The sequence below is a fragment of the Dipodomys merriami genome, unplaced genomic scaffold (assembly GCF_024711535.1).
Source record: "Dipodomys merriami isolate MVZ:Mamm:240054 unplaced genomic scaffold, mDipMer1.0.p SCAF_56, whole genome shotgun sequence".
NCBI classification, from domain to species: domain Eukaryota; kingdom Metazoa; phylum Chordata; class Mammalia; order Rodentia; family Heteromyidae; genus Dipodomys; species Dipodomys merriami.
The window spans coordinates 8860951-8932888 of record NW_027206135.1 but is presented as its reverse complement, the minus strand read 5'-3'; the positions used below and the strand labels follow the sequence as shown (position 1 = coordinate 8932888).

Below are 71938 nucleotides of genomic sequence, written 5' to 3'. Positions count from 1 at the left end.
GCAATTTCTTTTTTGGTCGATCGTGGGGTCTGAACTCTGGGCCTGGGCACTGTCCCTAGGCTCTTCAGCTCAAGGTGAGCACTTGAGCCACTACTTCCATCTTTTTCTGATTATGTGGGGCTGAGGAATTGAACTCAGGGTCTCATACATGCAAGGCAAGCACTCTAACATTGAGCCACCTTCCCAGCAATTTTTAACAAATGATAGATAAGCAAAGAAAATGAACCTCTATTCAACTCTCATTTGTCCTACAAAATGGACCACATACTTAGATATCCTGATAGAAATATGATAAACTTAGGTAAATAACACAGGAGAAAATCTGTATGTTCTGGAGTAAATAAAGAAGACTTAGGCTTGAAAAGCAAGGAAAGAAAAGAATCCAAAAAAAAAGTTCACAAAATTGGATTTTTCAAAATTAAAACAAATTATTTCTGCAAAGTCTTGTGATCAAAACGAAAGCATAAGCCAGGCTCATGCTGTAATCCTAGATACTCAGGAGGCTGAGATCTGAAGATCACAGTTCAAAGCCAGCCAGGGCAGCAAAGTCCGTGAGACTCTTATCTCCAATAAACCACCAGAAAACTGGAAGTGGCACTGTGGCTCAAGTGGTAGTGCACTAGCCTTGAGCTGAAGAGTTGAGGGACAACTGTCAGGCCCAAAGTTCAAGCCCCAGTAACAATAAGCTACATTGTTTGTTTGTTTAAAAAAAAAAAAAGCTCAACAGTAGAAATAATCAAAGAACCTAGGTAAAAAATAGATAAAACAGGTATTTTCCCAAAGGGTGTTGACATACAGAAAATAGATAATAAACACACAGAAAGATGTCCAGAATTAGACAAATTAAAGCAACAATAATCTGTCTCTATACATCTATCTAAATGATGAGGATACAGGAAAACCAGAACAATTGTTTAGAGCTGATGTGAATGAAAGCTGGTTGCTACCCTGGCATCTTCCTTTAAAATTAAATATGTACATCCTACAAACTCAGTTATGATGCTCTTGCCTATTTATCCCTTGGAAGTGAAATTTTTCAAGATGTGGTGAACATTTAGAGCAATTTCATTGACAATAGCCAAACCATGCAAAGAACCCAAGTGATCTCCAAATATAAATGGCATAATTACATTTATTCACAAAGGTGGTTTTTAAGGAATGTACTGAGTGAAAAATGTGGTTCCAGTTATATATCATTTAAGAAATAGACTAATTAAAATGTGGGAGAAGATTAGTAATTGAAACCAAAGACTGCAAGTAGAAGGAAGGGCAGGTGGCTATGAAGAGCTAACACAAAGGACTGCTATGGTGATGATGGCTCTTTATTTTTATTATTGTGGTAGTTATTAGACAAAGCCATGCACAGAGTAAAACTTACACAGACAATGTTTTTAAAGCTTGAAAAATCAGCAGAGCTTTCTCAAGCTCTGCTGATGGTACCAATATCAGTTTCCTGGTTCTCATAGAGTCCTATTGGTATTCAAAAAATTACTATTTCGAGTTGTAAGGTGAAAGGTATGTCAGGGTTGTCAGCAGATTACTTGGCAGTTTTCTATGACTCATTGCAATCATTTGAAAATAAAATTAAATAGTAATAACCACAACCATTCTCAATTATTTTTCTGATGGATAAACTTTATTTTATACAGTTTATACAACAGTGTGAATTCTTTCCAGTCACCTATCTTATTCCTATTGGTGAACAACCTGTGCAGAAGGAATTAGACAAAATGTTACTCAAAATGGGTTGTAGTTAAAAAAAATCTGGTAGTTGCCTCTGAGGGGTATTTGGTTAGAGAGTCTCATTACATAGTATTTTGAACTTTCTTAGTGCTGAATTAGAATTAATTATATTTTATATAAGTGTAATCAGCACTTGCTGAGGGTTAATAATGCTAAGTAATGCACGAATGTTTATTTAATCCTCATAATGTCCTTACAGGTAATCTCTACTTAAAGGTGAGGAAACTGAGGCATAAAGAGGTTAAATACTTTGCTCCAAACCAGGTGGAGGATGGCATTAGGACATGGTTATCAGAGAAATCAGAAAATGTTCTTCCTCCATATACTATAGTGGTAATCAATGTAAAACATTTAGCATTAAAAAATATTAGCCCCACATACATATGACCATATAAGATGATGCTAAGCAAATAAACTCCAAGACATGGATCCAAGAGGAATTTTGTTGTTTTTAATGTACTTTGTGATTTCTTGTTTCTTTTGTGTGTTCTTCTCCCTGTGGTTGGTTTATCCCCTGTTGTCAGTGGTGGTACCCTGGGTATTGCATATATGTTTATCTGTAACCCCTCTGTATATCACCTTGACAATAAAAAATTATTATTAAAAAAAATTTGCACACTCTATAGAATTGAAGGTAACTCCCGCTGATGTTTCTTCCTACATCCTCAACTCTCAAGTTCTCACAAAAGTAATAAAAAGGTTCAATTTAAAATTTTGTGTCACTGAGCTGGGAAGGTGGCTCAGTGGTAGAGCGCTTGCCTTGCATGCATGAGGCCCTGGGTTCGATTCCTCAGCACCACATAAGCAAAAAAAAAAAAAAAAAAAAAAATTGTGTCACTGAGGAGGACATCCAAGTCCTAATTTGGGAAGGAAAAATCAGCCCCTGGACAGATTCTGCTCTCATTACTTTAGAGTAAGAGAACGTGAGGCCTTATCTCTCTGATCCATTCTTTTTTTTTTTTAATCTCTGCTCTTTATACATTGATAGCTTAAGAAATATAGCAAGAATAACTTTACCAGTGTCTTGGATACAGCAGCAATTCAAGAAATATTTACTGAATGAAAGAAGGCATTGGACAAGGAAATGATGAGACAGGTGGTTCTGAACAGTAATGACTGAGAATTTTTATAAGAATTTATGGAATTCTAAGTGAGAAGCTGTCTTTGTTGTCATCTTCTCTTGTTCCTCCAAATTTTATAACATCTTCACAGTACTGCATATGACTTGGACTTCCTGGAAGAGACACACAGCAATAAGGGCCAAGTGAGCAAAAGAAGGAAAGCAAGATTGAAGAACTTCCAAGGAGTCTAGCTCACTGTGTTCTCAAGAAATGTTCTGGTGTTTGCTGTGGAGGAGAAAACAAACAAACAAACAAAAAGAAAGAGTAAAAAATATACCACTAAGTATTTAGGCTCCTGTTTACACATTACTCCCAGACTTTATGCCCCATACATAGAGTTAATGTATAGAGTCCCAACTATTCCTGTTCCTCTGTAAAAACCCATTCCTCTATGCTGCTCATTCTGTAATTGTTTAAAACATGCATCCTCTTAGCCTACCACCAATACTTCTTCACAAAGCCACTCTAGTCTCTGATGCAGCTTCTCATTGGTTATAATCCTTAAGTTGTTGTTTGTTGTTGTTGTTTTTCTTTTGGCTACTCTGACTGCTGTAATATCTGTCAGAGCTCACTTTCTTCCCATTCCTCTATATTCTTTAGATAATTAACGCCAAGTGAGTTATTCCATCACATGGAAGGAAATAAGAGGCACAGATAAGAGAGAATTCCCTGCCTCAAGACTTCATGCTCCCTGCTACCCCAACCTCATTCCCGTGGTGTCATTTATTTTTTTTAATTTTATTTTATTTTATTTGTGAACATACTGTACAGAGGAGTTACAATTACGTGGGCAGGATAATGCGTACATTTCTTACCAAGCATTGCAGCCTCCTCCTTTGTTTACCCTTCACATCCCTTCCCAGCCTCCCCCCTCCCCCCCAATCCCAATCCTTCTCCTTCCCCCCCTTCCCTCCTCCCCCCCCCCCCCCCCGCACCGACGTTGTAAAGCTAGTTTTGGACATGACAACTTGTACTTCTCATTGTTGCAACAGGTCCACCTGTATCCTTAAACAACTGGTTTTTCCCCATCTCCTCCACAAGTTATACTGACATCAAATAGAGTGAAAGCAGGGGTTATACTGTGGGGGAGGGATATACAAAGCAACAAAGAGATAATCTTATAAATGCATTAGAAACACATGCACGAAAGAAAAAAAACATTAAAATACACATCTAAGGGTTCATTTTCCTGACATCACATTATCTGACCTTTTCCGCTTCACTCATACATATACTAGATATTACAAATAAGGTAAACCATGGGACCTATGTTTTTTGGGCCTGGCTTACTTCACTTAATATAATTTTTTCCAAGTTTTTCCATTTCCTAACAAATGGGGAAATGTCATTCTTTATGATGGAGGCATAGAATTCCATTGTGTATATATACCACATTTTCTTGATCCATTCATCTACTGAGGGGCATCTGGGTTGGTTCCATATCTTAGCTATGGTAAATAATGCTGCAATAAACATAGTTGTGCTGGTAGCTTTAGTGTGGTCTTGTTTGTAAACATTTGGGTAAATGCCCAAAAGTGGGATTGCTGGGTCATAGGGGAGTTCTATGTGAAGTCTTTTGAGGAACCTCCATACTGCTTTCCAAAGTGGTTGAACAAGTTTACATTCCCACCAACAATGAAGTAAGGTTCCTTTCTGTCCACATCTCCTCCAGCATCTGTTGTTGTTAGAGTCTGTGGTGTCATTTATTGAGAGTGACTGCCCCTCCTGAAGTTGGGGTGTCTAGACCACTTCCTGGTCTTGTCACCAGCTTCTTCCCTCCCTGCTTCAGTCCCTGAGCTCCTCCTAGTGGGGAGAATCAGCATTAACATACACTGGTTCTTGTCCTTCATGGCTGGGAATGGGCTGCAGTACATGGACTCTTGAGGGTTTGGGATGAAAGCACCTTTATGAGACAGTGAACTAGGTACATGGTGGTTTCTGGGAGAGAGTAAGAATAGACAGGAAAGAGGCTGGGGAGAGAGGGAGTGAAAGGCATACAAGCATGGCACTTCTGCCTAGTGACTTGGGGCCTTTTGTATAGACCATCTACTCTGACTTGTTCATCTCTGGCTTTCCTAAGTTGTAAAATAAGAACACTGCTCCTGATTCATTTTTCTCCAATAGAACTTCAGCTACACCTTCTTTCCCGTGGCTTTCTCTTTCTCTCTGATTTGTTCTTGTACTCTGTACATGTCTTACTGCTCCAACAGGACAGAATGTCCCTGGAGGAAGTAGACTTTATGCATATTTCACCTCCCCAAATAGCTAACAAAAACTCCTGCATTATAGGTGTTAATTATCTTTGCATATGAGTTTGTCAATTCACTTAAATATGTTTAATCCTATGCAAGATAACACACAGAGTCATACACACCTGCCTAAGACCTTGCTTTAATAGCAACAATGAAATGGAGACATGAGAATTATAGAAAGATAATAGTTTTTATTCCTAGCATAAACATAATAATAGATATTTAAAATCTCAAGTGGATGGAGCCTTCTAAAGTTGAAATTTTGACTTAGAATAACTCTCACCTGGGTGCATTAGTGGCAAAGCTTTCTCCTGAAAAGCAGATAAGGGAGCCAATCATTTTAGATTAGAAAGCTTTCTATCTTAAAAGCTTATTGCTATTCATATCACAGACAAAAAGATAACATATTTAGTACACGTATTATCTAAAAATCACTAGGAAAAATATAAACAATTCAATTCAAAATAATATATAAAAAAGAGATAAATAAAACTCTATAGTATTTAATGTTATTATATTAAAAGGAAGCAAACATTAAAATCTTACAATAGGCTGTGTACTTAGTGTACTGTGAAATAAGAATTTACATAGCCTTTTGGGTGGGGGGGCAAGGGGGAGGCTGGGAAGGGAGGTGAAGGGTAAACAAAGGAGGAGGCTGCAATGCTTGGTAAGAATGTATGCATTATCTTGCCCATGTAATTGTAACCCCTCTGTACAGTATGTTCACAAATAAAATAAAATTTAAAAAAAAGAATTTACATAGCCTTATGGGAGTATAATTTGGATTAAGCATAGGAATAACACTTGACAGTATATGTCAGATTGATAAAGGATTAGAAGAAGTCAGGAATTAACTGGACTTGAAAACACTGGCCAAAATATTTACTGTGGGAAATAAAGTTAACTTGATGGTTAGTAGATAGGCCTAATGCTGAACTATATTGTATCTATGCATAAAGGAAACTTACCAAAAACTGTCATTGATTCATATAGCAGGCTAAGATGGGTGTGGAAAGAGAGCATTAGAGAAGGTTAATGTGACTAAAAATATGCTATGTGTCTGTAAGGAATATTCTGCTGAAACCCCTTTGTACAATTACTATATATTAAAGATAATGAATGACAAATGTGTAACAAGTTCTATTTGGGGTGGGTACTAGTGAAAAAAGAGAGGGAAAATGGGGATGATAAAGGAGGCTAAAAATGGTCGACATACTTTACATGCATATATGAAAATAGAGCAATGAGACCTGTTGAAATTGTCTGAAGAAGGACAAGGAAGTAACTGGAAGGAGTCAAATTTTATCAAGGGACACTGTATGCATACAGGAAATATCACAATGAAACTGCCTTACACAACTAATATATACTAATAAAAATAAACTAGAAAAAATAAGAAAACAAAAGAGATTCTAACATTCCCTCATGTTTGTCCTATGTCTGATAGATTAAATAAATCGCAATTTTCTGTAATAGGTGAAATTTAGGACAGAAGAAGAGTTAAAGGCCAAAGTGCAGCAAGGACAGATTTGAGGGTTTGTTGAGTTTGTGGTCAGGCAAGTATGAACACTGGTCTCTGCTCTGCCCTCCAAAGGTCATGTGACCATGGAAAAGCCTTTAACTTCTCCAAGGTTATTAAATGTGGATGATAATACTTGTCTCAAGTTATTTTGGACAATTGCAGAGTGTGTATACAAACTTCCCATACATAATAGAGCCAGTAATTAGTCATTGGTACTTTTTCTTTTGACTGATAGAGTACTAATATAGATGAGTATGAAAAATCACTGAGGAATTCTCTCAATTCATGTCTTAAAAATATGTTACAGGATCAGGTGATGGTAGCTCACACCTATAATTCTAGCTACTTCAGTAAGCTGAGATCTGAGGATTGAGCAAAGTCTTATGAGATTCTTATCTCCAGTTAACCAGAAAAAAGACAGAAGTGGAGGTGTGGCTCAACTGGTAGAGCCCCAGCCTTGAACAAAATCATAAAGCCCAGAGTTCAGGTCTCAATAGTGGCACAAATAAACAAACAAACAAACAAAACATTACAAAGATAGGTAGTCAGGCCAACATGCCCAAAACACAGCTACTTTATGTTACATCTCTAGTAATAATTGGTAAGGAAATTTGAACCACTCTTTCAAGGACAACAAGAAATGCCAAGCAAAACATTTTTTAAAGGCATTAAATAAGATAATGAGATAAAATATTGAGAAAAATACAGAGACAAGGAAAGAAGTTCCGGGACATAGACCTGGCCCCTGGGATCACTTGGGCTTTTCTGGGGCTTGTGATGATTCACTTCATCCATGTGCTACAGTGCCACACTGTCTGGGACTAAGTCAGTCTGGGTTGTGATTCCAGCCTGGGAAGCATCCGAAGGGCCACTGGAAAGCAGGCCTCATACCTTTTAAAATATCCAGCCCACTGTTTAACACTGAGGCCTACGTAGTAATGACTGAAGATTTAATCAATGGATACGACTTGACAAAGAAGGGAAAGGTTCTCAGGAGCTTGGTCCATTTCTGATTCTTAGGAAGAGAGATGTCAAGATTGATTTAGACTATCTCCACCTAAGTTCCCATTTAACACAAGAACTGGAATTTCACAAAGACATCAAGTGACCAGAAGTCTAAGCTGAAGCTCCAGCACTCATGTCTTGTTTTCATCCTCGAGACTCATCTCCACTGGTACTTACTCTGCCCATGAATCTGGGATTGGAGGCTCTGTTTCTTGACACTGGGTCTGCTCCACCCCCTCCCCACCCCCACCCTCGGAGGAGCCTGGATCTTCACTCCACATGGCAAGAATCTGGAGCTCCTGGGATCTCCTGCAGCCTGACCCCAGGGACTAGCCATCTTTAAAGAAGCAAAACTAGAGCTGATCTTTGTGTGGAGGGAATTGATTCTTTTTTGGGGGAGGGGGTCCGGTTGTGGGGTAATACTCACCACTCTCACTCAAAATGCATTTGGATAGAGAAGGTTGAGACTGCTTTGGCAGAAAGTAACTCTATTTCATTCTTGTTAGTAAGTCATCATTTTTCTTTTCTAGTTCCATTCCTCCTGGCATGTCAGAAATATGTTGTCTCCTTAAAGAACAGAATATGGCATTGGGAGAGTTAGTGCATCTGCAAAAGACAGGAAAATTGGGTTTATTATTTCTGCAGGAAACTCAAATATCTAATCTTTTTCCTCAGGAAGTGAGGTGTTAGGTACAGCCTCTACATCTTTAGAGAGGAATTGCCCATCCACACCTTCATTGTACAGAATTGCATCCCATTTTTCCTGAAGGGGTATAGATTACTAAAACAGCTAGCTAGCTCTTTGGTCTCATAAAGGCACCTAAGCTACTCATGAGGACTCCAATTTGGCAATCTAATTGCCTCCCCAAATCCCTGCCTCACCAAAGCATTCTAGAAATGAGTTCCCACCTAGAAATTTGGTGGGAGTTGGGAGGATACAAATATTTCATCCCTTTCAGGAAATGTCAGAGTAAACATAGCTTTTCCCTAGATGAAGAAGATTCTGACAAAGCTCTTTCCTGAGCTCTCTTTCACGTTGATGTACAGAGGGTCATTGTCCACTGTGGCTCTGTACTTTCCCATCCCCCTGTCCCATGTCTCCCTTTAGCCCTACAGTCACTGCTCTTCTAAAGTCAGGTTCTATCCTTTCCTTGTTTCATCAGATGGACCATCAAATGGCCCAGAGTCCTCCAAAGTAAGGCAGCACCTGGAATAACATCTGGTATCTTTAATTCTCAGAAGTTTCCATCTGAAGGCTCTTATCTGTAATCTCAGCCACTCTGATTGAGATTTAGAGGAATGAAGTTTGAGGCAAGCTTAGGCAAAAAGTTAGCAAGGCCTCATCTCAAAGCAACAACAACAACAACAACAACAACACACATACACACACACACATACACACACACACACACACACACACACACACACACACACACACACACACACACACACCAAATGTGATGGTTTGTATCCTACTTACTTAGGCAGACGAGCAGGTCCAAGGTCAGCCCCAGGACAAAAATAATGAAAACTAAAAGAGCTGAGGGTATGGCTTAAGTGATAGAGTGCCTGCCTAGCAAGCATCAAGCCCTGAGTTCATACCCCAGTATTGCTACCTCCCCCAAAAGAGATTCCATTTGATTATTTCCTGAAACATTTCCCCATCCATTCAATGTATAATGAAGACTAAGGTAAGGATTATTCTTAATCTAAAATTCAGCTCCTAAGAGATGATTACAGTGAAAAAAAGTGAGATATAATCCCAGGGCTCCTCTTCCTAGATTAAACACCGGTTCTCTCTTTTCTGCCTTGTAACTGCATTTATTTAGGGTAGTGGACTCTGTTCTGCTTGTGATATCACCATTATAGTTAGAATACAGTAGACGGTTTTGACCCGTAGATAAAGATCTCAATGGTATCATGGCTGACAAGATCTGGGAGTGCAGTGAAGGAAGCAGAGCCAATCATAAGAAATGTGATGGTTTGTAAAATACCACTGGAGAAATGAGACCAAAATAACACAGCAAATAAGGACTTCTAAAGACAATTGCATCATTCCAGAGGTTCATAAATGAGATTTTTGTTTTTAGAAAAGTCAACAGCTTGTTACTAGCTGTTCCGGAAGAACCAGAATTCCTGTTGGATGCTAGGGAATAACCTGCTTTTTAAAAACGAAGTCATATAGCTGGGCATGGTGGGACTGGCCTATAATCCTAACTACTCAGGAGGCTGAGTTCTGAGGACTGCAGTTCAAAGTCATCCTTGGCAGGAAAGGCCATGAGACTCTTATCTCTAATAAACCATTCAGAAACAGGAAGTGGCATTGTGGCTCAAGTGGTAGAGTGCTAGCCTTGAGCTGAAGAGCTGAGGGACAGCTCCCAGGCCCAGAGTTCAAGCCCCACACCCGACCCCCCAAAAAAAGTCATAGAGACAGAAAGGCTGGATTAATTATACACATGTGTGGAGTACTATGATATGTCAATACATATATGATCTGAAATGTTCATATTAAGGTAATTAATCACTTAGGGGGAAGTGGATGAGGCGTCAGTATGTAAGCCAGGCTGGCCTCCAACTCATGATCATGATTCATGTGTTAGCTTCCCAAATGCTGTGATTGTAGGTGTGTACCACTGTGCCTGGCCGTACAACATTTCCCTTAAACCACAAGTACACATTTCACTCAGAAACTGGAAACACCCCTGAGAGGACCTGTAGAGAATAAGAAGGAAAAGTTCTGAATCATGGTCAGAGCTACTACCAAAAGAGACTCATAATGGACAGTGTCACAGGCACAGGGCTCTTGGTAAGTGAGCTTTGGGGTCAGTTGCCTCACAATCTCAAACTCCTGAGCACAAGAAAAAGGCGTGTGGAGGGGGCTGCGTGGTGCTGAATTCTGTAACCGCACACCAGAGCTGGGAGCAGCAGAGCCGGATCTGCCTGGGAGCAGGGCATGGAACTTGGATGCCCTATGTTACAATGAAGATAATTCATTGTCACAAGTTGACTTTAGTTCCCAGAATGCTTAACCTAGGGGTTAAGAACCAGACCACACTGTTTTAAATCCAATCTGCTACTTCTTAGCTGATTGGTGTCAGACAAAGCCCTGAGAAATGGAACAATGAAGGATATTTGCCTCATGTGGAGCTGTTTTAAGGACTCTTTGAGGTACAAAGCAAAGAACTGTGGTTGCATAAACAGATACTCGGTGAACTATGAACCTCCACAGCCTTGAAGCTGTGAATGTCTTTGTTGCTGAAGCTAATGATGACTGAGGAAAAGAAAGCTGCCATCATGGTTGTATTCCCAAAGCAACAAAGTAATGGGTTTCAAGTTTAGGAGATGAGTAGATGTGGAGAGCCTGAAGGGATGAAGATGAATTAAAATCAAAACTTCAAAGAGTGGCATCTCAGGGATGGACTTACATTAGCTCACAGCTGGAATAATGAGAAACCGAATAGGGTTTGAATTCCAATTTGTTTCTACTTGCTTCCTAGATTGCTATAACTATTCTAATATCTACGAACTGGTTGCCTGTGGCCTTGGTGGATGTGGTTGTGGGCACTACCTCTACTTGTCATTGTGGTGTCCAGAGTTCTGGTTAGCGAACACTCACTCTAGTAGAGTGAAAGGAGTCAGAAGCCATGGAGGGGCAAGGGAGAAGCCAGCAGGTTTGTTTCTTCCCAGGGAGTTCCAAATCCCCTAGCAGCTAGGATTGCTGGGAGGAGGAGAGGAGAGACAGTCAGGGCAAGAGTGGTTGTACTGCTGTGGATCTCATTGGATAATCCTGTTGACAACTAAACAATACTGGGAAGAACCACATTGGTGGAGCAGGTAGGAGGAGACAAGGAAAAGGTTTTGAGTTGTGAACAGAGAAATCCTTGGTTGGGAAAACAAATAGGATCAAGACTTGACTAGGTGCAAGATAGATAGAGCAGAAGAAAACACAATTTCAATTACTTGAGGGGGAAGTTTTACTAGAGCAGCAGTAAGAACAAAAAGCTGACACTACTTCTTAGGGGCTTGCATGACCAGGGAAGGTCCCAGGTAGTGAATACAGGGTGCGAGCAGAGCTAGAAAGAGGAACTGAGAGGAAAACATTGCCTTGAAGACAGAAATAGAGAGGAAAATGACATTTTCAGAGGCTGTACTAAAGGATATTTTCATATCTTGCAGGGGGCAGTAATTCTCCATAGGTCAGAGACTTCACAGGAGTCATGATTGGAGTTCAGAGGCCAAAGGACTGCCCAGCCCACAGAGCAGGTACATAACTTAGACATAGTTTGAATTTGGTCTCTTGTTATTTTCATATATTGTTCTTTTTAAAATTCCTTTTGTTGTTTGTGTCAGGGAGTGACGAGGGTCTCAAGATTATAAAGAACATTCCAGCTTTTGGAGAACAGAGAAAGAAAAGAAAGGGACAGTGGCTGTTGCACCATTCTTTAATGTTTGTGGGTCACTCGCTCTGGGGAGCCTGCCTTTGTATCACACCAACAACTGAATCCATGCCTGATTCCCACTTGTGGTCAGAAACCAACTAATTCCCACCAAGATGGGAGCTGGAATTGTAGGTGGCACGAGGTGAGGCTCAGGAACTTTATGTGGGACAGAATGAACAGAACATATGTGCTCCAGTGACACTTTATGTAGCAAAACATTGACCAGCTCCATAGCTCACAGGGGTTTGCCAACCTATGTTCAGAGTCATTATTTAGTTCCAACTTTTTTAAACCCATGTGTTAGTTTCCTCAAACCAATTTCATTTTTGTCTTAAAAAATTTAAGGTGTCGAAATTTTCTGAATAGAGACCTGGAAACACAACAAATCAAAGAAAGGTTGGACAAATGGGATTGCATAAGGTTGCAGAGCTTCTGCAGGGCAAATGACATAGCTAGCAAGATCAATAGAAAGCCCGCCGATTGGGAGAAGATCTTTACTAGCCATACAACGGACAAGGGTCTCATATCTAAAATATACTTGGAACTCAAAAAATTAAACCCCCCAACAACAAATCCTCAAAGAAACAACTGCCCAATAAATAAGTGGGCGAAAGACTTAAAGAGAAGCTTCTCTGAAGAAGAAAGAAGGATGGCCAATAGACACATGAAGAAATGTTCAACATCCCTAGCCATAAAAGAAATGCAAATCAAAACAACATTGAGATATCACCTCACTCCAGTTAGAACAGCAAAAATCAAGAACTCTAACAACAACAGATGTTGAAGAGGATGTGGACAGAAGGGAACCTAACTTCATTGTTGGTGGGAATGTAAACTTGTTCAACCACTTTGGAAAGCAGTATGGAGGTTCCTCAAAAGACTTCACATAGATCTCCCCTATGATCCAGCAATCGCACTTTTGGGCATTTACCCAAATGTATACAAACAAGACCACACTAAAGCTACCAGCACAACTATGTTTATTGCAGCATTATTTACCATAGCTAAGATATGGAACCAACCCAGATGCCCCTCAGTAGATGAATGGATCAAGAAAATGTGGTATATATACACAATGGAATTCTATGCCTCCATCAGAAAGAATGACATTGCCCCATTTGTTAGGAAATGGAAAGGCTTGGAAAAAATTATATTAAGTGAAGTAAGCCAGGCCCAAAGAAACATAGGTCCCACGGTTTCCCTTATTTGCAATATCTAGTATAGGTATGAGTCAAGCGGAAAAGGTCAGATAATGTGATGTTAGGAAAACGAACCCTTAAATATGTATTTTAATGTTTTCGTTTCTTTCATGCATGTGTTTCTAACGCATTTATAAGATTATTTCTTTGTTGCTTTGTATGTCCCTCCCCCACAGTGTAACCCCCGCTTTCACTATATTTGATGTCAGTATAACATGTGGAGGAGATGGGGACAAACAAGTCGTTTAAGGATTCAGGTGGACCTGTTGCAACAAGGAGAATTACAAAATGTCATGTCAAAGCAAGCTTTACAATGTCGGTGTGGGGGGGAGGGGGGTATGAATGAGTGGGGGGGGAGGGGGGAGGCTGGGAAGGGAGGTGAAGGGTAAACAAAGGAGGAGGCTGCAATGCTTGGTAAGAAATGTATGCATTATCCTGCCAATGTAATTGTAACCCCTCTGTACAGTATCTTCTCAAATAAAATAAAATAAAATTTAAAAAAAAATTTAAGGTGTGCTTGGCAAAGGAATTAGGTAAGAAAAACATTGCTCATAAACCTGCCCCAGGCCAGGACTCCAGGGTATCCCTGGGTGTCTCTGTGCCAGAGTGAAACAGATCTACTTATCCCAGGGCAGTTAGAGCCTCTTCCAGTTCTGCTCAGTGGTTAGCATTGGTCTTTTTTTAGATTTAGACCCACCTTAGGTGGAGATTCTGTACATAGAATAAAATGTTTTTCTTACCTAATTCCTTTGCCAAGCACAACTTCAATATTTTAAGACAAAAATGAAATTGGTTTGAGGAAACTAACACATGGATTTTAAAAAGTTAGAACTGAATAATGAATCTGAACATAGGTTGGAAAACCCCTGTGAGCTCTGGAATTGGTCCATGTCCAGTTTTGCTAAACAAAGTGTCATTGGAGCACAGGAGAGTCCCTTCATTTATATATGATCAATAATGGCTTTCCTGTTAGCAGGACACAGCTGAGCGGCAACATCAGAGATCAGAAAAATCAGAGCTAGTCATTCTCTGGCTTTTGACTAGAGAAGTGTGCTGGCTCTTGACCTAGAGCTAGAGAGGCAATGATGGCATGGGCTGAGTCTGACCATATAGAAGTAGTTAGGCCTGAGCCTTTCTCTCTGGGATGTGTTTAAAGCTATCAAGACACTTGGCATTCAGCCAGTAAGTGTTCAGGAGTTAAACTCCTGTGGGCAAAAAGGCACTTCTCTGCAGTCCATCTTCTATCCAGTCTGCAGGTCCTCTTTTTAGATGCTACTTCCCTCCCTGTACTTGGGCTCTTGACTGAGAAGACATGGCGACAGTGATCACCCAAGAAGGCAGGCAGTGCTGGAGGAGTAGTGCGTGACCCACTGCAGAGCAGGGCAGCCCAAGACAGTGTGTAGACATTGCCACAGTCTCTCTGCTGGACCCTATGGGGACAAGCAATGCACATGCCAGAGACAGAAAGCATGAAGAGGGTGGAGACTTGTCTGCTTGTTCACTGACTGGAGCTGTGAGGGGAGCAAAAGCCAGAGGTTAGCCCAGAATATCTGTCTTCATTTATGGTAAGTTGCTCAGAAACTATTTGCTGTCTTCCTATCCTTTTCTATTCTCTTACCTCTTTATAACCTGACATTTAAATTATCCTAAAACACACAACTAGCCCTTGTAAAATTTTGACCAATGGGATTGCTAGTAATAAGTCCTATGGATGCTGGAAATTTAGTGATTCTCTCCTTTATTTCATTTTCTTCCTTCCCCCCACCCTCCCCCCGGCCCGGCCAGGATTCTCTCTCTCTTTCAAGTGATAGACAGATTGGGACACAGCAGTGTAGCCACAAGTCCCAAAATGTTCATCAGAAAACGTATGAGAGCTGAACCCACTGTAAATTAACCCTTCTTCTGGCCATATTTTGTATTAGAACACCTTTCTTCCAATAATAACTATTTATTTAGTGCCTGTTGAATTAGAAAGGAAATCTTATTTCTCAGAGTAGCCATTGGCTTTCTCTTGCCCATAGTTAAACAGAGTAACACAAACAAAAGATCTCAATGCCTATTCTGAACCCAAATCTTGTAGATACTTGGTTTTCATCAAGATGAAGGTATTCAATATTACACAAAAATATTAAACATTCTACTTATGAGACTACCATATATAACATCTAACATACTAGAACACAGTTTTATTATCAACCACTGGTCATGGTGGTGACCTGCCTTGACCATAAAGATTAGGGTATGCTGTGATTTCACATTCCTTGGTCCAGCTTTGCATCTATCTGACTCTAAAGTTGAAGCTAGAGGCAGAGACCTAAGTAGTCTTGCTGTTCTCTAGGCTCTGATAAAGCCTCAGCCCTTATAGGACTTGGAGATCCCCTTTGCTACCATCTCTGTTCTAACTCAGATGATTGGATTCACCAAAGATGACCAGCAGCGACCACAGCCACATGAGGACTTGGTCCAGCTACCATCTGGGATCTGAATAAAGGTATCTTTCAAGATAGACTTTATATAATTAGCAAAAAATGGGGGGAGTAAAAGAGCCTTAGTCTTGTAGGTATAAGAGCATCAAAAACAATCCTCTCAGTGTCAGAAAAAGTTCCCATCTTGGCACTAGTGATGATGGTTAACACTTGTACACAGCTCTGTCCGTGTTGAACACAGCTCTGGGTGCCTTGTGCTCGTGGTTTCTTCTACTCTCAGCAAGCTTTTGACCTTAACTCTGTCTTCTTTCCACAAATGTGGGAACTGAGTTAGCGGCAAAGGTAAGTGTCTTAGCCTATATGGGCTCCTATAGCAATGTGTATTAGACTGAATAATTTATAAACAACAGAGTATGGTTCACAGGCCAGAGAGCTGGGAAGTCTAATATCAAGGACAAGTTGAACCGGTGTCTGATGAGACTTGTTCCTCAGAGATGATGCCTTCTCGGTGTTCTTACATGGTGGTAGAGGTGAGTCAGTTCCTTCAAGCTTTTTTATATGAGCACAAATCCTATTCATAATTGTTACACCCTCACCATCTAATCACCACCTCCAGGACCTACCCCTACTATTGTCGTGGGGATGACACCACCCCATTTGTTAGGAAATGCAAAGACTTGGAAAAAATTATATTAAGTGAAGTAAGCCAGGCCCAAAGAAACATAGGTCCCATGGTTTCCCTTATTTACAATAACTAGTATATGTCTGGGACAAGCAGAAAAGCTCAAAAGCTATGTACATATGACTATATAAGATGATGCTAAGTGAAATGAACCCAAAGATAGAGACACAAGTGGTTTTATCTTTCTTGCTGTTGTTTTTATTTTATTTTATTTTATTGTCATGGGTCCTGAACTCTGGGCCTGGGCACTCTCCCTCGGCTTTTCAGCTCAAGGCTAGTGCTCTACCATTTGAGTCACAGCTCTACTTCCAGCTTTTTCTGCTTTTGTGGTACTGAGGAATCAAACTCAAGGCCTCGTGCATGCAAGGCAGGCACTCTACCACTGAGCCACCTTCCCAGCCCCGTTTTTAATGTATTTATAATGTACTATATGATTTTTTTGTTTCTTTTGTATGTTCTTCTCTCATGGTATAACCCCTGTTTCTACTGTATTTCATTCCGGTACCCTGCATCTTGTATATATGTTTTTCTAATTTGGAGAGGGGAAGGGAAATAACAAAATGCTGAAATAAAGATATAGGTTGACACATTGTAACAATGACATATACAAGACACTATGTTGAAAATTAACTTTACAACTTTGGGGAAGGGAGAGGGAGGAGTTGAGCAGGTGGGGAAGGAAGGGATGGTAGGGGAAAAACAAAGGAGAAGGTAACAAAACTTGATAGGAAATGTACTCATTACCTTACTCATGTAACTGTAACCCCTCTGTTACAGTATTTTTACAATAAAAAATATATACAAAAAAAGAATTCACACATGCATTATGGAGGAATGCAGACATTCAGGATTGTAGCGGGAGCAAGTTGGTCATTGATCATTTTCTAGTAGTAACACAGCTGGGATTCAACCCTAGGCAGTCTAGGTCCACAGTATGGCTTAGAAACAGTGATATATTAGTATGATATATTCCTTCTGTGTGTTAAAAAATGAAGGCCACTGTTGGAAAAACAGACTCTTTTCTTTAGCCAGTTTCTGATTACCTAGAATGTGGTTTTGCTCTAAATCATTTAAGACATTTAAGTCCCCTTTGCCCCATAGTCCTGAAATAGCTCCTCCCTGCAATTCAAAACATGCATCAGGTCAAGATCCATGATCAGGATTAATTCTCATTCTCATTCTGAGTAAATGTAGACCCCATGAATGTTGAATACAGGAGCCCCTTCACTCACGATTTTGCTTTCCACAATTTCAGTAATCCAGAGACGACCATAGTACAAAAAAATATTAACTGGAAGATTCTAGAGAAAAAATTTGTTTTAAACTGTTTTTATTATAATATATTGTTAGAATTGTTATATCATTAATTATTGGAAATTACTTATTGTGCCTAATTTATCTATTAAACTTCATCATAGGTGTGTAGGGGAGGAAACACATAGTACATATGGGATTTGGGACTACTGGCAGTTTCAGGCATCCATGCGGTTCTCAGAAAGCTTTCCCCATAGGCAAGGGGAAGTCAACTGTATTGTCCTCTGCTCAGGATCCATGTCCAGGTAGATTCAAGTTGCCTTTTTAGATCATATGCAGCATGAAACTGTAAATGACAATGTTGTAGGTGGGGGCTGACTGATCATGAAACATTTGTAGACTTGATACATATGGTCGGGGACACTTCACATTTCACTGCTCCTAAGGCTGTAGTTTTGTTTTGGGGAAATACAGATGCTTCCCTATGATCCTGCTCATCCTCTTGTTTATAATAATACAAAAAGGAAACACTGAAAATACCCAAAAAGGGAAGATTTAAAAATAAATGGTGTACCAAAACTTTGTGGAATGAGAAGCAACTATTAAAATGATTCTGTAGAAGATGCTCTCATAGCAAAATAAGATGCTTAGGACATACTGCTAAGAGCAAACGAGCCATAGAATGCACTTTATCTGTACCACACTGCCTGCCTTGCCCGGCAGTGTCGGAAAGGTGATGGAGCAGAAAACACCAAAGCATTGGGGTAACTGTAACTGAAAAACATGGAATTAAAGGTGGCTTTATTTTTCTCTGTGTGCTTGGTGATTGCTAGTATTCTTAAGTATATGGAATGTATGTATTTTTGAAAGATTTATAGGAAATAAGGCCTGCATGGTATAGTCTCTCTTGTGTACCAACTATTCCACTTGAATTTTCTGCATGGGCAGATGGGTGATAAGCATGTGGGAGAGATCAGGGGTTGTTGTCTCCTAGGGGTTAGAGATGTCACCAATCTTATTAAGTCCTCCCTACCAGATGGGCTTGTTGGCAACCTATAATCCCTTTCAACCTTACCATCCACTATCCAGAAGGTGTAAGAATCTGATGAATAGAAAGGGAATTGAGCAAGGGAGAAGAGAGAGGAACATGCAAAAGATGGTGATGCATATTGATGGTAAGCATCTATTTTCCCAACTGTTGGTATCCCTTCTCTGACTTCAACATGCCACCAGTTGAAATGTGGATCTCCAGTTGAGAATTAATATTTCCTATGGCATTACCAAATGCGATAAGGTTGAATTCATGACCGGTTTTAAAGTAACTGTTGCAGGTAGAAAAGAGAATAGTATTAGAGACCAATGCTGCTGTTGTGAGGTAAAAAGGACATGAGGTGAAAGGTAAATTTCATGTGTAGCCGGTGTTCTGTATTTCACAGGATAGACATTTACAAGTTGGAGCACATAATTTGGAAGGATACCTAAATTGGCTTAGTAGTTTCCTGGTAGAGGGGAATGGAGAAGAATTAAATGGTTAAGATTACAGTGACAGAAATGAGATCGTGTGTATATAGATTTGAAAAGTAACAATATTCTTTGTGCAGACATATTTAGCCAACAAAGGATGGAGAGAGAGGGAAGCTGTGTTAGATAAACATGTAGAAATCCCTTGGATCCATCTCTACCTTGGAGAGTCCTCAGGTAGGCTTATCAAAACTCAATCTGCCACATGCAATGGATCCATCTTCTCTGTGAACTACATGTAATGCCTTGGATTCAAATGGGAGTATCATGAACCTCCTGTTCTCAGTCTCCCAAGTAGCCAGGATTACAGGCATGAGCCACTGGTACCTGACTTACAAGTTGATTCTTCAAGAAATACAAATCAGAAAAACAAAACAATTACATTCCCTACTTGAAGAAGTTAGTTATCCAGTTAAATGGGAAAATGGAACTGGTTAACTTCAGAGGTCTCTAGATATTTTTCATTGAACTCAGATCTACAGAGACACAAAGATAGAAGTAAATTGTACAACATTAAGAATATAACTCAAGAACCTCTGGGAAGGTAGGGAGGGAAGGGATGGTAGGGGGAAAACAATGGAGGGGGTAACAATGCTCAATAGGAAGTGTACTCATTACCTTGCTCATGTAACTGTAACCCTCTGTATAGTATCTTTACAATAAAAAAATTTTAAAAAAAAGAATATAACTCACTGGGCTGGGAACATGGCTCAGTGGTAGAATGCTTGCATAGCATGCATGAAGCCCTGGGTTCGATTCCTCAGTACCACATAAGCAGAAGCCAGAAGTGGCACTGTGACAAAAGTGATAGAGTGCTAGCCTTAAGCAAAAGAAGCTTAGGGACAATGCCCAGGCCTTGAGTTCAAGCCCCAGGCCTGGCAAAAACAAAAAAGACTATAACTCACCAAAGTGAATGCTGCAGAAATAGCAGCAGAAATAGCTGCAATCATGGCACCATAGTTGTTATGGTATCTGTGGCCATAGTAATTTTAAGTTACTGTAATTACCTTGGCTAATAAGAGGTGTCTTTGTTGAATGAGGCTGGCCTAAGTTTATAAATACATACTTTTAGAGTTGCTATGGAAATTTTGCTGTTTGCTGGAGACTTCTGGTGCAGAATTAAATGTTGGAAATCCAGGTATTATGTAGGTAGATATTATCCAGATGTCTTTTATATGAACTTATCCTTTCTTGCCATCAAGATCCTCTACAATGTAATCCATTAATTTATAGAAATCCACTGAGACTCCCATAGACCAAAAATATGACAAGGAATTCAGACTGAATAAGAGTGCCTGGAAACTATCATTCATTACCTCCTTGGAAGATACAAAGAAAATATCCTAGAAATCCAGTTTCTTGGTAGTACTGGGTTTAAGCTCAGAACCTCATGCTTGCTTAGGCTAACACTTGAGCCATACTCCCGAGCCCCTAGAGATCCAGTTTCTAAAACAGTTATATTCACATACTTGCTCTAGGATATCAAAGAATGGCATGAATGAGTTGATGTTTCAGATAGTAACTTGTCTACAGACTAGAGTTTTACAGAGTTTCCAGGTTTTCTTTTTCATGAAGAACACCAGTCCCTTCAGTAGCTGCAGAAGTTCTGATGATGCCCTATTCAAAAAGGCACTGCTCTACCTGTGGGAGGAAGTGGAGGAAATCCCAGTCTTGGTATCAGAGTGAGGTAGAGGCAGGAAGACTTGGTGAGACTCTTAGTAAATGCCAAAGCAGTCTGTGTGATGGGTTTCTCTCTATATAAATGAAAATGTCTCCTGTTGTAGTCCCTGGGGAAAGCACGTGAGGATGAGCTGTTAGGAGTCATGAATAATTTAAATAACGCTTTAATTCTACATCTGTGGGTTTTCCAGAAGAAAAGCCAGAGACAAAGGGGAACTTTTGGCCTGTTGGCTATGGGTCAATGACTATACTAAACTTTCTAGAGTCGCCCACAGCATTTTCTGTGGGCATTTTTCTGGCAGGTAAGTGAATATAAATTGTGTTGTGGCTGAAGAAAGGCTGAGCACCAAGATCTAGATGATCATTCTGATTCTTGACTTTGATTTCCCCAAAGTATTTGCTTACTCTTCTTATATACCCTGTTAACAACTTGTTCCCAATGCACAAAGGTATGATTCTAAAGCAGAGTATATATTTATGCCTGCATGTATGGATTCATGCATTCATTTATTTAATAAAAATTTCATTCAATACCCTCTACTTTCTGGGCACTTTGCTAAGACACCCCATATACATAGATGAAAACATATGTTCCCAACTCTTATGTGAATTAAGGCTTAGCAGTAAAAGAAACATGTAAAAAAGCAAACCTCCTTGTGTGGTACCTTCTGTGGCAGTACTCTGTACCAAATAGACACAGTGGAGATTAAGGAGAAGTAAAGGCTGTCAGTAGAAATAATTATTGAGAGATGATTAGGTTTTAATAAAACAAATTAGACTTGTGAGAAGGTAGAGCTTCCGGTCCTGGAAAGGAGTACAAGGAAAAAGAGTAGCGACTACTCTGGAGTGCTCAGAGACTTTCAAGCACTTTAGAAAGGCAGATGCAAAGCTACAGAGGCAGACAGCCAAGGGATAAATCCCTGAACATCTGGAATTTACCTTCAGGAAGGCCAGGAAATTTTTTTACCATATTAAATAAAAACCTGTTTTCTCCTATAAGTACTTGATGACCCAAGATGGCAAGCTAAACACTAAGGATTTAAATCTTACTTTCAAAATCTCATTAAGAGATTGGAAAATTCAAGCCTAGAGCTTGGCTCACACTTAAAATATCTGAGGATCAAGGTTTGAAGGCAGACGGAGGAGACACACTCAAGACATTGTTATCTCCAATTAAGCAAGAAGATGGAAGGGGAGGTGTGATTCAAATAGTAGAGCATCCGTCTTGAATGAAAAAGCTAAGCCAGAGTGTAAGGCCCTGAGTTCAAGCCCCAATACAGACAGACACACACACACACACACACACACACTCACATGGTAGGGGTGGGTATTCTAAAATCAAAATCAAGCAGCACTCCCAAGAAGCACAAACAAGAAGTGAAGAATCCTGTTTCTGACAAGTTATGGTAGACAAAAATCTTGAAAGTCTTCCCATGTTCAATGATCGTAACTGATAAACATTTTTTTTTTTTTGGTCCAGTCGTGGGGCCTGAACTCTGGGCCTGGGTACTGTCCCTCAGCTCTTCAGCTCAAGGCTAGCACTCTACCACTTGAGCCACAGTGCCACTTCCGGTTTTTTTCTTTTTGCTTATGTGGTGCTGAGGAATCGAACCCAGGGACTCATGCATGCAAGGCAAGCGCTCTACCACTGAGCCACCTTCCCAGCCTGATAAACATTATTTAATTTTAAGTGCATTACTGAACACATAAGAATGAAAGGAAATCCCTTATATATATAGATTGGAAAAAAAAGGAAGTAACAACAGAAGTCACATATTCAAATTAGTATTGCCATTCCCCTGGGAGGCATGAGGGGAGGGAGACTATGTTAGATCACTTTAGGGTTTAGTGTTGCATGGAAAATCTTTGATTCTGCCATTTGGATATTCATAACATCATTCACAAGCCATACAAAAATCAGTACAGGCCAATGGCTGTGGTAGCCAATTAGAAAAATATGTGTCTGTCCTGTCATGGACCAAATGATTTCTTGGATCTTTTATGGCCCAGGCCAGATGTTCCTTATCCTTGAAAGTCACCATGAGGAACCAGAAGATGAAACCCTGGGTCTGTAAAAGGTAGAAACTTGAAACTAAACTTATGCATATAAGATGAACACTCAAAAGGTTTCCCTGTATCAAATAAGTGGTTATTTTAGGATGGGGAAGGATCTACTGAAAACAGATACCCAGTGGTTGGTTATTGCTGGATGGCAGGGAGACAAAGATAACAAAGACATAATGAAGAAGTTGATCTCTTTATATGGGCTCTGGAGAAAACAGAATGTTTTCCCCAAAATCACTATTACTATAAAAATTGGTACTGGGCCAGGCACTAGTGGCTCAAACCTGTAAGCCTAGCTATTAAGGAGGCTGAGATCTGAGGATCATGGTTCAAAGCCAGCCTAGGCAGGAAAATCCATGAGACTCTTATCTCCAATAAACCACCAGTAAAGTGGAAGTGGTGCTGTGGCTCAAGTGGTAGAGTGCTAGCCTTGAGCTGAAAAGCTGAGGGACAGAGCCCAGGTCCAGAGTTCAAACCCCACGACTGACAAAATAATAATAATAATAATAATAATAATAATAATAATAATAATAATAATAATAATAATAATAATAGTTCTGGGCCAGTGGCTATTTCCAGGGCTTAGAAGACACATAAGTTAAATGATTTTTGAAAAGGGCACAATCAGAAACCCAACTCAAAAACCAAAACCTCCTAACCAAGAAAGTAATTATAGAATGACAAAGGAGTCAACTCATCAAGAGGATGTGAGAGTTGTTAGCATTGTTAAGTTATAAGCACACAGTGCTAGAATATCTAAGGGTAACAATAGAAGGCAGAAAACCATGGAATAAAAATGCTAAAAACTATTCAGTTCAGAGCTATCAGTCTTAAATTATACTTTAGAGTTTTTTAGACAAATACACTCACAGTAAGAAGAGAGATCAGTAATCACCCTCCCAGAAAAAAAAATTAAGGCACTTATATGTCAATTAAGGCAATTATATTGTTTGTCCCCTCAAAATCCATGCTCAAGTTCAATCAATATTCAATGTACCCCTGCTGGAGGGTTGGGGAAACTGATGGTAGGTGCTAGCAGATGGTTATGTCATTAAAAAGGAATAATGCCTTTCTCGGGGCAGTAACTTCTCATCCACTTGAGGCTGTATTGCTTACCAGGAAAGTGGATGGTTATAAAGCAAGTGTGGTGTTTCTTTTCTTTGTCCTGCATTGTGTGATCTCTCTTCCACATGCACCCCACTGTCCTTCCATTGTTCTACTTCCTGTGGAGACACACAAGGCCCTAACCAGAAGCCAAGTAAATGCAAGCCCCATGCTCTTTTATTTTCTTTTTCTTTTTTTTTTATTGTGAGCCCCATGCTCTTGGACTTCAGAAATATCCAAAATAAACCTCTTTCTCTTTATAGTTCTCACTCTCAGGTGTTGTTATAGCAACAGAAAATATGCTTAAGACAGTTATCTATGAATACTAATAGCTTTGGAAAGACTGTAGACTCTATTTTTAAAACCTGAAACATCACAGTAGGATTTAAAAAAAAAAAAAAGAAGAATGACAGAAACAATTGTTGGAGAAATCATCACACCTGAGCCATCTGGAGACAACGAGGAACAAAGAAGACGGGCACAGGACTAGCAAAAGCAGCCATGTAATCAGGGCCCTCATGGTCTTCAGTAGCCACTCTGGAAAGAACAGTAGCCCCTTTCACCACTGAGATAAACCAATAGACCTACTGCAGACCCTCTGAGAGAAAGAGAGAAAGGGGGGAAAGACAGAAAGAGAGAAAGAGAATACTAAGAATATCCTAACCAAGAAAGTAATTATATAATGACAAAGAAGTCAACTCATTTGAAAGATGTAACAATTGTTAAATTGTTAAGTGATAAGCACACCACACTAAACTATCTAAAGGTAACAATAGAAGCCAGAAATGCCATAGAATAAGTGTTAAAACTATTAAGTTCAGAGCTAAGCTATCAGTCTCTAATTTTACTTCTGAACATTTTTTAGACAAATGAACTCACAGACTCTATCAGATAGTAATCTAAAGTATACGTTCACTTAAAGATATTATTAACAAATAATGAGTGTCATGTAAGAAGCCAGGGCTAGGTTTAATGTAAGTACTAAGGTAAATGGGTTTAAGTACTAATGTAAATGGGTGTTTACCCTTCTGGTCACATAGTGCTCCAGTAGTTATTCTTAAGTATCCCTTCACCAGCTCCAACTACAAGTGATAGCAGGCAAAATATAAAATATAGAAAGCTATATTTTTCCTACAAAAAAAAAAAAAAAGAAAATCAGATTTCCATGGGCCAGAAAAAGAAACTCAATGCATAAAAATCCAACTGAAGGAAGCCAGGTGTCAGTGGCACATGACTTTAATTCTAGCAACTCAGGAGGCTGGAATCTGAGAATCAGGATTTGAAAACATCCCTGGAATCTCAAATTCTTGAGATTCTTATCTCCAATTAACCAGCAAAAAAGTCAGAACTAGAGGCATAACTTAAATGATAGAGCATTAGCCATGAGTGAAGAAGCCACATGAAGCCAAGGGAAAGCATTGAGTTCAGAAAAATGCAACCAAGGTGGGGCGGGTGGGGGGGGGACAACAGTGGGAATGAATGGGGTGGGTAGAGCAAGCCTATAAAGAGGAAGAGTATCCAAGACACAGGAAATAGAATGTGCCGGTTCTTGAGTTGGGACCCCATCTGAGTTCTTGCAACACTGAAGCAAATGTGGTTTTAGTGTTTTATGCTAGAGGATGTGCAGCAAAACAATCGTACAATTAAAGAGTCCCAAAACAGTCATGTTTAACTTAGGTGAGATACGAAAACATGAAAATAAAGGGAGAAAGAATGGGATATTTAATAAATAGTAGACAATTTATACAGGTTTGAAAAAAATAAGGTTTGCTCTTTCCTCACATTTTTATTTCAAAAATAACCATATATAGGAACAAAAACAATTAAAGGAAATCTGTACCTCACACCAAATATATTTCATACTGTTTCAATGAGTATAGACCAAAGCTTATTAAATTATAAGTAAATATAAGAGAATTTTTTTTTTCTGTCACAGGTCTTGAACTCTGGGCCTGGGCGCTGTCCCTCAGCTCCTCAGCTCAAAGCTAGTGCTCTACCACTTGAGCCACAGTGCTACTTCTGGTTTTCTGGTGGTTAAATGGAGATAAGAGTCTCATGAAGCTGGGCTCTGGTGGCTCACACCTGTAATCCTAGCTACTCAGGAGGCTGAGATCTTAGGATTGTGGTTCAAAGCCAGCCCAGGCAGAAAAGTCCACGAAACTCTTATCTCCAATAAACCACTAGAAAACTGGAAGTGGCGCTGTGGCTCAAGTAGCAGAGCACTAGCCTTAAGCTGAGAGCTGAGGACAGCACCCATGCCCAGAGTTCAAGCCCCACAACTGACAAAAAAAAAAGTCTCATGAACTTTCCTGCCTGGGCTGGCTTTGAATGGTGATCCTCAGATCTCAGACTCCTGAGTAGCTAGGATTACAGGTGTGAGCCACTGGCATCTAGCAAGAGATTTTTTTTTTTTTTGCCAGTTACAGGGTCTAAACTCTGGGCCTGGGCTCTGTCCCTCAGCTCTTCAGCTCTTCAGCTCAAGGCTAGCACTCTACCACTTGAGCCTACAGTGCCACTTCCAGCTTTTTCTGCTTATGTGGTGCTAAGGAATTGAACCCATGGCCTCATGCATGCAAGGCAAGCGCTCTACCACTGAGCCACCTTCCCAGCCCAAGAAAATGTTTTATAGCATGGAACTACAGTCAGATGGAAGATAAATCAGAAGTCAAGATGGGAAAACTTGACTTTACCTGCATAAAAATTAATCTATATTTTGAAAGTCACTGTAAATACAAAGTGAATTAAGGAAGTAAAGGTGTGGCTTAAGTGGTAGAATGCCAGCCTTGAGTGAAAAACCACGTGAGAGAGTTCAAGTCCCAATACTAACACAAAAGAAAAGAAAAGAAAAAGTTGGACCAGAACTTTTGCATAAAACACAATGGAGGAATGGCCAAAACATGTGCTACTCAGAATTTGAAGGCAGAAATAACTGGGAGTGGGTGTCAGGTTGGTTTTCCTGGGCAGTTGTTTGTTCAGGGCTTGCACCAGCTTCTCAGTAGATGAAGGGACCATCTCATGGAGAAAAATACCTCATAGGAGAGGTATACTGGAAAGCTGACTCCCCAGGGTCTCTGAAAGTCTGATGTTCAAAATCAGGGATGGTTTTCAAAGATCAGAATCTTCCAGAACTTCACATAGCATCATCATAGTCTATATCCATTACATTTGCCTTCCTCAGTCTAGAATAGATGTCCACATGTGTCCTGGGATATTCACCTGGGGGACAAAGCAGGGCTGGGAGATTGTACTCAGCTCAAGTGAATAAAGACTTCTCCCTTTCCCCATCTAATTTCTCATGTTCTGCTTTTCTATCACAAGTATGATCCCACCTTGGTATTCAAGAAAACAAAACAAAACTGGAGTGGTATCTGGGCCCTTAGGAAAGGAGATGCTAAGCCAGGCGCCGGTGGCTCACGCCTGTAATCCTAGCTACTCAGGAGGCTGAGATCAGAAGATCATGGTTCAAAGCCAGCCCGAGCAAGGAAAGTCCGTGAGACTCCTATCTCCCATAAACCACTAGAAAACCGGAAGTGGCACTGTGGCTCAAACAGTAGAGCGCTCACCTTGAGCTGAAGAGCGCAGGGACAGCGCCCTAGCCCAGAGTTCAAACCCATGACTGACCAAAAAAAAAGAAAGAAAGAAAAAGAAAGGAGGAGATGCTTTTCTGCATCTCAGCTTTTCAGGGCCTGCCAACATCAGCGGTAACCAGGCAGCCACAATGGGGTGGATTGGACTCTTCAGAGAAGGCAGGCTGACACTGCCCTCTCTGAGGCTGCTATGTGTAGCAGGCTGCATGAGGCATGGAGCAGGCCAGATTAGCATGAGCACTGTGATCTCCTTGGGGAGGACTCCAGAACAAAGGCTTGGCTTCAAGTAGACCCAGTCAGCACCAGGGACAGAGGCTGACACTAAGCATGGTTGCCCACAGCCATTGACTGTCCCCTAGGTTTCAGGAAAGACAAAAGGAAAATTCACACACAGATACAGACACAGACACACACACAGACACACACACAGACACACACAGACACACACAGACACACACACACACACACACACACACACACACACACACACACACACACACACACACCATATCTCACCTGTTGCTGGTTCCCGTTCCTGCTGGATTTGGTCCACCAATGAATAGACCTCATCCCCACTCACAATGTTCACTGAAAGAGAAGAAAGGTCATATCATGATACAAGCCCTTCTTCCTGTCATTTAGCTTACCCCATGACACCACCTAACACAGCCATGAAGGCAGATAAGTCATTTATGTGCAGAGGAGAATGAGGTATGGTAGAATGAAGTTTGGTGAGTCGAGTGGCCCTGTCTCCAGCTTGCTGTCCCCACTTGGCCCAGGTCATTTGGGGAACCTCACCATTTTCATATATAGGCTCTAGCTGCCTTGGAGCAGGTGAGTTGAGGTAGCTGGCTTCTTGGGGTACTGGGCTGGAAGGACTCCTGCAAACAGAGAAATATGGGCTATTAGCTAGGTACCAAGACCCACATCAGAAATTTTAGCTACTCAACAGGTTGAGATCTGACGGATGGAATTTCAAAACTAGCATGAGTAGTAAAGACCTTAAGACTCTCTCTTCAATTAACCAGCAAAGTGTCAAACTAGAAGTATGGTTCAAGTGGTAGAGTGCCAGCTGTGAGCACACTAACTGAGTCAGTATGAGTCTAAACCCTGGTGCTGGCAAAAGAAAGAGGTGGGGTAGGAAGGGAAGGTGGGAGGGGAGGATGAAAAGAGAGGAAGAAAGGGAAAGAGAGGAAGGGAAAAAGGAAAGAGGGAAGGAAGGAGGGAGAGAAGGAAGGAATTCTATCAATCTGGGCTATAACTATATCAGATATAACTATATGATATATATATATATATATATATAAAACTATATAAGATAGTGAAAGACATGTTCTAAAGGGTCCTGAGCAGAATGCTAATCCATGAAAAAATTAGCAGCTGGACGCACAGCTGCACACGGGCTGAGTGGGGCACTGAAAAGTTGTCCTAATGTATATAACCCAAAGTGTAAGGCCTTGGCCTGCAGTTTCACAATGCTATTGTCCAAACCCAGAATGGGGCCATTCACATCAGACAGGCTCAGTGAATGCTAAAAAAAATATAAACAGGTGGCTAATTGGAACAAACAACTTCAGGAAAGGTCAGAAGAAAATGGTCAGACATATACTGGCCCACCACAGTGCTACTCTGATTTGGAAAAAATAAAGTTTACTGTTGACATAAACAATAACTTGCAGATGGAAGTATTTTGGAAATGTTTTCCTCCTCTAAAAGTCTAGAGAATTGCAGCAGTGATTTTTTTTCAGTACGTTTGTTACTCTCTGACACGCATATCAGAGATGTGTGTGTGTCTTACCTCCTCTAAAACACTTTAAGCCTCTCAAGGTCTTTCATAGATTCACATCTCTCAGAAGTTGACAGAATGACCTACAATATTGGCTGATTGCTTGAATGAATAAGTGAGTGAATGAAGGATCTTAATCAAAGCCTTGTAACCTTCTTCTGCAAATGTGTTGAAGGGGATCAACAGGAAAAACAATGCGATTTAAATTAATTAGTTACAATATGAAGTCTAAAAAGAAGAGCCCACTGAAAAACTTCATGAAGAACTTTTCGCCAAGTTCTTTATCAGCTGAGGTTCAATTTTGCCAGTGAGCAAACTCATGAGTGAGTTTTAGTAAGGAGATGACAGGGAAAGCTCATGAGAGAGGGCAATTTGAATTTTTTTTAAGATTTGTTTTCATCATTATCAATACTTAGAGAGGAAGCAGGGGCCTTACCTGACTGGATCCCCTGAGCGTCTTCCTGGAAGGCAAACAAATGGGTGTACATGTCAGCAGAGGAACTCCCTTTCCTCCGTTTCCATGCCCACCCCCTGTGGTGCCCACTGTGGTGCCCAGAGGACATCCTGATATTGTGTACAGGGCCTGCATTTCATAAACAAGGTGATTCTGGTTCAAAAGTAGTTACATCAGATTCCTAAAGCCAGTATCAGAGCAGAGGGAAAGTCTGAACCCAAGTCTCTGAACCTCCATGCCTATTGTAGGTTTTAAGTTTTGTAACCAGACCAGCCAATACTGAAAAGCTACCAAAATTCTCCGAGCCTGCCACAGACCAGCTATGCATAGATGGAGTGTTAGAAAAGTTTGTCACTTAAATGATAGCTTTTTGGTATCCTCTCTTGCCCCATCTTTAACTTGCTCAGTGAACAGATCAATGTTAAATCTATGAATGATGATGTACTTCGGGATTGGGAAGCTAAAGAAGCTAGGATTCATAAGAGAAGAAACCCATTGTAGGTGAAACCTCCTTAAGAAGTTGACATTTTTAGCTGAAAAGTAAGAGTGATCCAGCAACGATGAGAACCTATGGGTGCAGGAGGTGTGCTTCTATTCCCGAAGGTGGAAGAGGCCCCATGCATTAAACTTCTGGTGGATGATTATTTTAAGTGTTATATTTTTATATAAAACTAAATCACAGAAGAGCAAGGTATCAGGAGCCTCTGCTGATAAAGAACTTTGTCAAAAGTTCTTCATGAAGTTCATTAGTAGGCTGCAGGGTCTGAGCACGGATTGGCAAGTGAGGTCGCTAAAGACATATATTTACGCTTCACAGTCTATGTGTCACAGCCTATTGCAGTGAACAACACAGATCACAGTAGCAAGGTACCAAGTTCTGTAACTACTAACCTATTTTTCTCTTGAGCCAGTAGCAAAATAATAGGGCCACAGTGATGGGCCCAAGGCTGCCGAGCATCCCCTCGATGACTCCTGAAGGGAAGTGATCCATTCTGCCCTCCACAGGCACTGAGGAAAGAGACCTGCAGGTGAACTACTGTGCAGAAGAGATTGGGGTTTGGAGAACAGACATCTTGGGTGTAGGCCAGACTTAAAAACTTCCCTTCTCAAGCTGGGCGTTGGTGGCTCACGCCTGTAATCCTAGCTACTCTGGAGGCTGAGATCTGAGGATCAAGGTTCAAAACCAGCCCAGAAAGGAAAGTCTGTGAGACTATTATCTCCAATAAACCACTAGAAAACCAGATGTGGCGATGTGGCTCAAGTGGTAGAGTGCTCACCTTGAGCTGAAGAACTGAGGGACAGTGCCCAGGCCCAGAGTTCAAGCCCCATGACTAACAAAAACAAAAAACTTCCCTTTTCTGGAGGTAATATTTATCTAGGGAATCTTCCGCTCTTGAAAGAAGAGAGCACCCAACTGTGTCCTCCCTGCCCCTCAGACACATCATCTGGTGACCGCACCCCCAACAGAAAGCCCTGTCTTTGATAGTACACCATTGGAAGTACTTAGCCTCTCTCAGGATGCAATGAGACACTGACCAGAAAGTGCTGTAGGCTCAGCTATACCTGTGATGTTGAGTGTCACCACCTCACTGCGCTGGGCACCGGGGCCATTGCCAGCCTCACAGGAATATTTTCCAGAATGTTCTGCACTCAGGGAGAAGTTGAAGGATGCTCCTCCCCCAGACTGGACCAAGCTGCTCCACACAACAACATCTTCATGATAAAAATGGTACAGGATCGGAGGAGAGCCTCGCAGGGCTTCACAATGAAGCTCCACCATATCCCCCACCATGGCCTGGCCTTCAGGGATGCTGAGGATAAGGATAGGGCGGGATACTGGGACTGAAAGAAACGTCGGAATGTCAAGAATGGGTCTCCGATATTGCAATAGACTAGACCATAATCCCGGCCTATTCTGAGTCACCCAACCCCACTGGATTTCCTCAAGGTAGCCTGGGGGAAGGTGGAGACCAGTGTGAGGCATGCTGGCCCAAAGCACCACTTACTTTTGACCCTGATGGGCACCAGCCCACTGAGACTGGGGCCATAGCCATTGTCTGCTGCGCAGAAATACAGCTCAGCATCACTCTCCCTCACAGTGAGGATCTCATACTGTGCTGTCTGTGAGCGCTGGGTCTTTGTTTCCAGGGTTACACCCAGAGCCCCTCTGTACCAGAAGAAGGTGATGTCTCCAGTGCCATTAGCGACCAAACAGATGAGGACCAGCTTGTCTCCCTCCGTCACCCAGCCCCCTGGGGGCTGAGTTTCCAAGCTCACATCAGAGACGGGAACTCCTGCAGGAACACAAGGTAAATGCCGGGGTCCCTGGGGAAGGACTTTTTGATAGTAAAAATTAGTTACGAGAGTTCTGGAAGCAAAAGATGTGGGCAAAGTCAATGATTTATATAGCTTCACTTGGGAGAATTTGGAATCAGCCTAATAAGTTGATGATTAAAAACAAAAAAAAAGACACCGTAATAATACCACAGGAATGTGAAATCATCTGCCTTCTTAGGACAATGTCTCTCCTATTACTCTGATCCTCAAACTTGTTCCTTTTCAAATAGTAGTTTGGTGATTACAAGTGCAAATCATAAATTAAAGCGCTTGAAGGTGAAAATAACTCTGTATCCTGGATCAAATTACTTAACTTCTCTGAGATGCAGTTTCCCATCTGTAAGTAGATAGAGTCTCCTATAATTAGGAGTTTCCATTAAACCACATATGTGAAGTGTTTAATTGTGTAGGATATACATGGATTCTTGTCTAGATTCTCCCCCTTTATGAAGCATTTAAATCATGCCTGCTATCCCCTTTGTGTAGGAGCTGGGTTAAAATTTTTGTAGTGGTGAGAAAAGGAAAGGGTGGGAGAGGTCTGTTTTATCAATGATGAGTTTTTAGCAAGTACCCAGACCTCTGTGTGCATTAGACCCTGGGTTTATATGGAGAAAGGTGTTAGCGTGACCAACTGTGATATATAAGAATGTAGTTCAGAAGGATAAAACACCCTCTTTGTGTTCTATCTTTCTCAATCAAGCCCCTTTCCACCAGCCCTTCTCAACTGCCTACTCTACTCACTTCTTCCACAAAGCATGTTCTTGCTATCTTGCCATGCTGGACATAAAGAGAGAAAGACACCAGCAGAGATAGAAGCCCACCATCCTGGGGGCGGGAGGGGGGGTGGTGATAATGCCACATTCTGCCCTTCCCTCCCCAGCCTGACCCTGGAAGAGCAACACACACTCACTCTGCACACGTATCTGGAACATCAAGCTCCTTCTGGGGTTTCTGAGCACCCCTGCTTTTGCTTCACACCAATAGAACCCTGTGTCTTCCTTCCACATGGTGGGAATCCAAAGCTCTGGGGAGCTGCTGCAGCTTGACCCCAGGGATTGGTAATTTTTGAAGAAACAGAACTCAAGTTGCTTGTGTGATTCCCAAAGAGGGAGACGAATCTCGCAGATCAGGGTCACTGAACTCCCCTCAACAGGCCTGAGGGGGATAGCTTTCAGCACAGGATGTGAAAAATCCTCTGGAGAGAAAAGTTAAAGACAAAGTTCAGGTTGATGAGACTCAAAGTTGTAGATGAGAGATGCATCAGCTTGGGTTGTCAGTCAGCTGGACACAGAGAACCACCCTCTCATTCCCCAGGTGGCCCAGGGGCTTCGCTTTGCCATGAGGCCACTCAGGACATGCAAGTACTTCGTGCTCCTCTGCAGCACTACTTTATGAAGGCAGCCCTTGTGTGTGATTTGGATCCTATTCTATTTTAAGTTTCTATTCATGAGTTGGAAAACCTTTTGTTGAAGCAAGTGTGTTGGAGGGGGGCGGGGCGGAGATGAACACTTACTGGAGATGGTGAAGGCTGAAGTTCTAGGAAAAGTGAGTATGTCTTTCATCTATCTTTCCTTTCAGTTTCTGAGGAGGGGTGACTGGGGGTGGAGCCCAAGGTCTCACACATGCTAGGCAAATGTTCTATCACCGAGAGACCCCCAGCCTCATTTCTTTCATTTGGTGTAAGCTATATTGGTTATTTTCTTCTGTTCTTTTCCCCCTGACTTCTCAGACCCATGATCTTTTCCAAAGACAAGAAGGACCATACAGTGAGCGATGACAGTGAGGAACTCATTCCTCACTCTTTGCTGACTGTTCTGCCTCTACTATTGCCATTCCTGTTGAGAGAGGGGGAGTGAATCTGCCTAGAAATTCCCTGTGCTTGCCATCCACACAGCCTAGTTTCCTTGGTCCAGGACTTCTAACAGAGCTCTGTAGGGGCCATGTATGAGAGACAAATTTAACCCATACCTTAAGCCTTGGGGACATATCCCTTTGTGTCTTAAAGGCTCTTTGCTAGACCTGCAGTAACAACCCATGAAAGGTCACAAACTCAGACAGCATTGGCTCTATAGTCTTTAGTTTATCTACCCCCAGAGCCTCTGATATTTGAGATATGAGAGATATTGGGAGATATGAATAATTTTCCTAAAAGAAGTCCCTCTCACTCTCCTCACCAGATGGAAATACCATATACTCTGGTACTAGAGAATGCGGGGAGGAAACAATGATTCCTAAGTCAGTGTCTGTTATCTCCAAGGATTTTCCCCTGCATCCTTTTAAACATCAATTCTATCACTGGTTACTGTTGCAGGATATGGAATGCTCTGTATTTTGTGTCCTTTGACATTTCTGGTTCCCAGGGAACTGATACACAGGAGAACTTTTGGAATTTAGTGGAAAAAAAAAGAATACTAATGGCATGAAAACCGTTCTGATGAATCGGACAGCAGAGTGGATTAAGTGAAAAGCCAAACAGGACTGATTAGAAGAGTCTGGCACTCTGCTTTTACAGTTCTGAGCTTGTTTGAGGTAATTCTCCAGCAGCAGAGATTACCTAGAAAATACCTGGAGAAACTGTTTCCTCATGTTTGATGTGGCTTTGGGTTTCTGTTTCAGTTAGGATTGGGCACTGGGCTTAGGAGCAAAAGAGATACCAAACTGAAGGTGTTCATAGTATTGTCACAGGCATGAATTCTACCCACACAAGCATCATGAGAAACCCAGAAGGCTAGGTTGATTTGGGCCTAGTCATGAGAATTCATGTTCCTGCATTCATGAGGGGAGAGGAAGGCAGATCAACCTCTTTCAAACCAGGGCTTCATATTTCATCTACAAGAAAGACATTCATATATATGATGTTTGAATATGTCTTAGTGAGAGACTGATTCCTCACGGTGTGATGCTAGAGTTTTCCATTGTCCTTCTCTGGAAAAAGTAAGATGAAACCAGAACCAAAATAATGAAGCAGATTTGCATACACAAGATTGTGAGGAGGAAGACGTGCTAAGGTCACAGCTGTGGCTGCAATGTGGAACTAAAATAAACCAGAGTCAACAGTACTGCTTCACTTCACAGGTGGCATGAGTACCCGCAGCAGTGGGGAGCTCCCCGGCTGGAACATTCCTCTGTCACCTTTGCTGGAGCATCCAGCTCAGGAGAACGTGGGGGACTTTGGCAACCCTGCCTTCTGGGCACAAATGACATTTCCCTCCCTAGGCTGGCTGAGGCTTCCCAGAAATAAGAGTATTCTGGAGTAGGTAGAGAAACCATGGACACCCAGCTGAGAAGATACAGGGAGAGCAGTCCAGAGCCCAGGGGAGTCACTGATGTATGTACAATTTAACACCTACCACCGGATGTGTCTTGGACAGGCAAAGGCTACTCAGTCATCAACAGGCCTCCTGTGCTGACACAAGTGACATGGTACCTACAAACTATGGCAAGACAAGACAAGAAAGTGCAACTCACCAGCAGGTTCACCGAGTGGAGCTGGAAGAGAGTATGGTACAGATCAGTTCAGAGCACCCAAAGTCCCACAGGCACCCAGAGTTTAACTCCTTAGAGAAGTCTTCCAACACTACACCGTCCTTCCCTCATGCCTTCTCCATATCTCTAACTTCCTCCCCATCACTCTCTCTCCCTCCCATCTCCCTTTCTCTTCTTCCATCATTGCTTCCTTCCCTGCCCTTCTACCTTCTTTCCTTCATTCTCTCTGTTCCTTTCCCTACATTCCACAGCATCCACAGAACACCTGTCCACAACGCACTTGGTTCTTTTTTATGATCACAAGGGAATTTCCAATAGCTTTTGCCATCTGTGATTAGGAAATGGAGTTTCTGTTCTTAGCAGTGGTCTCTTTCACACCCTAGTGCTAGTCCCATCTCATCTCTCAAAAGCCTTGATGATCCAACTCTGGATTCAGTGCCTTGTGATAACAATAAAGTCAGGCAAGGTAGATAAGGCTCATGATCATCTTTAGATCAGAGAAGGCTTGAATCCAGACAATGAATTCAGGTATCGCTAAAGATTCTCTCTTATCCCAAGAATCTATAGTAGTATTGTGGTATAGTCAAGAAGAGAAAATTTTAGAGAAATGAAGGCTGTCTATATGAAATGTATCTATCTGGAGGAGATCTTGATCTTCACTCTTCTTCCTACAAGAGGAAATAATATCTTTTCTCTGTGCTTAGTTTCCTTTTCTATGAAATACAGATAGTAGTAACTCATCAGTGAACACTTTTCAAAGTTTTGTGAGGATTAAATGAATCAAGAGGAGGTGGGGAGGGAAGGGATGGTAGGAAATGGACTCATTACCTTGCTCATGTAACTGTAACCCCTCTGTATAGTATCTTTACAATAAAAAATATATATTAAGAAAAAGAAAATGGGCTGGGAAGGTGGCTCAGTGGTAGAGTGCTTGCCTTGCATGCATGAGGCCTATGTTTGATTCCTCAGCACCACTTTAAGCAGAAAAAGCCGGAAGTGGCACTGTGGCTCAAGTGGTAGAGCGCTAGCCTTGAGCTGAAGAGCTGAGGGACAGTGCCCAGGCCCAGAGTTCAGGCTCCAGAACAGACTAAATAAATAAATCGATACCTATAAAGCACTTAGAATCATGCCTAAAATGTACTTAGCATCCAATAAATATTGTTTCATTATTATCTTAATAATAAAGATGGTGTGAGTGGAGGGCACCATGAAGTCATGTTTCTTTTAAAATAAAAGATATAGTGTGTTTGTGTATTTGTGGGAATAATCTAAAATTGGGGAACATTTTAATGTTGGGGAAAAAAACGTTTTAAGTGATTTAAAAGGAGGCCAGGAGCTAGTGGCTTACATCTGTAATCGTAGTTACTCAGGAGGCTGAGATCTGAGGATCAAAGTTTGAACCCAGTGCAGGCAGAAAAGTCTGTGAGACTCTTACCTCAAATTAATCACCAAAAAGCCAAAAGTGGAGTTGTGGCCTAAGCAGTAGAGTATTATCCTTGAGCAAAAAAAATCATGCAAGAGTACAAGGCCCTAAATTAAAAAGGGTCTTGGACTCAATGCCCAAGTAGAGAGCCCTGTTCTTGATCAGATAAGGGACACGGGCAGTGTGGGGAGAAGGTGGAGTGTGTGAATGCAGAGGTGAGTGGGTTAGTAGGTACAGCAGCAGAAATATGAGGCAATTTTCTTGTGGTTGATTTTGTCTCTAGATTGAAATGTAAAGCAGGGTTATAAATTTTGAGTGAAAAGGGATAAGTCTGAGAAGAAAGGGGAAGGCATGAAATAGTGGCCATCGTGAGCATATGAACAGGAAAGTAAAGGTGCTGGAAGATTGCCTGGTAGGGCTCATGACCGCCTGACATTCAGAGTTTCAATGGAGATAAAAATCAGGTTTGTGCTTTGTGTTTAAGGTCCCATTGAGCTGCATAGGCACAGATGTAAAGCATGTAGAAAAGTGTGTTTCACAGGACAGTGCAGTATAGGAAGAGAAATGAAAGTATATGCGAAGGGACCTGGTGCTGGTGATGGATTGCAGCACCTGAGCTGTCCACAGTGAGGAATGAGCATATGCTATATAATGATTGATACCAGAAAAGAAATCCTAGGGAGCTGAAGACATTTTGGAAACAAAGCGAATAAAAAACTACACTAAAAATACACTAGAGTGGGGAGGGAGGCTAAAACAAAGAGGCAATAGGTTGTAAGTTGTGATGGTAGGGATGGGGACTCAGAGAGAAAAAGAGAGAAAAGAAATAATGTTGACAGTAAGAAAAGCAAGGAACTAAAAGGCCAATTTGTTGTATAAGTTTTTGTGTGACTGTTGGACTCATCAAGAACAAAGATAGTATCAGTGCTGGCAAGGAAGGTAGGCCATGAATAATTCCTCTAAGAGGAAGAACTACAGGGTTAGTTTTTTTTTTTTAATCTGGATATCTATTTCTGTATCTCTCTACCATATTCTGCCTGATTCTGATCCTTCAGCTGGAAGTAGAGATCTGAGCATTGCTAAGAATCACCAGGTAGAAACTAAGCCCTGAGAAGTCCCCTCGACTCCCCAAGAAGTAGGATCCCAGGTGACAGCCTCCCAGGCCCCACGCTGAGATGTCTGACTTACCACAGATAAACAACATGAGCCTCAGCAGCATGAGGAGCAGGTCAGGAATGGTAAACGAAGATGTCTCTCATCAACAACAACAAAAAAAGTAAATGATGCTAATAATAATCCACCTCAGATTGAACTCAGACAGCTCATCAGAGGTTTGAGGAAGTCAGGATCGGAAATTACCTTTCAGTACAAGTTTACCAAAATAGAAGAAAAAATAAGCTCCCCTAGTGGTTAATCTTTATTACTTCTCCTGTGTTGACCCATAGTCCTTTTTATAGTTTAGTTCAAGTCTTCAGCTTATAGAATAAATACACATCCATTTGCAGCATTATTCACAATAGCCAAGCTATGAAATCTGCTTATGTAGCTCTCAACAGATAAGTAAAGACTATGTGGTATATGTACACAATGGAGTAATATTCAGACTTAAAGAGAAATGAAATTATGTTGTTTGCAGAAATGCAGAAAAATAGATGGAACTGGAGATGGTCATGTTAAGTGAAATAAGCCAAACTACAAAAGACAGATACTATATTTTCTCTCACATGTGGAATTTAGACACACACACACACCATTAATATAAGAGAGGATTGATTGTTTGGGAAGGGGGAGGAAATCAGTTTCTGTATCTCTCCTATTGCTCTCTTTAGTACACTAGGGTTACAAGTCTTGTCACCCAGAGCTGGCATATAATTCAATTATGAATTAGAAGAGAATAAACTATGCTAATTTTAAAAATTCTACAATCTTTCAGTATCTAGGAATACAGATAGCAAGAAAATGTTTGGAAGCTCAGTTGTTAGGGTATACAAAAAGGTGATGTCTAGTAATGACATCAGAGTCCAGGTCTCACATCTAAGAGAAAGACAGAAGAGTATGGTGTCATCAAGGATGCTTAAACTGGAGAGAAAAAAAGAGCAATTTTGGGATCTAGGTTAAAGGCCCCAGGAGAAATTGCTGAAAAGGAAATAGATGTGCTCGTAACTTTGTTTATTGGATTGGAAGATGTATGTAATTGTCAAGTTTAAAGTTTTAGGATGAACAAAGAAAATTTTCCTTCTTGAGAAGGTGAAGCCTTCTAAACTTAGGGTGTAAAGAACTTTCACACACATTGTGTGTTTCACATCTCTTTTCCTGTGTTCACGTGTGTCCTGCTCCAGTGCCCTCTCCACTTCTTCAGATTAAAATATCTCCCTTCCGCCTTAGATTCAAAAGCTTTTTTGTTTTAAATAAATCAGCTTCTTGGGTATAGTTGCCATTCACTGTAGTGAATCCATTGTAAGTATACAAGTATAATGATGGTTGACAAACACACTAATGTAAGTGCAAACACAGTCACAGTCAAGAATATTTCTATCATCACAACATGGTTTTTATTATGTGTTTACCCTTTCCTAGCCACCCAATCCTCCCAGAGTGTGCAACCATTTATTTTTTCTGCTATTTTTATTGGATTTGTCTTTTGTAAGGTTTCCCATAAATTAAAAGATTTGACATTTATTATCCTCTCTCTCTCTCTTTCTTTCTTTCTCTTTCTTTCTCTTTTTTCTTTCTTTTGTGTATCTGTGTGTTTGTACTAAGGATTGAAATCAGGACTTTTTTTTTTTTTTTGGTCTTGGGGCCTGAACTCTGGGCCTAGGCACTGTCCCTCAGCTCTTCAGCTCAAGGCTAGCGCTCTACCACTTGAGCCACAGCGCCACTTCCGGCTTTTTTCTTTTTGCTTATGTGGTGCTGAGGAATCGAACCCAGGGCCTCATGCATGCGAGGCAAGTCCTCTACCACTGAGCCACCTTCCCAACCCTGAGAGCTTTGTATTCTTGCTTGGTTTATTCACTCAAGGCTGCAGTTTACCACTTGAGCTGCACCTCTACTTTCAGTTTTTTGGTAGTTAATTGGAGATAAGAATCTCACAGACTGTTTTGCTCAGGCTGGCTTCAAATCTCGATCCTCAGATCTCAGCCTGCTCACAAGAGTTCCCTGATAACCACCCAATAGAGAATCTGCCTTTGGTCCGCAGCTCCAAGTCAAATGTTATGGTACCCTAGGGCCAATTCTGTTTTTCAGTATCAACTATTTTCTCATCACTGAAGCACTTTGATTTCCACACATGTGTGGAATTTACTAGATTATATCACCAAGACCAGACTTTCTCTCTAAACTTTTCATGAACGTGTCTGCACAGAGGTTTAATACATATCAAACTCAACATGTCCAGACTGTTTCTCTTCTTCAAACCCATTCCCTGTGGGAGACACAGCACAGGCTAGGAAATTTGCTGTGCTGAGGAAAGGATAGAAATCCATCCATGTGCTAAAATGGGCACTTACATCATGCTTTGGAGATAATGCAGATGTGGGTTCCAAACCAGAGCCAGAGAGAAAATACACAATAAAGCAAGTCATATTAAGGTTTTGGCTTCCTAGTGTATGCTAAAATTATACATAAATTATACTGTAATTTATTAAGTATAATATCACAGTGTCTTAAAAAATTCATGCATCTTAGCTGGGCACCGGTGGCTCACGCCTGTAATCCTAGCTGCTCAGGAGGCTGAGATCTCAGGATCATACTTCAAAGCCAGCCCGGGCAGGAAAGTCTGTGAGACTGTTATCTCCAATACATCACCAGAAAACCGGAAGTGGTACTGTGGCTCAAGTGGTAGAGCGCTCACCTTGAGGTGAAGAATGCAGGGACAGCACCCAGGCCCAGAGTTCAAGCCCCATGACCAACAACAACAACAAAAAAAATCATGCATCTTTATAAAAGAATGCTGTATTGCTAAAAAGAAAAAAATGTGAAAAAAATCAAGTATGAGCTATTGGAAAAATGATGCTCAAACTCAATACTGTGTTGTTACAAGCATTGAATGTGCAAAATACACACTATCTATGAAGCATAGTAAGACAGAATGTAATAAAGAAACCTTTGCTTGTATGAAATGGTTGGAGATTAAGGCCTGGTGGTTGATGCCTGTAATCTCAGGTACTTGAGAGACAAAAGACTGAGAGGATTGAAGTTTTAAGGCTAACCAAGGCAAAAAAGTACAAAAATGTTCATCTCAAAGCTGACCATGGTGTCAAGTGTCTGTAATTCCAACAGAAAAGAGTTGGACATGGTTCAAATGGTAAAGTGGCAAGGCCCTGTGTTCAAATTCAAGTTCCTCAAAACAACAAGCAAACAACAACAAAAAAAAGAGAGACTAAGTAGGGCCCGGTTGTGTGTATCCTTCTAAGTCAAAAAAAAAAGTTTATGTTTGACTTATGTGTAACAGGAAACTCTGTAAAAGATTTAAGCAAGGTTGTATGCAACCTGATTTAAATGACATAGTAAAGCCATTGAGAGGGACTGGAAGTTGACCAAGTAGCAAAGTTGAAGACTGCCTTTCCAACTGTCATTGTTGGGTGACTTGTCTTCTACAGCCCATTTTCATGGGGTCTTTAACAGATCTATGTCTTAATGTAGAGATGATGAACTTTAAATGGCACCTTGTAGAACAGCTTGAACAAAGGCTATTCAAGAACAATATCTTGAAGTGATGCCTTTATTACAGACCCTAGTCCTCATGTTTTTAGATCCATATATATTTGGTTTCTTAAATGCAATGACAATTTACACACCATTAACAACTGTGCTTATCTAGTCAGCCTTGACAAAGATGGACAGATTATAACTTAGTTCATTTAAAATAAGTAAACTGGTTGGGGTTGTTTTGGTTGGAGGTAATTCTGTGAAATTATATATTAAACAACATAAATCTATCTACAATATAACTAGCATCAACTTAGCCCAGAATCTAAAATTGCCAATTGTTACAATTAAATTCCAATTCTCTCCTTAGTATCACTCTAACTTACCTGAGATTTACAGTCTTCAAAGTCTCTATTGATAAAAGGAAAACACTTTGCTTGGCATGAAACCGCTCTGCCTCTCTCCTGACCTTGCCTCAGAAATAATATATTTAAACCAGATGAAGTAAAATGCATTTATGAGATTCCTTTTTTGAATTCCAACCATGTTGTCAGGGATGGTAAACAAAGATATTTTATTGGAAAAAGCCAGAAGATGAAATGTCTTTTTTCCCTAAGTGTTAATAGAAGGTCTTTGGGCTAGCTATGTGCTAGCTTTCCACTGCTATCACAAACCTGAGAAAATCAATTTAAAGAAGGAAAGAGTCCTTGTAGCTCAGTTTCAGGGTTTCAGTGCATGGTTACTTGGTTCTATTTCTGAGCACCATGAAAAGGAGCTGGTGGTACATACAGCAAAGCTGTCTACTTCATGGCGACCAGGAAGCAAGGGAAGAGAGAGGAAGAGGACAAAATATACCCTTCAAGGGCACGCCGTTAATTATCTACTTTCTCCAGTGAGGCTCCACTCCTAAAGTTTCCATTATTTCCCAACAGTCCACTGAGGTATGAATCCACCAATGAATTAATCCATTCATGAGGTCAGATGCTTCATGATCCAATCATCCCTAAAAAGCTCTCCCTCTGAACACTGCTCAAACATATGAGTTTAGGGGAGACATTTAAGATTAAAACTATGACAGGATAGTACTATGGGACACTGCTCTGCTACTAAAAGCATTCCTCTTTCACCAAGAAATCGCACAGTAGTATTATGATCACCTGAAACTTGAGAAGAAGAGTTCAAGAAGACTGCTTCCCCTCAAGTTCCAAATCAATTGTCTTCCTGCCTTCTCTCTCAAATATTGTTTTTGTGGTTTTATTCCTTTAATGTTATTGTACACACCTATCTCCCACTAGTTACAGTGGCCATCTATGGGCTGTGGTAGGTTGGAAAGAGACGGGAAAGGCCAGATTCTGCAGTTCATATCTTGAGGTGATGGGCTTGCCTGGTTCTGGGATCGAGGCATAGCACAGCATTAAGACTCTGGAGCAGTGGCTGAAGTCTGAGGCCCAGCATGGCCAGTAGGATAATCAGGGCCCAGGAGAACAGCAGGGAACACACAGGGCCATTGAGAGCCAAGTCATGCAGCAGGAAAAACAATTCAGGGTACTACTCTGTAAAGAGAAGAGGAAAATGAAGTAAGGATGAGGATCAACTTGGAATAAATGATTTCATTCAAGCTAAACTAGTTAAGGGAAGTAAATTGGGGCCTAGAACATGACAAAAAGAAACTGTCACTTCAGAATCTGGGGCAATACCCCAGAGTCATATGCAACTAGTTCCCATGTGAGTCAATGACCAGTACAGTAATTTCCCAGTAGCCACAGAAAATTGGTTCCAGGATTCCCAAGGAAACCAGAATCTACAGGTGTTCCTTCCCTTATGTAAATCTGTGTTATAAAAATGTGCATTTAGCCGAGCATATCATCCAGTGTATTTTAAAATCTTCTCTAGATTACTTATAATAGCTACGGAAATGCAAATGCTGTGCAAATACTTGTTATACTGTACTGTTAAAGGAGTGATGATAGGAAGAGAGGTCTGTGTATATTCAGTTCAGATGTAAGTTTTCTTCAACTACATATTTGCAGTCTGTGGCTGGTTGAAGCCATGAATAGAGACCTGTGGAAAGGTCTTTGAAGCAAACATGACAGGTGTCTAAGATTACACACCTTCACAAAAGCAGCAGTGGGATTGGAACCCTGGCGTATTTTTCACTCAATCTAACCATTTCTGGGCATTAACTGTTTGCCCACAGTCCTTGGTACAGAACGATTCTTTTTCTTTATGTTTGACAGTGCTGAAGTTTGAACTCAAGGCTTCATGCTTGATAGGCAAGTGCTCTATCACTTGGGCAGCACCCCCAGTCCTTTGTTTGCTTTAGTTATTTTTCAGGTAGTCTTCTGTTTATGTCCATAGCCAGCCTCGGACTGTGATCCTTCTAACTACAGCCTCCTACATAGCTGGTATTACTAACACATGCTACCATACTCAACTTGTTGATTGAGATGAGGAGGAGTCACCAACTTCTTTTTTGTTTATTTGCCCAAGTTGGCCTTGATCCTTGTGATCCTCCTGAATTTCTGCCTCCTGAGTGGCTGAGATTACAGGTGTGAATTGCCACACCCAGGGTTCTTACCTAGTTTCAGAGTAAGTTAGTTAACTAGGAGATTTGCACAGCCAGCTTTCAATCCTAGTTCTATAACTGGGCTCCAGCTCTGTGGCTCTTGAATCTGCCTTTCTTTCAAGGTCGATACTTAGACCATGAACTTTTCTTTCACTTGTCTGAAGAAGCCTGTGTTTCTGAGCTAGTATCCTGTTCTCTCTGATCAGGTTCTCTTGCACAGTGTCAGAGAATCCCTTGACATAATTCCACACACACTGGAAATAAAGTCTTGGTTGTGACAACAAATAGAACAAAGTGGTTTAGACCTAGTGTGTGAAGACTGTGTGGTCTAGGAGAACTAACCCTGGCTTGGGAGTAAAGATTGATCGTTTTAGTTCTTCATTACGATTTAATGTTTGTCTCCTTTGTTTATTTATCTGTCTTTGGAGAGGGGGAGCCACAGAAATGGAGGGACAAAAAGTGAACAAATACAGTGGTGGTACACAGTGGAGCTATGCTGAAGGCAATTTTGATGATTTTAGAAAGTTTTTTGTGTTTTCTCTCTCTCTTCATGTTTAATATAAAGGTGCTGAGCAAATCATTTTCCAATTTTCTCTTCTATTCAGTAACTGTGTGCTTGTTGCAATATCCCTGTACTCCTCCCACATACCTACTTCCCAAGAAAACAACTCATTCTTGGGATCCCCAAGAATGCCCCAGTCCTATCCCTGGAAGAATTCATGGACAAGTGGCAACTACAGGCAGCTCTGTAGTCCTGGTAGAGCTCCTTTATCCCCCTAGTCTAGCCCTGTACTCTTCTCCCTCCACCACCCTCCATGCCAACCTTGTGAATTCACCTATAGAACTCACCCAAGCAAAACAAAGGAGGGGCTGCAATGCTTGATAAGAAATGTACTCACTATCTTGCCCATGGAATTGTAACCCCTCTGTACAGTATTTTCACAATAAAAAAAGACTCACCTGAGCAGATCACTGCCACATCTTCCTTGTGGGTGCAGTCATGGTACCCCCAAAACCTGTGCTGGCACTGCTCCAAAGACTGCTCTTCCCCTGAGCAACGAACATCATCAAGCCAGATGCGACCCACCCCAGGGCCATAGCTTTTCCGGGCTTTGCTGGATGGAGAGAGGGACTGTCCACACCCAAGTTGCTTGCAAACCATTTGGTCCTCCTTCTCTCCCCAGCCATCATCGCAGACTGAGCCCCACACACCCTTGCGCAGCACCTCCAGTCTCCCGGAGCAGTGGTTGTCTCCTCCTACTAGCCTCAGTTCAAAACCATCTGTAGGGTGGAGAAGGAAGTTGGAGGTTAGAGAGGAGATAGGGGAACAATAAGATTATCTACATCCTCACCAAATCCCATAAGCACAGTTGAAACATTCCATGTGTTAAGTTGTCCTGGGGCTTGAACTCAGGGCCTTGCACTCTTGCTTGGCTTTTTCACTCACGGTAGACATCTTCTCACTTGAGCCATATCTTCACTCTGGCTTTCTGCTAGATAATTGGAGATAGGAGTCTCATGGACTGTTCTACCCCAGCTGGCTTTGAATCTCAAGCCTCAGATCTCAGCCACCTGAGTAGCTAGGATTACAGGGGTGAGCCACCAGCGCCCAGCCTTCTGCATGCATTTCTGTGACTGCAGCTTGTTCTCTGGGCCTCCTCAGATGCCTTCTTTAAACCAAGACCTTCTTACTTCCCCATCTAACTTTATAAATTTAACATTTATAAATGACTTTCTAATTTTTTTAAGGAAAGAACTCAACATACATGGAATAGCATGCCCAGTCTCTATAATATAGAATTCAATAGAACAACAGTTTATATTAATATAATGCATAGTGTTTTGAGAGCATTTTCTTATCCAAAGACAATTACTACTCTTATCTCCATTGACAATCCATGCAGTTCACTACAATGTGGGGCATGCATGGGTCTGGTTGTATTGTTGGAATGGGATTCCATTTAGCCTCCTCTGTGGATGAACCCAGTTTCTGGATGTGTAGGCATTGCCTTCCATTACCTTCACATTCCACCCAGGTATCATCATCATGGGTGCAGTTGTTCTTTTCCCAAGGCCCCAAACGGCAATCCTGAAGGGCTGCTTCTTGCCCTGAGCATGCTATCTGGCTCGTCCAGATGGGTCCTTGGCCGCGAGAAGCCTTGTTGCACTGTCTGTGGGTTAGTAGGGCCCTCCCACATCCCAGCTGCCGGCACACCACCTTCGCAGCCCGGAGGTTCCAGCCTGTGCTGCACACTGTGTTCCACTGTCCCTGGTGCCACACCTCCACTCGCCCCTCGCACCGCCTACGGCCACTGGACAGCCGCACGCTCTCTGGAGTTGGAGAGAAGAAAGGGGGAAATACCTGTTTCTTTCTTGCACATACGTGGTCTTTTCAGAAAAGAGGCCCCAGTGTACCTATAGCTCAGGTCTTGGTGTTTAGTATCGTGTTAAGTAAGAGGGCTAATCACTGCCTGATGGATGGTTTCTGTGACAATGGTTGTGACTCAATAAAGTGAATGTGATTCCTCAGTCCCAGGCCAAATCATGATGATTCTGTAGCATTTAAAAAATTTCAAATTATTTTCCCATTCTACTTCTCAGGAAACAGAGGCCATATTGGTTTAATAAAGATTAATATAAAAGATCAAAACCTTCTTGATTCAACATTAGCATGAATCAAGTATTCCATATTCATGCTCTTAGCCTCCACCTTTCTAGGAAACAAGAATGAAACTTTAGCATAGGGGGAAAGATGACAGTTTCTCTGATGGGGCAACAAAGAAGGAGATATAAATTAACCTTTCAGCCAAATCATGGTCTAAAGGAAGAGAAAGGGTACACAGGGAGAGAGTATTAGTACATAAAGAGTAAATATATATAAGAAAGTAAAGGGGGGCTGGGAAGGTGGCTCAGTAGTAGAGCGCTTGCCTTGCATGCATGAGGCCCTGGGTTCAATTCCTCAGCACCACATAAACAAAAAGAAAAAAAGCCGGAAGTGGTGCTGTGGCTCAAGTGGTAGAGCGCTAGCCTTGAGCTGAAGAGCTGAGGGACAGCGCCCAGGCCCAGAGTTCAGGCCCCACGACCGACCAAAAAAAGAAAGAAAGAAAGAAAGAAAGTAAAGAGGTGTATGTCTATGTATGTATCCATCCATCTAAATGTCAATCATCTGTCTATGTTGTGTTGAGTTCCCATCAGCATCTGTCTTCCCAACTAGATGGCAGACTTCTTGAGAATCAGAACAATTACAGAAGTACATATCATGCCTTATAAGCTCATATCTTTCCCATAGCTTTACCCAATGGTGTGCAGGATACCATTCAACAAGTTCCATGGCTGTTGGCTCTGTATATAATTGCATGTTTGTAAATAAGAAAGAAAAAAAAAAAGATTGGCATATGGCTTGAATCTAAGAGAAAAGTATGAACTCAGCCAAGCAGAAGTAACAATTCTAGGAATGGACATTGTCTCCAGAGATCACAGCTGAGAATGTGGGAGATGTGAGATACTAGGGTCCAGTGATTCCAGGTGTGAAAGTCCATGGCAGAGATCAAGATGAACAAGAGTGACCACGTGGGGTACGGACAGTGGGGTAATAGTCCTTGAGTCTGCTGTACTTACTCTCACACGATGCTCCAGCTTCTTCGGTACGTGAGCAATCAAAAACATCTTCTTCCAGCTTACATTGAGCCAGTGTATCTTCTGTCCCCTTGCAATCCACGCTCTGGATAAGGACACTTGGCACAATTTCTGTTGATGGCTTATATTGGAAACCGCTGGAACTTCTCTTGGCTTCTCCACAGCTCAGCTGCCGGCACACCACAGTCACTTCCTCCATCCCCCAGCCATCATCGCACACGGTGCCCCACTGGCCCTTCCATTCCACCTCCACCCGCCCTTCACAGCGGTGGGGACCTCCCACCAGCCGCACTCCAGATGGAAATTCTGCAAAGAGATGGGATGTTAGCTGGTAACTAGAGAGGAGTGCAAAGGGTACTTAGGGATAGACAGTCAGTCTGGGAGCCTTCCAACCCTTAACAGAAGATGTGGAGAGTTCAGAGGAATAAGAAAGGAGAGGAACTTCAAGACTTCCTATCTGAGTCCTGATTCTATTATATCCTCAATTGTATCCTACCGAGAAGCTACACTTCAAGACGCTAAGACATGATTGCTTACCTTTTCAGGTTAAATATTCAAGCGAAGAGGCTGGTTGAAAATTCAGAAGAGTGTTTAGATTTTCTAGTTGTCAGAATCAGGAGCTATTCAGAGGATCACATCCCTGTCAGTATTTCACAGATAAGAAAAATGGGCCTCAGAGAGGAGATGAATGGCCCTGTGGCCATACTGTTCAGATTGGATCCAATAGGCTAGGACAAAAGTGTAAGGATGATATCTGTTGTTTTCTTCCTTTTCATGATTCTCTCTCTCTCTCTCTCTCTCTCTCTCTCCCACACACACACACACACACACACACACACACACACACACACACACACACACACACACACACTGTCCATGTTAGCCACATTGAGGTTATATATAGATTGAGCTGAGTCAGAGCTTTATAGTTTCAGAGCTCCGATGGTTTGGTCAGAGGATTAAAAAGCCAAAGTCACCACAAAACCTCCAGATAAGCCAGGTACTGTTGGCTCACATCTGTAATCAGGAGGCTGATATGTGACGATGGCAATTCCGAGCTAGGCTGGTCAGGACAGTCTGTACAACTCTTATACCCAGTTAATCACAGAGGAATCCAGAAGTTTCACTGTGACTAAAGTCCTAGAGGATTAGCCTTGAGCAAAAAGAGCTCAGGGACAGTGCTTAGACCAGAGTTGGAGCCTCAGATATTGCCAAAACAAAACAAACAAAAAACCTCCAGATGAGTTCTGAGGAATCAGTGACTTCATTCTGCTTCATGACTAGAACTCTAGGTATGTGAAAAACCAACAGAAATTGTCTCCCTTCCACCAACACACAGAGTTAGAGCAGAAAAGGCCATGTAGAGAAACCCAGGAAGAACCTATCAGATGATAAATGTTGACACATTTTACTTTCCAGATATTATTTGCAATCTCAGAGAACCATGATGAATGAGATAGGACAGATAGGATAGATAGGATTTCTACCCTTGAAGAGTTTGTATTTGTTGGCTTGAGACAATCCTACCGAGTTGACTACAACCTCAAAGCAATAGAGGAGAGGGAATGAATCTTTCCCATCTCCATGCAGTGGCAGACTTAGCTGGGAGAGGTCAAGTTTTCCTGGTGTACCAGGAAGCACCATATCTTTAGTGTTGGTCTATGACCTATTAGAATATGAACAGCCTAATAGAAGCCTACATGATTACCTGCTACACGACATGACCCTGGAAGGCCATATTTCCTACTGTCTGCCTTGTCTCAACTTCACACAAATTCCCCAGAATCAGCTTAGAATCAACCTTAGCGTAGTGGTTGAGTGAGAAAATCCTGATCTGGCTGAGAAGTTTAGTTTGAATTATTCTTTTTTGTTTCCTTTTCCTCCTTAATGTTTAGGTGAGGAATGGGGTGCTAATATGAGGAATGGAAACTACAGCTAGAAATTAAAATTCAATCATAAAAATAGCTCAGTGCAAGGGGGGGATGTAGGGGGGGGGACACGGAGATGGGAAGGGAAGGGAAGGGGAAACAAAGGAGGAGGCAACAATGCTAGATAAGAAATGTACTCATTACCTTGCCCATGTAATTGGAACCCCTCTGTACGGTATTTTCACAATAAAAAAATTAAAAAAAGAGGTCCACAAAGGTGCCTAAAATAAGTTTATATCTTACTTTGGATGCTGGTTGAACCTCTTGGACCATGGAAGTCTCCTGGCAGAATAACCACTCTAAACCTATCTTTGTTCTAGAGATGGAAATCTAGCTACACAAGACTTATAAGATGAGTGGAAACCCAAAATGGAAGGTCTGAAGGCTTGTTTCGAACCACAGTTTCTATTTATAACCCAGGAAACTTCGTACTATTCTTCTGTCTTCTAAATATCCTCTTGGGAACAACAACCATAAATAAATAAATAAATAAACCTTACCTAAGAATCCAGGTCTGATGCCAATAGCTGGGGGAGAAAAAAAAAAAAGGAAGGATGATCATATAAGATAGGGACACAAAGGTTTTATCTTTGTTGCTGTTGTTTTTAATGTACTTTTCATGTACTATGTGATTTTTTTTGTTTCTTTTGTATGGTCTTCCCCCATGGTATAACCCCTGTTTTCACTGTATTTGATTCTGGTACTCTACACCTTGAATATACGTTTTTCTCATTTGGGGAGGAAAAGGGAAATAACAAAATGCTGAAGTAAGGATATAGGTTGACCCATTGTAACAATGAGATGTACAAGACACTATGTTGAAAACGAACTTTACAACTTTGTGGGGGGAGGGAGGAGGTGGGGACATGGGGCGAGAAGGGATGGTAGGGGAAAAACAAAGAAAGGGGTAACAATGCTCAATAGGAAATGTACTCATAATCTTACTCATGTAACTATAATATATATATATATATATATATATATATATATATATATATAGTTGTTGTTGGTGGTGGTGGTGGTGGTCATAGGGCTTGAACTCTGGGCCTGGGTGCTGTCCCTCAGCATTTCAGCTCCAGGCTAGCACTCTACCACTTGGACCACAGTACCACTTCCGGCTTTTTTCTGCTTAAGAGGTGCTAAGGAATTGAACCCAAGCCCTCATGCATGCAAGGCAAGCACTCTACCACTGAACCAACTTCCCAGCCCTAAAAAATATATTTTTGGTTTTTTTTGGGGGGGGGTCCGGTTTTGGGGCCTGAACTCTGGGCCTGGGCGCTGTCTCTGAGCTCTTCAGCTCAAGGCTAGTGCTCTACCACTTGAGCTACAGCACCACTTCTGGCTTTTTTCTTTTTGCTTATGTGATGCTGAGGAATTGAACCCAGGGCCTCAGGCATGCAAGGCAAGCACTCTACCACTGAGCCAACTTCCCAGCCCTAAAAAATATATTTTTAAAAAAGGAAAGGAGTAAGGTCACCAAACCAGGCTTTGTTTAAAGAATATAACTCTGTCTTAATCCTTGCCAGTTTTTTGTGATAGAGCACCTCCAAGTTCAATTCTATGGTCACTTCTGGGATGGTCAAGCTCAAAAGACTGAACACAGCCATTCCTTTTACATACAATGGTGGCTCAACCCCAGACACTGATAGATTTGATTTTCCATTTATTGAGTTAGACTGCTTTGATTTGGTGGGTTAGGGTTAGAAGGCAGCTTCTTGGTTCAACAGGAAAGGTTCTGGAAGCTCCTGAGAAGCTGTACTGGTGGTGGGGAAGGCAATGGTACCATGTGGGGAAGGGAGAGCAGACCGTCAAAGGCAAGTGCAGAATTGCCCAGTCTCTAGAGTTACCAGCACAGTTTTGGAACATTGAGGTTTTCCCCCATGGGAAGGTATGTATGGAACTTTGTCCCCTTGACAAGGCCACCACGTGGCCTGAAAAAAAATCTATATATACTATTTGGGATCCTGGCTGAACCTCTTGGGCCACAGAAGCCCCTTGGCAGAATAAATACCCTATACCCATCTAGGTTCTGGAGATGAGTTACATAAGACTTCAAAGATCAGGATGAAAACCAGAATGGAGGTTTGGGGAACTGTTTTGAACCATAGTTTCTGGCCCAGGAGCCTGAGCCTCCAGCCCATCTGCCCATTAAGCTCTTTCCTTATGCTGTAAGCAGTCCTGAGCCCTGCAACCTTAAGTAATCCCTGGGGCCAAGGTATTTTCAACTACATAACTGGCCTACTGCTCTTATAAGAGTCTTCTGAAAGATCAAGCATATTTTTTCATTGTTGTTGTTTTAGTTTTGTTTATTGTTTGAACTGGGGCTTGATCTCTGGACCTGGGCTTTGTCCCTTATCTTTTAGGCTCCCGGATGGTGCTCTACCACTTGAGCCACAACTGTGCTCTTTTTCTTTTGCTACTTAATTGGAAACAAGGATCTCACAGTTTTGTCAATTTCAGCTTTGAACCATGATCTTCAATCTCAGCCTCCCAGTAGCTAAGATTATAGGCAGAGTCACGGGTGCCTGACAAGAGCAAATTATCTTTGGACCTCCCTCCAGCCTAGAGCTTTTCAGACAGATCCAACTATTTTAGTGATTAACCCTAGAATCATTGCTTTTTTTTTTTGGTAGGAACTATCTCCATATAATTTCTCATTAGCACTGTGTCATTAATTTTCAGAATATGGCCACTTTCAGGCTGAGTGATGCCTGTCTGTGACTGTCTAAAACTAGAGACAATAGTATACCTATGTAACTTGTTGCATAACCTCCCACACAAAACCAAGCCTCCTCTACACATGCAGAAGTGACAGAGGCAGTGAATGACTTGTGGCATTTTGGCTGGGGGATAATACAGGTGGCTTGTATTGGAAAGACTTAATGAAGACAATAGGATCACAAGAAGGCCATGGGACTGCATGGGAGACAGCACACCCAAGAGATGAGGGGCTAGCTATGGGGAATGGGAGCAATGGGTCATCAAGACAACAAAAAATTGATGCGATTGATTGGGGTACAGGTTTAGCAGATATTAGTTATCTTATAAAAAGGCTATTTGTTGTCTTATGAAAAGGTTTTCAAAATCTTTTTTTGGGGGGGAGGGCTGGAAAGGTGGCTCAGTGGTAGAGTGCTTGCCTTGCATGCCTGAGGCCCTGGGTTCGATGCCTCAGCACCACATAAGCCAAAAGAAAAAAGCCGGAAGTGGCGCTGTAGCTCAAGTGGTAGAGCGCTAGCCTTGATCTGAAGAGCTGAGGGACAGTGCCCAGGCCCAGAGTTCAGACCCCACGACCGGACCCAAAAAACAAAAAACAAAACAAAAAAAACCCCACTATATTTGATATCAGTATAACTTGTGGAGGAGATGGGGAAAAACCAGTTGTTTAAGGATACAGGTGGACCTGTTGCAACAATGAGAAGTACAAGTTGTCATGTCCAAAACGAGCTTGACAATGTCGGTGCGGGGGGGGGGGGGGGGGGGGGGGGGAAGGAGAAGGATTGGGATTGGGGGGGAGGGGGGAGGCTGGGAAGGGATGTGAAGGGTAAACAACGGAGGAGGCTGCAATGCTTGGTAAGAAATGTACGCATTAAACAATGAGAAGTACAAGTTGTCATGTCCAAAACGAGCTTTACAACCTGGGGGGGGGGGGGGGAAGGGGGGGAAGAAGGAGAAGGATTGGGATTGGGGGGAGGGGGGAGGCTGGGAAGGGATGTGAAGGGTAAACAAAAGGAGGAGGCTGCAATGCTTGGTAAGAAATGTACGCATTATCCTGCCCATGTAATTGTAACCCCTCTGTACAGTATGTTCACAAATAAAAAAAAAAGAAATGTACGCATTATCCTGCCCATGTAATTGTAACTCCTCTGTACAGTATGTTCACAAATAAAATAAAATAAAATTTAAAAAAAAACATTTTTTTTGGTCGTGGGTCCTTAACCAGAGCCTGGGTGCTGTCTCTCAGCTCTTCAGCCCAAGGCTAGTACTGTACCACTTGAGCCACAGCACCACTTCTGGCTTTTTCTGCTTATTTGGTGCTGAGGAATAGAATCCAGGACCTCATACATGCAAGGCAAGCACTCTACCACTGAGCCACCTTCCCAGCTCTCAAAAACTTTTAAGGAACATAATATTATCTCCACTTCAGAGATTACAGAACAAGATTGAGAGAAGTATATAGTCATCTAAAAAATTTAAGCAATTAAAGCATCAGAGAACCAGGACAAAATCCAGCTCTCTGTGGCTCCCAAATTCCATTTTCTAAATTAATCTCTAAAACTAACCTAAATAATTAAAAAACTAGAGAAAATTAGAGAAACATTATGGGAAACATGTCTCAGAGGAAACCAAACAAAATGACCAATGTAAAATAATCAATTCTACTTTCTTTCCTTGCTCTACTTGCTGCTACCCAAAATCCATTCATTTGTCTTCTTATTAATAGTCCATCTAAGTGAAATTATGAAAAAGGGGAATTGGATAAACTGTATAAATCTGACAGTGTACTAGAAAAATAGAAAAAATTCTGACAATCAAAGTGTATTATAAATTAAATGTGAATTAGTGGGCTTTATGGGGATTTAGAATGATTGCCAGATGTAAAAAACAAAAACAAAAAACATAAAAACAAAAAAATAGTGGGAGAAAGGGAGTCATTCTTGAAAAATATCTGAATTTGTCTAGGAAGAAAATTGTCCCAATCAAATTTCCAAACAACTCTGAGGCCTAAATCAACAGAAGAAGATACTCACCAAGAATCAAGTAGAGCAGCAGAGCCATGACTCAGGCAGCCAATGAAGATAAGCTAGAGCATAAAGCTAGAAGCTGGCCTCAGGCAGCAATGTTTTGTTCAGAGCTACAACTGTGCTAAGAGGAGGAAGAAAGGCGGGGTCCTGTGTGTAACAGAAGCATTATCAAATGACCAGAAGCCAATGGCTCCAGAAGGCAGAACAGATAGAGCTGAACCTGCTGAATCTAGCATGTTCTAGAGGAAGGAAGAGAGGTGGCTGAGATTGACAGAGAGATGCTGAAAACAAAATTAGAGTAAAAGAGAAAGCTATCAGGATTTCCTTCTGCTGAAAGCCTAGCTTCTCCCATCTCTGCTTCAGCCCCTTCACTACAGAAACAAGGAACCAGTTCCCAGGAGGAAAGACAGGTACCCTCTCTCATTAGATCTGACAATGCTCAAACAATGCTCAGCCACCAGGGATGGTTTCTTGGGGGAAGTAGGCCATGTTGAACTACTTTACTTCAGAAAGAAGTACATAGACTATGGGGGTTAGAGATCACAGAATAAATTCAGTGATCCCCTTGGAACCAATTAGGATATTAACCTATGGATAGGCCAATATTGACACCAGAACTATGTTATGTCAGTCTCTGCCCATAGGCTGGCCTTGTCCACCTTCCAATCAGCTTTCTAAGTGCTCAGCAGAGGGACCAGTATGTAGTTTTGCTCTTCTTCTATACTTTTGCTGGGTATGGCCATTTTTGGAAAGCTGATTGGCAACAGGTCTTGCTGGTGATGTACATCCTTATCAGCAAATTCAGGTGAACCTTAGGTCTAAGGTATGATGGACGGAGATTGAGTATCAAACCCTCAGTATTCTCAGGTCCCTCTGCCTCGCTGTATTCATAAGTACAGCTGTGCTTCAAGAACTACTCAACCTTAAATTAGTCAAGCATCTGACTGCATATGCTAACACAATGCCTGTTCTTTCAACCAGGCTGATTTTTCTTTTTTTTTTTAATTTAATTTTATTTTATTTGTGAACATACTGTACAGAGGAGTTACAATTACATGGGCAGATTAATGCGTACATTTCTTACCAAGCATTGCAGCCTCCTCCTTTGTTTACCCTTCACATCCCTTCCCAGCCTCCCCCCTCCCCCCCATCCCAATCCTATTCCTTCCCTCCCCCTCCCCCCCCCCCACCCCTCGCACCGACGTTGTAAAGCTCGTTTTGGACATGACAACTTGTACTTCTCATTGTTGCAACAGGTCCACCTGTATCCTTAAACAACTGGTTTTTCCCCATCTCCTCCACAAGTTATACTGACATCAAATATAGTGAAAGCAGGGGTTATACTGTGGGGGAGGGACATACAAAGCAACAAAGAGATAATCTTATAAATGCGTTAGAAACACATGCATGAAAGAAAAAAACATTAAAATACACATCTAAGGGTTCATTTTCCTGACATCACATTATCTGACCTTTTCCGCTTGACTCATACATATACTAGATATTACAAATAAGGCAAACCATGGGACCTATGTTTCTTTGGGCCTGGCTTACTTCACTTAATACAATTTTTTCCAAACCTTTCCATTTCTTTACAAATGGGGCAATGTCATTCTTTCTGATGGAGGCATAGAATTCCATTGTGTATATATACCACATTTTCTTGATCCATTCATCTACTGAAGGGCATCTGGGTTGGTTCCATATCTTAGCTATGGTAAATAATGCTGCAATAAACATAGTTGTGCTGGTAGCTTTAGTGTGGTCTTGTTTGTAAACATTTGGGTAAATGCCCAAAAGTGGGATTGCTGGATCATAGGGGAGTTCTATGTGAAGTCTTTTGAGGAACCTCCATACTGCTTTCCAAAGTGGTTGAACAAGTTTACACTCCCACCAACAATGAAGTAAAGTTCCTTTCTGTCCACATCCCCTCCAGCATCTGTTGTTGTTAGAGTTCTTGATTTTTGCCATTCTAACTGGATTGAGGTGATATCTCAATGTTGTTTTGATTTGCATTTCTTTTATGGCTAGGGATGTTGAACATTTCTTCATGTGTCTATTGGCCATCCTTCTTTCTTCTTCAGAGAAGTTTCTCTTTAAGTCTTTCGCCCACTTATTTATTGGGCAGTTGTTTCTTTGAGGATTTGTTGTTGGGGGGTTTAATTTTTTGAGTTCCAAGTATATTTTAGATATGAGACCCTTGTCCGTTGTATGGCTAGTAAAGATCTTCTCCCAATCCGTGGGTTTTCTATTGATCTTGCTAGCTATGTCATTTGCCCTGCAGAAGCTCTGCAACTTTATGCAATCCCATTTGTCCAACCTTTCTTTGATTTATTGTGTTTCCGGGTCTCTATTCAGAAAATTTCGGCCTGAGCCAAGGAGACCTAGGGTTTCTCCTATTCCATTCTGTAATGTTTTCAGAGTGTCTGCTTTGAGTTCAAGGTCTTTGATCCATTTGGAGTTGATTCTGGTGCAGGGTGATATATAAGGATCTAGCTTAAGTTTTCTACATGTAGTTAACCAATTTTGCCAGCACCATTTACTGAAGAGGTTGTCTTTCTTCCATTCTATTGTTTTAGCTCCCTTATCGAAGATTAGATGGCTATAGGTCTGTAGGTTCATTTCTGGGTTTTCAATTCTATTCCATTGTCAACCAGGCTGATTTTTCTTCTGCAGTGGAACATCTTAGCTTCTTTGTTATATGCAGGGTATCTAGCACAAAACTCAGTTTGCTGTAAGCATTCATTTTTATTTTGCTTACAATATATTCTTTTTCATTGCAGTTATAAAGGTGATGTACAGAAGGGTTACAGTTACATAAGTTAGTTAATGAGTACATTTCTTTTTGAACAGTGTCACCTCTTCTTTCACTTTTTCTGTTTTTCTTTCCATCCCCCACCCCACAAGTAGTATAGTTCACTTCAAACATGGTGCCTAGTGTACATGACTGCTGCATTTGTTTACCCTTTGCCCCACCAAACAGAAACCTTCATACAAGACAAAAGGTACAGATACAAAAACCAATGAAAAGGAGGGGAAAGAACATAAAGTAAGGTAACAAAAACCCTCCATTTCTTGGGGTTCTTTTTGGTAAACATCATTTTATATGACCATATGCACAGAGCTATTGAGCCTTTGTGACCATCTCCTAAGAATATCCTCCTTTGGCCTAACTGTGTGAATATTTAGTGTCATGTTTAATTTACCATATCCAAGTGTAGTGGAGATTCTTATCTCCAATTAAGCACCAAAAAAGCTAGAGATGGAGCTGTGAGTCAAGTGGTAGAATGGCAGCCTTGAGGAAAAAACCTGAGAGACAGTGCCCAGGCCCTGAGTTTAACGACAGTGCCCAGGCCCTGAGTTTAACTCCAGTGCCAACTTGTGCATGCATGTGCACACATGTGTGTGCACCTACACCCCCCCCCTTACCCAAACTGCTATAAGAAAGTAAAGCACTTGAAACTTGAGCCAAAGGGACTGGGAACCTGGAAGTCCTAGAATCCAAAGGCAAGTCAGAAGTTTTGACATCCAAGAGCAGAAGGTTTAGAATGGCACACATCATTGCCAGAGAAAGAGAGGAAATGATTTTCTTTCCTTCTTTGTTCTATCCATATTCCCAGCCAATTGGATGTTGCTGGCCCCCACTGAAAGCTGATCTTAGTCCACTCAGTCCAAAACCTTGTACACCTGTCCCCTCTGAAAATACCTCCCTGGCAAATCCAGAAATCATGCTTCCCCCATTAGCTAACTAAGTATTCCTGAATCCAATCAAGATGAAACCTACTTGGCCATTAACTAGTTGTCCTTGCTGTGCTCTGCCTGTGATTTTCTGAACTCCCTTGGAGCCATCCCTAAAAAGAGACTGTAGAGCATATCATGAGGGCGGGGTATTGAAGATAGGCTGACCTCACTCAGCTTACTGACCATCAGCAAAATATTTTGACATTTTCTTTACTTCTTTTTTGCTAGGCAGATCAGTTTTCATTTCTGCCTTTTCTTAACTAATTTCATCTTGCTTACTTCATAGTCATGTTCCTCTTTCCAATAAGAATCCAAAATGATAGCAAAGCAAAAGGCTCGCCAGACAGTGCCTCAGAGAAGCACCAAGCAGGGGAAGCTAGCTCATTGCTCTTAATTAGCCCCTAGTATGCCAAAATTGTTTCTCTGGGACAGTCTTGATCCTCAACCATACCTGTGGAAGATGCTGGTGTCTCACACTTGTAATCCTAGCTTCTCAAGAGGCTGAGATCTGAGGGTCAGAGTTCAAAGCCAGCCCAAGCAGGAAAGTTGGTGAGACTTTTTTTTAAAATCTCCAATTAACTACCAAAAAGCCAGAAATGGAGCTATGGCCCAAAGTGGTAGAGTGCTAGCCATGAGCACAAAAGCTCAGGGCAGCGCCCAGGCCTGAGTTCAAGTCCCAGAATGGGGCGGGGGGTGGGGGGGAGCCTAATTTTGACAATGTCAGAATAAATGCTGGAGCATAGGCCATGTGAAGAGAGGAAAGCAGAGCTGTCTGTCTCAGAGGTGGCCCTGGAAAGGGAAGTGTCCCTGGGGTTACTGGACTTCACTGCACTCCGTTGCCCCTTCAAGGAGGATGTAATAATAGTGAAAGGAGAGAGCTCTGTCAGGAGTCACATGCACACTCCTCAAGGGAGCTTCTTACCTAGCCTTGGGAGTCGTGGACTTCCTCACCAAGGAGATGATGGATTTCTCAGTCTGTGTGACCACACAAACCATCTCTCCTTCACTAGCCGCAATTCTTCTTGAAAGTGTGCCCATCCTCTTCTCTGTGCCCATATTATTCCTGGGACATGTGGCCCGAACCTTAGTGTAGTGGCCTTTTCTCAGCTTCTCCTTCCTTTTCTTTCCATTGGAGCTTATCTTTCTTGTAAAGAAGTTGGAGATGGAATAGAACATTGGTGTGAAGGATATGAGATATGGCTAAAAGGATAGAGGTAGAAGTGAGGACAAGATTAAGAGAGGACAGTTGAGCAAGAAGAGGAGGAGGGAAGAGGCAGAGAGGTGGAGGAGGAGGAGAACAGACTGGGATATTCTCTGCCAGAGAATAATCATTTTATTTTAAAATAAAATTTTAATCAAGTAATACTTGTGTGTCTTTGTGTATGTGTGCGTGTGCTTGTGTGCCAATCCTGAGCCTTGAACTCAGGGTCTGGTCACTGTCCCTTCGGTTTTTCACTCAAGGCTAGTATTCTACCACTTAAGCCACAGATCTGTTTTTAGCTTTTTGTTAGTCAATTAAAGATCAGATTCTCCTGGACTTTCCTATCCAACCTGGATTCAAACTGTGATCTTTAGATCTCAGCCTCCTGAGTAGCTAGGATTACAGGTGTGATCCACATGCACTGGCTCAAATATTATTCATTTAACCACAACTATCTTATGTATCAGACACCATCTCTGACTCTGGGAAGGAGATATGATTTAGGAATGATTTAATAATGATGATCTTTTCTTTCAAGACCCAAGTACCATATTAAAATGCAGTATATTTTGAATACTGTTCTATAAATGTAAAAATTTAATGGCCAGTTTTATTCAGAGTCCTTATTACATTCTTGTGACTACTAATATAGTATCTCTCCTTGATATTTGCTTAATATTAACATTTAACCCGTTAATATTTTATTAATAACTCATAATATTAGTAAACATTATAAATAATGTAACACTTTTATTCATTGGTTTAATATCTTAATTACTACTAACAGGACCTCTTTTGGTAGTTTTCATTTTGTTTTTGTGCTAGTACTGGGTCTTGAACTCAAGGCCTCATGTTTGTCCTGCTTTCTTGCTCATGACTGATACTCTACTATTTAAGCCACACCTCTACTCCACTACTAGAATTTTAATATGAACTTTTATCACTGGAAAAAAATCACTATGCTATGAATACTGATGGAGGTAAAAGATCAGATCTCTATGCAGGTATAGTTAAATCTAGATCCAGGCCACTCAGATCATGGTTCAAAGCCAGATCAGGCAGGGAAGACCATGAGAATCTTAACTCCAATGAACCACCAGAAAATGGGAAGTGGAGCTGTGGCTCAAAGTGGTAGAGAGCTAACCTTGAGCAAAAAGAGCTTAGGACAGTGCCCAAGTCCTGAGTTCAAGCCCTAGTATGAAGAGGAAGAAGGAGGAAGAGGAAGAGGAGGAGGAGGAGGAAGAGGAGGAGTAGGAGGAACAGGGAGGAGGAGGAGGAGGAGGAAAGGGAGGAGAAAGAATGAGGAAGAAGAAGAAGAAGAAGAAGAAAAAGAAGAAGAAGAAGAAGAAGAAGAAGAAGAAGAAGAAGAAGAAGAAGAAGAAGAAGAAGAAGAAGAAGAAGAAGAAGAAGAAGAGGAGGAGGAGGAGGAGGAGGAGGAGGAGGAGGAGGAGGAGGAGGAGGAGGAGGAGGAGGAGGAGAGGAAGAAAAGGAGGAGGAGGAAGAGGGAGAGGAGGAGGAAGGGGAGGAGGAGGAAGAGGAAGGGGAGGAGGAGGAAGGGGAGGAGGAGGAAGAGAACAAAACCAAACCAAAAAAGTGCTGTGTTGCTGATTCCTCAGCAAGACTTAGGAACACAGTGTCTAGTAGGCAGAAAGTGGACCACACTGTGCGGGTATGGATGAAGTTTATTAGGAGAGCAACCTACTTGTATATGGCACACACACAAAGAAAGTAAATCTTAGTGGGCATGTGACAGCTTCACAAGGCCAAAAGTTTACAGGAGATATATGGGTCAAAAGGTTACAGGGGGAGGGGCTGGGAAGGTGGCTCAGTGGTAGAGCGCTTGCCTTGCATGCTTGAGGCCCTGGGTTCGATTCCTCAGCACCACATAAGCAAAAAGAAAAAAACCGGAAGTGGCGCTGTGGCTCAAGTGGTAGAGTGCTAGCTTTGAGCTGAAGAGTTGAGGTACAGCGCCCAGGCCCAGAGTTCAGGCCCCACGAACAGACCCCAAAAAAAAAAAAAAAGGTTACAGGGGATATGCAAGGCCAAAAGGTTACAAGTGCTTTACACATAGGGGAAGTGTCGAGGGTTGTTTATGGAGTCATTAGGAGGAGGCATGAAGAGCACAACCCCACGCCTTCCCCAAGGTCGTGGCCGGGACATCCAAACTTTTGTTCAAACTTGGAAAGAGTTTTCTCCTTCTCCCTAAAGCTGTGGCTAGGTGCACGACTGCTGTCAGAACTGTGGAAGAGTTTTCTCCTCGCCTTCCACACACATAACCTTGTATAGTACACTAGTACACAAATCCTTGGGAAGGGTCATGAGAGTCTGTCTCTTACACTGCTGGGTACCAGTGACTCAGGCCTGAAATCCAAGCTAATCAGGAGGCTGAGATCTGAGAGCCTGGGGAGACAAAGGCTGGAAATGGAGGTGTGGCTCAAGTGGTAGAGCCTCAGCCTTGAGTGAAAAAGCTAAGTGAGATCATAAGGCCCCAAGTTCATGCTCCAGTACATGGATGCACAGGTGTGTGTGTGCACATGCACACACACACATACATACACACATATCCCCTTTTATCTAAGGACACCAATTATATTGAATTAGGCTCTACACTAAATATCTCAACTTGATTACCTCTGTAATGACTGTTTCTAAATTAAGTTACATTCAAAGGGACTGTGGGTCAGGACTTAGGTTTATTTTGGGAAGGGATGGTGGAGTGAAGTCTGGAGACAAATGTATCTGACTGTGCATTTATTTTTTCCAGGTTGTATCTAGTGGGGGGTGGGGTGGGGAGGGGGACTCTGCCCATCACTTAGTCACAGAAGAAAAGGTTATGAGCCTGATTCACCCCCAGAAAATTCACTCTGTTTGCTGAGCTTGCAGATGCCTGACCCGAAGTCAGAACATGAGCCAAGGTCAAACACTGTCTTCTCAATTGGGTAACTGAGAATAGCAACACAATTTACATGTTCCCAAAAATTAAACAAAGCAACCAAATACTAGGGAAATCTCTCAGGGGAAATTTCTACCCAACGAAATGAAACATTTTCATTTTATTCTATTAGGGCATGGCAATTTGAATTGTAGATGTGAAGGAAATAGTTCTTATGTGTTTGAGGTAGTTGGGAACAGGGTAATCCTCTTTCCCATTTATACGGAGAAAATGCCCAGGCTCAACAGACAACATGAACTTTAGAGCTGCCCAAATTCTGCCTTGCCTTGGAGGCTCTGATAATAAAGGCTAATTCTATATTATTTGTTGATTAGCTACTATATACTAGGTGCTACTGTGGGTACTACTGGGGATACATGAATTGATAACACAGACTAAATCCATTCTCTATGTTACATTCACAAATGTTAGAAAGCCTGTAAACCAATTCATTCACTGGTTTGAAATAACTAGCAATTAGAAATGATCTACTGTATATCATCAATAATCATCAATAGAGAAACATAAATTATGATAGTCATGTATAATAGAATGGTATTCAACTGTAAAACAGAGAACTTATTTGCTGACTTAAAACAACCTCTAAGAGCTGGAGGAGATAAAAAGTAAATTATGCTACCATTTGTACAAAAAGAAGAAATCGGGTAGCTCACATCTATATCCTTGCTAGTCAGGAGGCTGAGACCTGAGAATCATGATTCAATGCCAACCCAGACAGATAAGTGCATGAGACTTATCTCCAGTTAACAGCACAAAGCCAGAAGTGGAGGTATAGCTCAAATGGTAGAGCCTAGCCTTGAGCAAAAAAGTTAAGGAACTGCATCCAGGTGGTGAGTTCCAGCCCCAGTATGAGCACAAAAAAAGGAATGGAGTAAAAGAAGAAGGCAAAGGAGAAAAAGAGGAGGAGGAAAGAAGAAGAGCAACAGTAAACATATGTGTACTGTATACTTAGCTCTTTGTTTATGTATCAAATTCTCTAAAATAGTATCTAAGCAATTGATAGATAGGTTGCTTCCAAGAAGGGGAACTAAATAGTGGATTTGGAACAAACAGATAAAATTAAAAATCTTTACAATGTCTCACAATTGGAAACACACACATTTCCTTTTTATTATTTTTATTTTTTGACTGTTATGGGGTTTGAAATCAGTGCCTGGCCACTGTCCCTGAGCTTTTTCAATCAAGTCTAGTGCTCAACCACTTTGAACCACAGCCATACTTCTGCTTTCCTGGTGATTAGCTAGAGATAAGAGTCTCAGGGTCCTTCCTGCCTGGCTTCAAACCACAATGCTCAGATCTCAGCCTCTGTAGTATCTAGGATTATAGACGTGAGCCACCAGCACATATTTCTAAAGCAAATTTAAATCTTCCATAGGCAATAGGATGATGCACATTTGCATCCAAAAAGTATGCCTCATAAATTAAGGATTCATGAGAGTAGATTGTTCTCTGCTAATTTAGGTAAGACTTAAAAGAGAAAACTAAGCAACTGACCTATGCAGGCCAAAGGCTCCTGCTGGATATTACTTTGTCCCTTTTCCTGGGTCATGATTATAGGGTCATCCTGGTTGTGAGCTATGCAGCACCAAATAGCATTTCCACTGAGCTTTCGGTGAATGACATCTGAATCTTAAGACACCAGCTGCAGGACATTGGCGGTAGATACTGTTACATAATGCCCAGAGGCAACCTCTGTGTGAATGAGGAGAGAGAAGAGCAGTTATTCAGGCTTAGCCCCTCCTTGAATCCTAACATGCACTCCTTGCAGCCTGGATCCACATTTTTGAAAAACACTAAAGGTTCTGACTTCTTCTAATGTGACATCATTGCTTTGAAGTATTCATTTTCTTGTGGTCAATTTGTGTCCACAGACCTATGACAGCATCAGGTTATCTTTAGAGAGCTAGACTTTTGGAAGATTTCCTCTGGGTAATCTATTGTGTGGGTCATGGCCAATGACAGGTTAAGTTGGCAAAGGCTCATAAATTTATTCAGACTTTCTCAAGCACTTAGTAGGTACCTTCAATTATGCAAAGATCTGACAATTCTGTGGAGATTGGGAAAGCTCTCACTATAACGAGATAGACACATAAGCAGAGTTAGAAAGATCAGGTGAAGGGTGGAAACCTTTCTCAAACTCTTCTTTTGTATGCTGAGACAACAAAGCTGATGGGTATCACTACAGAAGCTGGACTCTATATGGAGTTTAGAGAATCTCTAGGCTAAGAAGGCAGCTTTCTACTAGTAATAGAACTCAGTTAACTTGGATTTCCAGTGGACTGATTGGACAGAGATCTATTTACATACTGCTTTCCTTTTTGGGACCTAACTAATTGTTCTCTCTACTCAATCATCTTCCTCTTCTCTTCACAGAATTAATTACTTCATGCACAAAGCTGAATGAAGTAACCAATAAAAACACACAACCTTTAGTTGGGTGTCAGTGGCTCATGCCTATAATCCTGGCTACTTCAATGGCTGAAATCTAAGAATTTCTATTTGAAGCCAGCCCAAGACACTCTTTTCTCCAATTACCAAGCAGAAAGCTAGAAGTGAAGCTGTGATTCAAGTGCTAAAGCCCCAGCCTTGAGTTAAAAAAAAAAAGTTAAGGGACACTAAATTCAAGCTCCAATATAGGCACATAAAGAATGACTCAGCCAGACGCTGGTGGCTCACGCCTATAATCCTAGTTATTCAGGAGGCTAAGATCTAAGATTGAGGTTCAAAGCCAGCCTGGACAGGAGAGTCCCTAAGACTCTTTTTTTTCAAGTTAATGGAAACACGTCTTTATTAAGTAACTTTTAATATCAGAAAAATAAAACTCTTATAGTTCTCTTTACAGCAAATATATAATATCAGTGCTTTGGCCATCTTAAGTTAAAGGCCCTGTATCATAAAATATATGGTTTTACACTTTACTCAAATTGAATTTATAATCCCTATGACCTCCCTACATATACATAACAAAAGAGTGTAGTAAAATTAGCAAATACTAAACTATATTGATCCCTGAGACTCTTATCTCCAATAAACCACCAGAAAACTGGAAATGGTGCTGTGGCTCAAGTGGTAGAAAGCTCACCTCAAGCTGAAGAGCTGATAGACAGTGCCTAGGCCCAGAGTTCAAGCCCCATGACCGACAAAAAAAAAAAATAAATCAGGGGTTGGGGGTTTATTTCAGTGGAAGAGAACTTGCATGTCAAGTCTAGGCCTTGAGTTCAATCCTCAGCTCAGGAAAAGTAAAAAAGCTATAAAAATAATGAATCAAAGAGAAGAAGGGGAGTTGGAAATCAATGCTACAACATATCAAAATTTGTGGAAGGTAGCTAAAGTAGAGCTAAGAGGAATTTTACATCTTTAAATGCTTCTTAACAGAAGGAACAGTATCTATAATTCATTATGGAAACATACATCTTAACCTAGAAAATGATCAAGCAAACTCAGAATAGTAGAAGGAAGGAAATAATAAAGATAACTACTGAGGAGGAGACTTGTGCTGAGGCCACCTCATCTCTATTCCCCCTTGTAAATAAGGTCACCTTCCAGATAGTCTAACCGTGTTCACAGTGAGTCAGGAGAAACACACACCTTTCCTGCCCAGCTGAATATGCTGAACAATTCTGATGGAACTCTGCCTTCTCATGCTGTGATTACACAGAGCTCCAGCCAGTTGTTCATATTTAGACATTTTTAGATGTAAGTCAGATAACAGTATTAAAGCCTTTTCAACTCCAGGAATTTTCTTTACATTCCATCTTTTCTGAAAAAAAATCCTGGCATTTCTTCTTTTTTTTTTTTTTTTTGGGTCCGGTCATCATGGGGCCTGAACTCTGGGCCTGGGTGCTGTCCCTCAGCTCTTCAGCTCAAGGCTAGCGCTCTACCACTTGAGCCACAGCGCCACTTCCGGCTTTTTTCTTTTTGCTTATGTGGTGCTGAGCAATCAAACCCAGGGCCTCATGCAAGGCAAGCGCTCTACCACTGAGCCACCTTCCCAGCCCCAATCCTGGCATTTCTTAAGAGTCTATAATTCCTGCCAGGTGCTGGTGGCTCATGCTTGTAATTCTAGCTACTCAGGAGGCTGAGATCTGAGGATCATAGTTCAAAGCCAGCCCAGGCAGGAAAGTCCATGAGACTCTTATCTCCAATTAACCACCAGAAAACCAGAAGTTGCACTGTGGCTCAAGTGGTAGAGTACTCACTTCGAGCTGAAGAGCTAAGGGACAGCACCCAGGCCCAGAGTTCAAGCCCTATGACCAACAGCAATAACAAAAAAAAAGTCTAGAGCTCCTGAGTAATTTCCCAACCAGCTAGCATTTTCTTTTTTTTTTTTTTGGGGGGGGGGGGTCCGGTCATGGGGCCTGAACTCTGGGCCTGGGCGCTGTCCCTCAGCTCTTCAGCTCAAGGCTAGTGCTCTACCATTTGAGCCACAGCGCCACTTCTGGCTTTTTCTTTTTGTTTATGTGGTGGCTGAGGAATGAAACCCAGAGCCTCATGCATGCAAGGCAAGCACTCTACCACTGAGTCACCTTCCCAGCCCCCCAGCTAGCATTTTCTATACAGATGTCTGTGGCATTTTTTTTCCTGCACATTTTATCTAGAAATTACTTCCCCATGTCTGCCCAAACCTTAGTGTTATGTTAAATCATAGTTGGCATTTCATGTGAATAATGTGCTTTGCACAAATCATATTGTAAGGAAAATGTAGAAGAAAATACTATCACCTCCGCTTATAACAAATAGAAAATATAAAATGAATTTTTCTTGGATGCTTTGGTTCCTCATAATGTTCTCATTTAGAATGTAACAGAAAATAAACATTGATCATCAGGTAGAGAGATGCATCATGGATAAGTAGGGAGATAGATTGAGAGACAATTAGATAGATAATAGAAACATAGATACATAGTTAGAGACATAAATTACCCAGGTGTTAGACATATTTTTCATCAGCTTTAATCATCAATTATAGATTACAAAAATGGCCACAAATATTCCTGTCCTTGCATCCTGTACAAATTTTGGGTATCTTTTCTTGTATGTGTGTTTGTGTGCTGATACTGGACCAGCTCACAAAAAATAATTAAAAGAGGACAATAAATAAATTGCTTAATCTTATCATACCCAAGCTGTGGCATTACCAAGATTCTGCTTCCCCGGAGGATTATTGACAGAATAGCGGTTCATTCATGCCTGGCCTGCTGTTCTTTCCAGGGGGCTGAGCAGAACGATTGGTTTACAGATAATCAGCAAATGCATTGCTGATTTATCACTGCCAAAAACTATTGAGTTAGGCACTGGTGACTCACACTAGTTAAATCTGTGTTAAAACGGATCATCCTAGCAAAAAGAAGTAGAACTCCTAGTCAACGAAACTACCAAGAAAGATCTCAGTGTCTTGTTCAAGGTTACTAGTAAACAACTGAGTGGGAACTGGAATGAGGTCAGCTTGTCCCAAAAGCCCAGGATCCCAGTCTCTGCTCAGTGCTGTCTCTTTTCAGGGATGGTTCCAAGAAAGTTCAGAAAATCACAGCAGGGCACAACTAGTTAATTGAACATAAGGATAACTACTTAGTGGCTAATTTAGGTTTCATCTTGACGGGATAAAGGAATACGTAGATAGTTAACCTGGGAGGCATGACTGTTCCCTAGATGTGCATGAAGGTGTTTCCAGAGGAGACAGGCGTGAGAGGTTTCTGGAGTGAGTGGGCTAAGATCAGCTTTCAGTGTGGGCCAGTGTCATCCAATTGGCTGGGGAGTGTGGATAGAACAAAGGCAGAAAGAAAAGCATTTCCTCTCTCTGGTTTTTCTTTTAAATATTTTCCTGCAGTTTGCCTGTATACATGATGTTTTTTATTCTCAGGCATCCCACAGAGAATTCTACTTTAAGTGCCTGAAGATCATGTTCATACTCCCTGGACCCCAAGTCCTAAATCTATTCCTCATAGCATGACAAGATTTTGAGTCCTTCTTTATTCTAGTCACTATCAGGGAGAGAGGCATGCAAACAAATGGAAGTGTCAGCTAGGAACTGATGTTGTATTGTTTATAGATGTTTGCATAAACACAGGAACCCCACCAGAATTCTGTGTTCCTTAATGAATTTCTCATAGAAAGTCACCTCAGGAGAGGCCTGGTCATTCTGACGACCATCTCCAACAACCAGGCCTTGCTTCCTCACCCCAGTGATTCTTACCTAGCCACTCAATCCCCAAGCCAATTCTACGTAATGCAGCCGCACAGTAAGAACTTCGTCCTTATAACAAGAGTGATCAGAGTGAACTTTCCTTGCTGAATCATCTATTCTATTAATGTAGTTGTGGTTGACTTTGTATCTTATTATTTTTTTTCGAGTCTTATGATGCAAACTCCAGCATGGCAGAGCACTGCCAATTCTTCCTGGAGCTCCTGCTGCTTTTGTCCACCAGCCCATATAAACCACAAGGAGCAAGGCCTAGAAATGGCATTCCTGGTGGATTTAAAATTTCATTGATGTTCTTTGGCTGCCAATACAACTATTAATTCATGCATTCATTGGTTAAGAGACTATTTCTAGCATGCTGAGTACTAGGAATATGAGTGGGAAATAACTCCAATTATTCCCTATTCTCATATCATCTACAGCCTTAAATTATTAATATGTTAGAAATTCAGATGAAAGGAAAAGTGCTTAGGCCACTCTGCAAGTGAAAAGGTGACCTGTTAAAATTCGGAATAGGCCTTGGTTGAGTGGATGAAACATTAGGCTTAATGAACTAGAAGGTGTTCTTTTTCCTTTATAAGATTACAAATCAGACCCACTGTCAGTATACTATTTCCCGAAGAGGAATTACTCTTGAAGCCAAGCAATATGAATCTCTCTCAAGTCCATGTCATCTTATTGGACATTTGGTTATATGGAAAACATCCACTGGGTTACCTTTGAACCTCCTTGCCTCAAGAACAAGATTAGCAAGGCAGTAAGTGAACATTTGCATCATGACTTCTTAACTGTCAATACAAAGTTAAAGGAACTAAGATATGGTACTTACACATTGTTCTTAGTCTCAAACTGAAGTCAATTTTTATATGTTCAAATGTCAAAGTATCAATCTTATAGCAAGAGTATCTTTGACATCTCCTGTGCAGATACCTTGCTACAAACTCAACTTCTGAAATTCATAAATGTAACCTTCACTCTATTTTCAAACTTTATTTGAGCTCTCTTGAAAAATTAAAACTCCTTTCTTACATCTATAATCATCCTTCCAGTCTCAGAAAATTAAAAGTGAGTTCATTTGAATAATAGACTTATTTAAGCCAAAATCACCTAGGAATACCTTTGAATTATTTTATAACTATTATTTCTTAAGGTTGGAGACAAAGTAAGTGGTAGAGCCCTTGACTAGCATGTCAATGCACTGCGTCTGTTTCCCAGTACCTTCTTCAGTCCCCCAAATATGTTTTAAGACTGTATTTTAATTCCAACCGAAACACTAATCTTAATTACTATGCAACATATTAACCTGAAATTCATTTCTAGATGATTCCTGCTCAATTAAAGTTGCAACCAGATTTCCTAGATAAGAATAAATGTGAGCTGTAAATGAAAATGTATATCAGTGTTAACTTTGTTAGCATTTTTATAAGGTAATTTCTCTCTCTGAACACCATTCTTCCTAGTTACCAAATAAGTAAATAGCCCTTAATCTTTCCAATTCAAATTAATTTCAGCTGTATCAGAGTTTTCATGGAAGTTTCTTGGTCATGACAACTGACTTTCAGGCAGTAGCATTCCTCCATCTTCATGTTTATCTGTATCTCCATACAATTTGCTTCCTTGCTCCAAATGTGGTCCCTGCAAGAAGAGATTTGGTAGAGATGCCCCAGACTCACTAAATATAAGCTGCTGAAGGGTAGAAGTGGGTATTATCTATTTTGTCCACTATTTTCCCCCAGCACATAGAATAATAGCAGTAATTATACTCGATAAATGTTTGCTTTCTGATGAGCTCCAACTTCCTGGTGAGAATTAAATTTCCACACATGTGTTCTTTGTTTCTCTGGGCCTTGTATCACAACATAATTTTTCCAGGTTCATCCATTTCCCTGCAAATGACTTACATCATTCTTCTCAGTGGATTAGTAAGAATGATTTATGTCATATGTCTATATATAAAACCATATATATGACTATATATATATATGTACAGTACACAGTGGTGCCTTTTAAAAATTCTCCTAGGGCATCTCCCTCATCAAAATCATTCACATAGCTCCTATTTTCTCCAAACCTTTTCTCTTTTTTCCAAGTCATCTGTTTATCTTACTCTAGATTTCTTATCTTTGCCCTCACCTCTAAAGCTACCTTCTACATTTTGTCCTTGTGTACCGTTGATTTTCTTCTTCTTTTTTTTTTTCTTTTTGCTTATGTGGTGCTGAGGAATCAAACCCAGGGCCTCAGGCATGCAAGGCAAGCGCTCTATCACTGAGCCACCTTTCCAGCCCCCCGTTGATTTTCTTCTGCTCATTAGGAATTCCTCAGAAGCTTTGACTTCAGATCCAGAAACTACAATCATATGCTCTGTGAACATCTTTGAGAACTGTGCTCCTGTAGCTACAAATATGAAGTAAATTTGTAGTGCAGTTAATTAAATCCAATCTACTGACAAGGATGGCTGGTGGAGAGCTAATGGTAGTGGTCATATCCTCTAACCAAACTTGACATTTTATTAAAATGTAACTTGAAACCAAAGACAGTGAGTTAAAAGACTTAGAGGACATGGATTTGATGCATCTATTGGCATGGAAACCACAAGGATTTGATTTGTTTTTCAGTGTGTGGTAGGGAAGGGGGTGAAAATCTTAAGGTCCTGTAACTCTAGATTTTATTCCAAAGCATTGTTTTTTTTGGGGGGGGGAGCAGTCCTGGGGCTTGAACTCAGGGCCTGGGCACTGTCCCTGAGCTTCTTTTGCTCAAGACTAGCACTCTACCACTTGAGCCACAGCACCACTTTCGGCCTTTTCTGTTTATGTGGTACTGAGGAATTGAACCCAGGGCTTCATGCATGCTAGGCAAGCACTCTACCACTAGGCCACCTTTCCAGCCCCCAAGAATGACTTTTCTTTTTTTTTTTTTTTTTTTTTGTTAGTCATGGGGCTTGAACTCTGGGCCTGGTGCTGTCCCTCAGCTCTTCAGCTCAAGGCTAGCGCTCTACCACTTGAGCCACAGTGCCACTTCCTAGATTTTATATATGAGCAAAAATCTCTAATTTAGACTGAATGGAATTTCATTGTATGCAAGAGTGGAAGTACGTGGGTAGTGTATGCTAATTTAGAAAAAAAAAATCCCTGGTCTATATGCAACTTTGGTCCACACATTCAAGCTTCACAGGATGTGGCATCTACTGCTTGTTGCCCTCCACGCAGTTAATGTCAGCTTACTACTTAGTTACAACAGGAG

At 41.3% G+C, this 71938-nt stretch overlaps 2 protein-coding genes across 5 annotated transcripts; both read right to left on the bottom strand.

The window, feature by feature from the left end:
* Window positions 1-17780: 17780 nt before the first annotated feature.
* On the bottom strand, window positions 17781-38439 carry LOC138812041 (Fc receptor-like protein 1). 4 transcript variants are annotated; one of them, XM_069999987.1, is made up of 10 exons: window positions 38274-38439; window positions 35645-35665; window positions 33087-33371; window positions 31846-32133; window positions 31403-31681; window positions 30731-30847; window positions 29822-29846; window positions 28398-28480; window positions 28116-28187; window positions 17781-17989 (listed from the first exon to the last, which is right to left on the bottom strand). In XM_069999987.1, the coding sequence occupies exons 1-10, from the start codon at window positions 38302-38304 to the stop codon at window positions 17973-17975; spliced, it is 1218 nt and encodes a 405-aa protein (XP_069856088.1). In that variant the 5' UTR covers window positions 38305-38439; the 3' UTR covers window positions 17781-17972. The 4 variants fall into 4 exon arrangements, with proteins under 4 accessions (XP_069856088.1, XP_069856089.1, XP_069856087.1 ...); XM_069999988.1 differs by lacking the exon at window positions 17781-17989 and adding an exon at window positions 24992-25143; XM_069999986.1 differs by lacking the exon at window positions 17781-17989 and adding an exon at window positions 25769-27228 and having other exon boundaries at window positions 38274-38436.
* Window positions 38440-42289: 3850 nt separating this feature from the next.
* Window positions 42290-54750, bottom strand: Cd5l (CD5 molecule like). The gene is made up of 6 exons (XM_069999985.1): window positions 54611-54750; window positions 50363-50389; window positions 47917-48240; window positions 46318-46629; window positions 45259-45579; window positions 42290-43285 (listed from the first exon to the last, which is right to left on the bottom strand). The coding sequence occupies exons 1-6, from the start codon at window positions 54636-54638 to the stop codon at window positions 43281-43283; spliced, it is 1017 nt and encodes a 338-aa protein (XP_069856086.1). The 5' UTR covers window positions 54639-54750; the 3' UTR covers window positions 42290-43280.
* Window positions 54751-71938: the final 17188 nt, after the last annotated feature.

Bases quoted from the DNA above. Each gene is read 5' to 3' on its own strand.
- Cd5l (XM_069999985.1), bottom strand. From the start codon at position 54,638: ATGGCTCTGCTGCTCTACTTGATTCTTG. The intron at 48,241-50,362 runs GTAAGGTTTATT...ATCTCTTTGCAG, and splicing joins CATCAGACCTGGATTCTTAG to AATTTCCATCTGGAGTGCGG. The intron at 46,630-47,916 runs GTAAGTACAGCA...CTCCAACTCCAG, and splicing joins AGCTGGAGCATCGTGTGAGA to AGAGCGTGCGGCTGTCCAGT.
- LOC138812041 (XM_069999986.1), bottom strand. From the start codon at position 38,304: ATGCTGCTGAGGCTCATGTTGTTTATCTGTG. The intron at 35,666-38,273 runs GTAAGTCAGACA...ACTCTCTTCCAG, and splicing joins GCTCATGTTGTTTATCTGTG to CTCCACTCGGTGAACCTGCT. The intron at 33,372-35,644 runs GTGAGTTGCACT...TTTTCTCTCCAG, and splicing joins TCCACTCGGTGAACCTGCTG to AGGATTTTTCACATCCTGTG.